Below are 70564 nucleotides of genomic sequence, written 5' to 3'. Positions count from 1 at the left end.
CAGGACGATTATAACCACCAAGCCAGCCCTATGGAGGATATTGGAAGAAATACTACAGTGTAAAGAGAAACATACTCAAGAGATGACAGCAGGAAAGACCCGAATGATCTGAAGATACTCACTAACCAAAAGAGGACTAAGAAAGTCCCAAACGCTATAAGATGACAGGGAGCGATGCACATCTTTCAATAATAGCTCTGAGTATAAATGCTCTCAATTTACCCATCAAAAGACACAGACTAACATATTGAGTTAGAAAACAGAATCCCTTCTTTTGCTGCCTCTAGAAACACAGCAAAGACAAACACTATTTAAACGCAAAAGGATGAGAAAAGGTGTTACAGTCAAGCAGAGCCAGGAAACAAACAGGTGCTGTTATTCTAATATCTGACAAAACAGGATTCAAATAAAGAGGGTTATTTCACACTGATCAAGGGAACAATCATCAAGAGTAAATTACAATTCTAAAGATATATGATCTGGATATAGGCTCATCTAACTTTATAAGGCAATGAATACTAGGTTTAAAATTACACATTAATGTCAACACAGTAATAGTTGGTGACTTCGATTCTACCCTGTCATCATTAAACAGATCAAATGCACAAAAAAGGAATAAGGAAACACAGGAATTAAATGATTCCAGTAAATCAATAAATAAATCAAATAGAATTAACTGACATCTGCAGTTCTGTCAAAATACAAAAATATATGGTGGCACATGCCTTTAAATCCCAGTATTCAGGAGGCAGGGACAGGCAGATCTCTGAATTTGAGAACAAGCTGGTCTACAGAAAGAGTTCCAGGACAGTCAGGGCTACACAGAGAAACCCTTTCTTGAAAAAAAGAAACAAAACAAAACAGAAAAATGTAAACACTATTCTTTATCCTATCTGATCACAATGAGATAAAGCTAGAAATCAACAAGAGAAGCTACAGAAAACATTTAAACTTAGAAAAGATTAAAAGGAGACATAATTCACAGAAATTCAGAGACTCATGAGGGTATGAGTCTTTAAATTTTCTTTTGTACTAAGTTTGAAAATCTAAGAGAAACAAATGAGCTTCTAAATGCAAATGACCCACCAAAGTTAAAACGAGACGAACTGAATCTATAAAATCTAAAGACAGAGAAGCAGTAATTAAAATGTGAAGTCTGTGATAACCAGATGACTTCCTGAACAGGAAAGGGCCAAACAGCAAGAGGAAAGGAGATTAAGTGGCAACCTCCCTACCTGGGTGAGGCTTCATCTACTGGCCACCCCGTTAATTCAAGCTAACTCAGTCTCGGGCCCCCTAACCTCCGTTCTGTTATAGTTGTAGTCAGCCACGACATTTCAGTGTGAAACGTCCCAAGTGGCTAGGACGTGTCCCTGAGGGCCATGTCCAACTGCAGAACTGGGGTCCACTGGGAGTACGAATCCCCCTCCTTTTCTCAAGGGGAAATGCCAAAATCCATTTAAGTACCCCAAACTCAGATCCAACCTGAGAAAGGACAAATGCCTTTCCATTATTCCTGGACTTACGAGTAGCCCAGCATGGAATGAGATCTGCGGTCTTGGTCCCTTTGAATGATTAGACCCCAGTGCTATACAGAATCCCATGGAGATGCCTCCATCTCTACGGATGAGACTCGGATAAGCTGAGATGTGACAGGGACCAAAATCACATTCCTTCTTGACGTGGAGTGACTTTTCCTGCCTATACTGCCATCTCTGGTTTGATCTTCAGGTCCCTGTTCCTCCTCACTGACATCTATGGCAAGCTCAACCAGCACACTTACTATCCAGTAACATCCTTTCAGCTGTTCTGTTCTGACCCTTCCTAGCTGTGGGAGAGGCCATAGACATAGCTCCGTGTGGCCATCTGCAGCAGCGGTCTGAGTCTTCTCTGAGATGTCTGCTCACACGAGGACGTGACTCTTGACTTTGCCGGGGACAAGAGTTTTAGAGCGAGCCAATAAGAAGCATAGTTGGGTATTTATTAGGATAAGCGTTTAACATAGATTTGAGATTCTTAGCAGAGGAAGCTCTCCAGGAAGGTTAACACCAACCCAGTGTGGTATGAACTTTTCGAAGAGAGCCATGTATACATGGCGATTATAGGAATGTTGGTAGCTCTCAAATTAAGTCTCAAAGGGTTTCTAAGGAACCTGTCCCCTTTTCCTCTTTTTTGGTAAATGAGATAGTAGGTGTTTTCCTGGTGTGCTTTGGATTACAAGCCACTAAGGTAAAAGTATGGGGCATAAGGCTGCTTAAGGGGGTCAAGGAATGTCTACCACTGAAAAAGGGGTTCTTGTGTGAGTCCTAAAAACTGCAGGCTTATATCTGGGAAAGGAGAAATATCCTGTGTGCTTAGGGTTCAAGCATATTTACTATTTTAACATTCTTTCTGAACTATAGAAAATGATTATTTTTTTTTTTTTTGTGTATGTAACTTCACAGCAAAAATTTGTGCTGTAATTTTGGGTTTTTTTTTTGTTGTTTTCTTTTGCTTTGTGCGTGTGAGAGAGAGAGAGAGAGAGAGAGCACATTTAAATGTTTACTATAGATTTTAAGCATGAAGGTCAAGGGAATGGGAAAGATACACTTGGGAAGACTCACCTAAAAGTATGGGTCTGACTGTCTCAAAGAGAAAGCCCTATGCTGTCATTCTTGACTGTTAGTTGCTGAGCGATTTACCAGACTCTTGAGCGAGGGCCTCTTTTTCTCTCCATGTCCCTTAGTTTTCCCTGCTTTTCTGTCCTGCATGGAATTCCCTGCCATACACTGGCCTTCAACTTCCCCTCTGTAGTCTCTTCTACAGACTGTGTTACACAACAAAGTTCCTAAGGCGGAGGGGGGTGGGTGGGTGTTCAGCTAATATCCCTCCTAATGGATTATAGCAGGCACAGGAACTGGAATAAGCCAGCTCAGATTGGCTTCTGTTGTGTAGTAGTTTCCTCTGACATAAAAATCTTCTACTCAGAAAGAAGCCCCTTGGGACACAAGATATTCTAAAGGGAAGGGAAACAATATTATAGGGAAGCTGGTTATGTTCAGGAAGCAAACAACTCTATAGCTTTGGGAAGTCCCTGAAACTGACTAAATATGCTAGGCCTCCTCCCTAAGTGAAAGTAAGTTGTAAGTACCGTGAAAAACACTCCCAGACAAACCGAGCTGCCCGGAAGAGGATCTGATTACATGAATTTCCTGAATGAAACGTTGTCCGAGCTGAGCTGCCTAGAGGTTGTACAGTGTGCTCCGGATGCTGGGGTGGCTTTGATGATGCAGCTGTCTACGAGTCGTTTCTGCTCTTGTAGGCAGTCCCTCACCGTATTCCTATAAGTAACCCACAATAAAGCTCACCGGATCACCAAATTGGACCTTAGCGCTGTCCATACTTTGTTTTCTGGTTACTAACTCTCTTGGTCTATCTGTTGGCTCAATTCTCCTTCTTTTCAGCCCTGTGAAAGGCTCACAGGGATGTTTGGTTTGAATGTTTGGTTCCCAGGGCTTTCACTCGGCCTGCAACTTTCAGATCAGATAGGAGCTCACAGCTATTGTTCCAGTGCTATGCCCAACTGCCTGCCATGCTTTCTGCCATGAAGATCACGTACTAACCCTTAGAAACTGAAAGCAAAACTCCAATTAAATGCTTTCTCTTATAAATTGCCTTGGTCGTGATGTCTTTTCATAGCAATAGAATAGTAACTAAGACAGACTGTTGATCTGATTTTTTTTTTTTAAACAAACCTACTTTATTTAGGGTTATTAAATGCTTCTACCTCCCTTCCAACCCCTCAACACTTGGTATGAAGAAAAAGAAGGTTAGTGGGAACAGGGGCCAGAGTTCTCTCTGCTACTTCCTGTTGGGTAGGGTTATAAAATTATTTTTGAGGGCAATACCAATATCAGTGGTCCAGAAATTCAGAAGTCCAGGTGACCAGAAAATCAGCAAACAGCAAATGCAGCAGCAGGACGAACCAGCAGCAAGCAGTCCTCCTCCAAGCAGTCGTGCCTTCTTCCTCTGGGCTGCCGTATTTATACCCCTCATAGTCCTCAGAATTCAACTAATTCCACCTGGCAAAGACCAGGCTCTGCATAAGACACTTAACAGGAATGGGCAAACTAAAACCCCCCAACTTGGAATTTTAACATGTTTACATATCATAAATCAAAATGTCCACGACAGCAGACCTCTTAAAAAGTGATGTCACAGTCTGACCTTGAACCTCTTATAATAACTATTCCCTCCACTCTCCAAAATGGCATTGGAAGCTTTTATATTTTACCATCCAACAGCATTATGACAGATCAGCAATGTCACTACCCACTTATGACTCTTATGAAACTTTAGAAGATGATGTTTGCTCCTTGTAGGTTATTTGTCTTTGTTGATGTGTCAGAGAAGGGGGAAGTGAAAGTAGAGCCAGAAGATCTAAAAACAAAAGCCAGAATTCCCACACTTTAACAACCTGACCAGCCCACTTGGAGGAGTCTTACTCTAGTGACATGTGAGGTCTCCTACGAACATCTATAGCCTAACTTCTAATGACCCCTGAACCTTACCCCAAAGAGCCAACCTCAGGAAAGACAATGGATGCTACAAAATCTACTGCTCAGTAAGATCCTGAGGTGCTCACTTCTCCCACACACATGGGGCATGAGAACTAAGTAATTCCACTTAACTGTATAAAATACCTTCCATTCCCAATGGGAGAAAATGAAATGTAAGTGAGAAAAAGGAGAAAATGACGTAGCGTTTTACGAGTAAAAGCTTTTCCACTAAGGGCTGGGATACAGCTCAGTGTTAAAGTTTGTACTTCGATGAGGCCCTGAGTTCATGCCCTGGAAGGCTGAGACAGAAAAAGTCATGAATTTGAGGCCAGCTTGGCCTACGCTTTGGATTCCTAACTACCCCAAGGTCATGTTCATACGTATTCTCTGGGTTTTTATGTTAACATTACTTCCCTTAAGGGAAATGTGTTACAAACCAAAGAACTTCACCTTAAGAAGCAAAGTTGTCATACAAACAGCTGAGTGTGTGTTCGTTTCCCTTTTTTCTTCCTATTGTGATCTCAAAAATGCTCATAGACTTTTGCCACAAATGCAACTAGTGAGTAGACATTACTCACAACCAGAGTTCTAAGGCTGTTAGCCAGAGTTTACTTTTTTGAAGAAAGAGTGCCTGAACACTGATTTGGCCATGTAAAGAGAATATTTGGAAAGCAACTAACTCCTTACATCTACAGAGATGGCAGGTGACCCATATCCCTGTGTGTCTCTCATCTCTCCCCCATCCTTTCTTCCCCTACCCCTCACCACCTGCAGCAGTTGGGGGAGCTGGCCCCTGGGTCATGAGAGAGGGAGAGCTGTCCCTGACCCTCACCAGCCTCAGCACTTGGGAGAGTGAACCCTGCACCTGGCCTGGGCAGCGCAGTGGAGCTGAGCCCAAGGATGTGAGAGTGGGAGAGCAGCACCTGCCCTTTGCTGGCTGTTTTATTGGCGTGAGCTAGTTGGAACAGTGCTGGGGAGCTTGCCCTGGTGGTGTTGAGCACAGGAGAGCTGGCAGGCTGACCAACTCAGCTACCATACAGGTGCAGATCCAGGGCTTTGAGTTGGCCCATCTCACCTATTAACTTTTGGAGCTTGTGAAAGGGCCATCCGTTCTGCAGATTTAAAGCTGCAGCTTCCACGAGATTTTCTTTTCTTATATTTTGTTTTGCTTTGTTTATTTATTTTTTTTAAATTTCTTGTTCTTTATTTTCTTTTGTTGGGGGGGGACGTTGGGGGGAAGGGACTAGGAGATGAGTGGGATTGGGCTGCCTGATGTAAAACTCACAAAGAATCAATAAAAGGTGTTTTTTGGTTTGTTTGTTTGTTGGTTGGTTGGTTTGTTTTACCCCTCCCAGGCCTCAGAGGTAGCCACTATCATGACATTACCCTGAATTGTGTCCTTGGCTCCTTTATAACTATAGTATCCACATATGTGTTTCCAAATATGAAAGATTTTTATGGTTTTGAACTTGGTGTCGACAGGTAGATCTTAGAGATGATACCATATTCTTTGATTCTGTGTATTCTTTACAGTGCTAGGGATTGGGTCAAGGCCCTTGGGCATGGGTGAGAGCGACAATCACTGAACAACAACACTCCGGTACTGTATCTTTTGTTCTGGGTTTTATTTCTTGTGATTCACTTCAATGTTCATTCATATTGCTGCATGTCATTATGCATTATTTTCTGCTCATGTGATCTTATTTCATTGGCTGGACCAGATCCTCGAATCTGATTTTGCTAGATAATGCCAGACTCTTAAAAAATGTTTTTAAAACATTTCACACTACCACCATCAAAGAAAATGAGTCACACTCCACTTCATGTTAAGACTTGGCATTATCAAATTATTTTTAATCCGTTAATTTGAAATATATACAGTGTTTCATTAATTTTTCATGTGTAATTCTTTCTTATTGCACTCTTTCTGTAGTTTTGGTTGTTTGGGAGTCTTGTCATGTTGACTATGTTTATCTCTGATGATGAGGGTTATTCTCCTTCTGCTATAGAAAAGGACAAGAACTAATGCTCTCTTTCCTTGGAGTTGGGGGAGGAGGAGAGATTGTTCTTTGCTTGATTTCCCTCAACTGTCTTCAGCTCAAAATAACCCTTATGCTAGAGTAGCATATTTTAGGGTGCCATGCTGATTTATTACTGGGAACTGGGACTACTGAACAGTTTTTATACTATAGAAGATTAAGAACGCAACAGTCATTATTTTAGCCTTAGATTTCTTAGTCTAGTCCCATCATTTCAAAATATAGTCAGACTCTAGTCTGTTTTATGCTTCTCAGGTCTGTGTGTCCATATTTCTTTCACCACTTTGCTCTTTCTCAATTTAGTCATGGGCATGTCAGGCTTATCAAGCTATGTGGAAAAGCTATTCCTTAAGTCATTTTATCTAAGTATCTAAGTGAAAGGATCTTTGAGCAATATATGAACCCACTCTGATGTTACAACACGCAGCATAGTGATTGCACTGTGATTTGATCTTACCACGAGGCTGCAGTCTAGTTAAACTTTATTCATTAAGTCCTTCTCTACGAAGTTGCCTATAAATCTCCAAATATGTGATCTTAACCCCTTTTTGTTCTCCCTCAAACTCACCCTGTGGACAGCTATGGTGTTGCACAATTGTAATTCTAACACTGGGGAGATAGAGGCAGGAGGATCAGGAGTTTGAGGCCATGAGATCTTATCTTGAAAGATCAAGTCCAAACTAAACAAGATCAAAACAAAACAAACTGAACTAGTCTTTGCCAAGCTCACTTCTGGGGTTCTCCATCTGTCCTGCTGGGGGGCTGTCTCCCACCAGCCCACGAAGTCAGGGTGAGCACGAGATGAGGATTGAGGAGCATGCCCAGGATGATCAGCGAGCACTGTACAGGAATCACACGCCCTGGAACCGCTTCAGGAAACTAGTTCAACTTTAATCCCGGAGAACAAAGGCTATCTACCCCTTGGGAGATGGGATATATAGGTGAACATAATTAGTTGGAACTAGGCACTTCAAGGATGCTTGATTTGCATTAAACGGCATGCTCCTATCATATGAATGGCGACGTAGCGCCTAATGATCACATAGGCAAGGGAAGTGGAGAGCTAGCAGCGAGCTGTGTCAAAGGCCATATATCAAATGTAGTTAGGGGCGCCTGTGTCTAAAGACACTCTCCAGATGAAACCAGGCAGAGAGCAGGAGGCCCTGCTGGAAAGAGGGAGTCCTGAATCTTACCAGAGCTCAGAACGGCTACGGCCTGGGAGAACTGCAACCTCAAATAGCAGGTTCCTTCCAGCACACTTCTTTATTGTAGTCCTTATCGACTCCAGCCATATAAGCCTAAAATCTTATTTCTTACCTTTGTCTAGAGTTGTAAGATCATAAAGTACAATGGCTGCCTTACAAGTTAAGACAAACATAATACAAGTCTTTTCCCAGAGTTTTAGTCTCCAATGAGTTTCCTTGTTGCATCCTCCTGGTCCTTAGCTAACACTTATCTCTCATTTTTATTACAGGTGCTTGAGGCCCACAAACTCTGATAGAAGGTCTACACTGAGTCATTTTAAAGAATGATTCACCCGGCAGTGACAGCAGCATTGCCTTTGTTAGGGTGTCCATTGCTGCGGTTAAAAAAAAAAAAAGCAACTCGAGGTGGAAAGTGTTTATTTCAGCTTACATTTCTATATCACAGTCCATCACTGAAAAAAGTCAGGGCGGGAACTCAAGGCAGGAGCTGAAGCAGTGATGCTTACTGGCTTGCTTCTCCTGCCTTTGTGCAGTTTGTTTAGTTACACAGCCTGGGACTACGTGCATTAGGTCTTAGAGCCTGAGACCTAACACTGCAGAGGGGTAACCCCAGGTGCAATGCTCTGGGCCCTTACATACCGAGCTTTAATCAAGAGACTTCCCCAAGCTCAATCTTACAGAGGCCTGTTGAGACACAAGTCTCGCTTGTGTCAAGTTAACAAACAAACAAACAAAATAACTAAGCCAGCACAAGTATCTTATTTCTAGTCCCAACAAGTCAAGGTTGGTTGCTTTAAGTTATTAAAATAAGTAGAGTTTAGTGATTATGCGAGTCATCTCAGCGCTCATGAAGCTGAGAAGCTGACGTGAGGGGATTGCTAGTTCAAGGCCATTTTGTGCCATACAGAAGTGAAGGCCAACCTAGATTCCATGGGAAGATCTCATGTCAGAAAGCCAACAAAACAAACTAGCAAAAATCTGAGTGAATAGTCTCAAATGTTAGTATGTAGGTTTATGTTGTCATGACAACTATAATTGATAAAATCAACTTTGAGGAGAGAAGGTGCGGTAGAGACTCTTGTGTTTGAATGCTTGGCCCATGGGTAGTGGCACTATTAGGAAGTGTGGCATTGCTGGAGGAAGTGTATCACTGGGAAGGAGGGCTTTGAGGTCTTATACATGCTCAAGCCCCACCTGGTGTGACACACAGTCTCCTCCTGCTGCCTTTGGATCAAGATGTGGAACTCTCAGCTCCTCCAGCACCATGTCTGCCTGCACACTGCCACGCTTCCCTCCATGAGGATAATGGACTGAACCTCTGAAACGGTAAGCCAGCTCCAATTAAATGTTTGCCTTTGTAAGAGTTGCCTTGGTCATGTGTCTCTTCACAGCAACAAAACACTAAAAAGGCTTATTTGGGTTCATGGCTGGTTGGCTCTGTTGGTTACGGATCTGTGGCCAGGAGGAATACGACGGTGGACAACCCGCCAGGGAGCAAAGAAGCACTCTACAAGGAACCGTGTCTCCAGCTCCATTTTCTCTTCTTCTATGGCTGGCAACTGTTTTGTTGGACTGGTGGCTGGGGGTTGGAGATGGAATCCAGGGCCTCACACATTCTTAGTATGTATTCTGGGCTGAACCCTTGGCCATAAGCAGTTGTTTTAGAGATCAGCTGAAGACATTGGGCACCTGAAGAGGTAGATCTTTCTCAGCAAACCTGTTTCATATCTGCTCTTAACACTAGTTATTTCACAACAACAACAACAAAAACAACCATTTATGGAATGCTTACAGAGGAAAATCAGCAGACAAAGTAAATTCTAGACGTTACTTATTTCTCACAACCACCCTGCTAGATGTTACTCTCATTTTAACAGAACTCTGAGGTTGTGACATGTCCAACATTAGGAGGCAGAATAAACAAGCAGGAAAGTGGGAGTCCATCTAAGATCTTACAGTTCATGCTCTAAACTATAATAGCAGATTCAAGGGATGAATATTTCCCTTTATCTTAGTACAGCTATAATGCCTGGAACACACCTTAAGGTAAATCATTCAGGAGAAATATTTATTAACTCTCAAGAGGACACCATGTTTGCACTAAGAGGTATATGAATCCAGGCTTTATGGCTGGTGAATATGAAGTTAAAAAGTCAGGCCTTATAAACATATAAACAAACCACACTATCTGTGTACACCGGGAGAGTAAATTGTTCTGAGCAGTGCTAGCTGACCTGTTCTTTAGGGGACAGACACTGTACTGTGCCTAGGATTTTATGGGGACACCAAAAGCTCCTGTTGCCCTTACCAGGGGCCAATGAACAGTATGTGCCAGGACCGGAATCCGGGTCCTCTGGAATAACAGCCAGTGCTCTTAACCAGTGAGCCATGTCTCCAGCCCCACAAATTCAATCTTAAGGGTGACTTTCATTCAGAGAGCCAGGGGTCTGAGAAGGTGGGATGCTAACACTCTAAAGAATGGTTTTCATCCCATTTCAGGCAGGAGAAAAGTGAGGTGAGGGTCATGGGGAATAGGGATGACCTTTAGCAAGCACACTCAGTCCTTCCAGAGCTCTTTCTTGTTCCTCAGGTCAAGTCAGCCACATCTCTGTGCATCTCTCATTATTACTCCTCGTGCTAATCCTTCATCCCGTGAGTGTCTAGGCTCAGGCACTTCTTGGAACAGTGAGTCTAGCTAGTGACTCTTGGTATAAACTTTCTTTTCCTCCGGCTCATCTCCAGTGTTTCCCGCTGCACTTGGTTTGGTGTGGCCACATTGCTTTTTGTTCTTTTAGCCCACTGAATATGTCCCTCTGCCTGAGACACAGGCCTCCCTCTCAGTCTTGCCATGTACCTTCTTTAAAAAGTCCTTTCTAGATGTATTTATTTACTTTCGTATGTATGAGAGTTTTATTTGCCTGTATGTCTGTGCACGACGTGTGTGCCTGGAGCCCTCAGAAGTTAGAAGAGGGCCCTGGATCATCTGGAACTGGAGGTGAAGTGATGAGGCGCAAAACAGATAGATATATATGAAAGAGGCTTATTGGATGGAGATGGAGAGAGAGAGAGAGAGAGACATGATAAGGGGAGGGGAAGAGGTGCCTTGACAAAGAAAGGGGAGAGAGCAAGAGCAAGAGAGAGGTAAGAAGCAGGGGTCCATTTATAGCTCCTGCGTAGCTGAACCACACCTGTCAGATGCTCCTACCTGGCCGGTGACATGATGACACCATAGGTTACTAGGCAACCCAGAAGCAGGCTGTCCAAATACTAAGAGGGGTACAGATGGTTTTGAGCCTCCATGAGGGTGCAGGGTATTGAGCCCAGGCCCTCTGGAAAGAGCAAGTGCTCTTAACTGATGAACAGTCTTCCCAGCCCCTTGTCACATCTTTTCTCAGAGGCCACTTTCTCTGTGAGGTCTTTCCTGACCACTTCTTTTAAACACTAAGACGTAGCCAACAACCTCCCTTAAAGTTTTCTCCTGTTGCGCTGGCCATCATCTAACGGCCAGTAGATCTGGGGTTCTGTTTGTAATTTCTGCCGTTCCTACCTCACTGCAAACTCTGGAAGTGCAGGGATCTTTGTGCTTCATCTACCATGATGGACGTCCACAACAAAGACACAACTGACTCTTAGAAGATCTTTGAACTTCATTTTAAATTTGCATGAGTCTATCTTTTTAAAAATAATGCTTTAGAATTATTTCACAAAACGGAAAGCTGCCATAGAAGATGATTTCTGAAAGCTTACAGATTAGCACAAATATATGACCCAAGGAGGACCCTTGACGCTGTCGAATAAATAAAAAATATGGTTGCCTAGTATTTATTTTATTTTTTATGGTGCAGGGGAATATCAAACCCAGGGTCTTGTCAAGCAAGCACTCTACCAATGAGCCGCACCTAGCCCTAACTCTTGCTTCTGAAAATAAACTCTGGCTCTCTAATCCATAGGGGACATGAGCTCTGACATCTCACACACACCTGAAATAAACTGCAGATAATACGGAACTCTATATACACTATGTTTTTTTTTTTTTTCTGATACACTCATAATATGATAAAGTTTCACTTACTGAATAAGGAAGAGATTAATCCCTATAAAACAGGTCAGTTATAACCACTTACTGCAAGAAAAGTCATGCAAATGTAGGTGGACATGCCTTACTTTACTATGCTCACTTGTTTCGGATGACGGGAGACAATATAATAAGATGTGACCTAAGATGTATACACTGTGGCCGGTGTTAGGTGACGGTGTAAGGGTTACATGAAGACAGGGACTGTAACCAGGGGCGTGGAGAGGACAGTGACACTGGTCAGGCCAGTTCCATTTCAGTCCTCGTCCAGAAGCTGGAAATGCCCTTGGCTCTGTCCTGGCCAGAGACAGGAACGCCAGGAAGAGTCACTTTCTTCTCCCATGTGGACACAGCTGCCCTAAAGCTTTGCTGACGCTCACAGCCAGACACCACTATCCCTTCAATGACAGCTTTGACATCCGAGCTCTGGATTTTCATGGTGAAATTGGTGATAGCCGTTCCCTTGTCTCAGCCCATCTCTAAAGTGATTTTAGGTTCTCAGTTCTTGGAGGGGGAATTCTGGGTCTCTACATAGGGATTGATAGCCTTGAAGGCCACTGAGGATAAATACTCTTACTTTGGACTCCACCTTCTATTTCTCTAGTAACGCTAGAAAGGAAAACACCACAAAACTGTCCCTCCTTAGTTCCCTTTCTTTAAAAAAAAAAAAAAAAAAAGTACTTTCTAGCCCTGAGATTCTTATCTGCTCCAAAGATTAGAAAATATGTCTTCTCCCTGAGAGTTAATTCTTCTCTGAGCATTCTTGTGTACACCTTTAATCCTAGCACTCAGTAGGCAGAGGCAGGCATATCTCTGTGTGCTCTAGGCAATCCTGATTTACACAGCAGGCTCTAGGCGAGGGCTGCAAAGTTAGAACATGTCTCAAAACCCAAAAATGTTAATCCAGCAGGACCTGTCAGTTACCTGAGAAGTCTAAGCCCCGGGAAAGCTGATTCACATGAAGATATGCTATGAAGATGGGAAGAATTATCTTCTTAATGAGATAAAATGTTTACTTAGACTTGTCAAAAGCCCTTCCTCAAAGCAGTAGCTTTTGGCTGAATGGAACTTCACTGCTAAGCCTTCTAGCTTTGTGTGTGTTGTTTTGTTTAAGGTTTCTTCTCTCTGTAGCCCTGACTGTCCTGGAACTCACAGAGATCCACCTGTCCCTGCCTCCGTATGCCAGCTTTTTGAGTTCTAAATTTAAAAAGCGTAATTTTTTTCTTCTCTGTCTTTTCCCAAAGGCCTAAATACAGTTTCCCTGTTCTACCCCACTATTCCTGACATTCTAGGCTTCTTGCTTGTTCTCCGAGACTCCTCACTCTTCCCCTTCCACCAAGAAGCCTCTCACCGACCTCCATGCTGAGCATGCTGGCTTTCTTCACCCTAACTCAAAAGCACGCCTTGCTCTTTCTCTACCTCCCTCCTTTCCAGCATCCACAGCAATTTACACCTTGCCCACCTTGTTTTTCTTTCAAATTCTACTAAGATGGTACTTGAGCTTCCTTTTGAGACTGCTTTTCTTTTCTTTTCTTTTCTTTTCTTATTAAAGAGACTAATAACTCATGAAGGAGATCCCTGAATTCCTTGAGAAAACCATTACCTGACAGGTGGGTAGTACACTGTGGTACACCTGACAGATGATTCATATCCAGGGTGGGATGAAACAAGATGGTTAATGGTGCAAGACTGCCTTGCGCTACTCAGAATGTCACACAATTGAAAGCTTCAGTGTTATTTGTGGAATACATGTTTCTATTACATATTTTTGAACATGGGTTACTTTAGGTAACTGGAAACATAGAAAGCAACATCTCAGATAAGGGATGATTACCACACCAGAAAAAGAACATTTAAAAAATATTTTATTATTATTGCGTGTGTGCGTGTGCACGACTGTTCATAGTACAGTGCATTTGTGGACAGCCCTTTGGGATCAGCTCTCGGTTCCTATCTGGACATGGGTGGGCTCTGGGGATTGAACTCAGGTTGCCAGGCTTGCGACCCACCTCTCTGGCCCATTTCTTGAGACTTGATATTCTAATGGACATGTATAAACTTACTAAGAGAATCCCCCAAACTATTTTTCTCAGTACATTTTTCTAGTCAGTGCACCAGGAGTTACTGCCTTGGAGTGAAAGCCCATTTGTCTTTCTCATCCCCGTGATTTATCACTCTTTGTGTAATAAGGTAAAACGTTTTGGATCAAACCACTTCTTGAAGGTCTCCTTCTCCTCCTCAAGATTCCTATGAATATGTAAAACTGTCACATGTTTTTCCTGTTAATCTGTTTATTGTTGCTTTACTTCTTAGGGGAATCATGGAACCTAAGAAAATAGAAGGGAAGCTTCCTTTCAGAGATTAGTTTGAATGCTAGCTTTTGGCTGCTACTGTAATATTCTGTTACAAATTTCCTGGCTTAAACTGACACATGTATTACTTTACAGTTCTCTAGGTTGGAAATTTGACATGCATTTCACTCGGTAGAAGTCAATTTTTAGGAAGGCTGTGTCCTCCTTTGTCAGAGCTTGGTGGAGTGTTGGTGTACTTTTCAAACCTATTTTATTTGGGTTTCTTATGTCCTTTTTCTTCTCCATCCCAATCTCTTCCAACACCCCAATACTGGGTAGGAGAGAAAGGAGGTTAGTGGGGACAAGGGGCAGAGTTTTCTTTAGCTATTTCCTGCTGGTCAGGGTCATGGGGTCCTTTGTGGAAAGTTTAATCTTCATTTCAGGATATCTCCAACTTCTCCACAGCAATCAAGAGCAGCAGGGGGAAGCACCAGCAGCCTCTCTCTGAGCTCTCTCAACACTCTCTGGGCCCTCACCTTTATTCCCTCTCAGAGCCTGCTCGAGGAGGTGAATAGTTTGTTGCTGTGGACAATCTCAATGGGTCCCATATCCTACACCTGGGATTAAAACAAAAGTAGGTTTACATCCACAACTGGGGGGGGGGGGGGTTCATTTAATTAATTATTATTTTTTTAAGCTTCTAGAAGTCTTTCTCAACTTTTCTAATGCTGGGATTCTTTAATACAGTTCCTCATGTTGTGGTGACCCCCCAACCATAAAATTATTTCGTTGTTACTTCATAACTGTAATTTCTGAATTGTAATATAAACATCTGATACGCCCCTGTGCAGTCCAGCTCCAAAGGTTGTGAACTGCTGTTCTAGAGGCTTCCTACATTGCTTGACTCATTGCTTGCTGCCTGGCGTCCTCAAAGCCAGCAAGGCCAGGCTGAGTACCTCTCAGGTCATGCCAGCCACTCTGTGTCTTCTGCTTCCTACCTGCACTTTCACACATACCCATCCATATTAAGGGAGTTGTTCAGCTGGTGCATTGGAATCTTCTTTTGTTTAAAGAGCAGCTGATAAACAGCTTTAACCCTCCTTTGCTGTGTAAGGAAGCACACTCAGGTTTCATGGAAAAAAAACCCAAAAACTAGGCTCTATTATTCTTATCCCAGTTACAAGTAGACAGCACAAGAAATACATTTTAGGGAAACCGGGTATACATTTTTTCTCTTTCTTATTTGCTAAGACATTCCCCCAGTTCTGACCCACACAGTGTCTTTTGGATCGTTAACTGGAGATCTTAGCTAAGTCAGAGGGTCAAGTCAGACCTTCCATTGCAGGCGTTTTTAAAATGGCAAATGCCGAGCTTCTCTGCAAATACTCAAAGCTAAGCACCTGAGGAGGACCCCCAGCAGTCTCCTTCACGCTGTAGCTCTGAGGCGGTTCTGAGCTGTGGCGTCACACACACATAAAATTCTTACTCCAGAACTTAAGGCCCCGTGAACCTTGATCAATTTAACTTTCGCAAGCTTTTTGTTCTTCATCTTTAAACATTCTAATTGACTCGAAACAACTGTCTAGAGGGCTGAATTCAAGGGGGTCTCTGATGAGGCAGCAGAGGCTAAATGTGTATTTTGAATTGTTTTTCCCTTTAGATGTCTTCCCAGATGCCGAGCTTTCTTGGCCTAGGGAACATAACCCCACAGGGTATAAGTCTGGTGTGGGAGCTCAGCATGAATCTGTAGTCTAACTTCTGAAATGCACATGTGAAGCCTTATAAAAGTAAATTTAGTGCCCAAAGGAATGCTATAAATAAGTCATATAAATAAGTTCATTAATTAAATTCATCGATGCATAAACTTGTTCACGAAATTGTGACCAAGCAGTGGTGTCAGCTAAATAAGCTACAAAGAATGGGTTATATACACCGGGAGAATGACAAACATTTCTTGGGTTAGCTCTACCTCAGTCCTTGAAATGCTTTTTTTTTCTCTCTCTGCTGAAAACCAAGGGGCGGCACTTTGCTTTAAACATCGGAGTCTCAAAATGCTCTTAATAGGCATCTTTCTTTCTTCCAGGTAAACCTTAAGGAGAACTGCCACAAGATGGGGCGGAGGTGGGTGTATGGTGGGTGATGTGATAAGTTTAGAATACAGGTGGTCCTTGCCTTCTCTCTACTACATCCTCCCCATTTCTGCATAAAAATGTGTCTCATTTTCACTTGGTTAGTTGTAGATAATAAAGCTTGGTCGTCTAGTGTTGGAGCTCATCTTGAGTCTGTATTCTAACTTCAGAAATGCTGATCAGAAAAGCACATTTGAGGCCTTATCAATGTAAATTTAGTGCCTCGAGGAATGCTCTTGTCATACAAATAAAGTTCATTATTTTCATAGATCGGCTTAACGGACGCTGCTCTGTAATCAGTGGACCAGCAAGAGTCCATTATCTTACCTTCTATTTCCTTTAGTTGCGGCCAAATCACCTTGCAAATCCCCGCCCTTCTTGAGGTAGCTAAGTTTGCAGGAGGGCTCTGTTTTCTGCAAAACAGGTTGAATGCATTTCCTTTTCATGTGTTTAGGCTAATGACCTTCAGTGTCATGTAGAGCAAAGAAAGTGTCTAGCCCCCAGTCAATTTGTTTTGAAAGAGAAAAGACGAATTCCAAGAGAATCAAGGAAAGCCAGCTGAAGATCCTCCAGGGAACAAAATTGTTTTGCCTTGTTTATGTGGGGGTGAACTGTTCTCCAGGTAACGCAGGGTTTGAAAATGATTTTATTATGGACAGAGGCTTTCCCTTAAATTCAGTTTGTTGTCGATACATTTTTTTTTTTTAAAACTAACTTAAATTTCTTCTGGTGGAAATTACTTAGACCTATGACCCAGAAAACTGACTTGGTGTTTTGGAGATCTTTACACGAGAATTGAACTCCTGGCCCATAATCAACACAGAATGTGCTGCCATAGATTACTCCTGGGCTAAAGTCAAATCTGAAGATCAAGAGAAGTATGTCACTTTTGAATCCCCTACTATTATCCAGTAGATGATGAAACCAAAGCTATTGGGGTTCAAAATAAATAAATAAATAATCTTCAGGTGGAATGTAGCTCTAAGCAGTTATCAATTCTTCACTGTCAAGGGGGCTGAAACACAACGGGAAAGGGTCTTAAGGGTCTTGATAATCTATACATATCCTATAGGTTATTGGGAGAATAAGGATATAACCTATGGCATCTGCCTTCTTACGGGCCACGTCCAGATTCATTAGTGTTCAATAGGAGCTGTTTCTTGTCCTGAAAGGATATGAATCTGAAAACCATCTCTAGATCGTTCTTCGTTGGCATTAAATTACCCTTTAGGCTCAATAAGCCATTTGTAAGTCTCTGCAAGAAAGCTTTCACCTTCTTTGACCCGCCAGAGGTCTAGGTTTGAATTAAGTGGGTAATGCTCCACCTGCTTTTTAACCACTAGATCTCCTTGCCAGAATGTTTCCATTCATCCCCAGCCAACACCCATCATCCACAGCCTGGCAGCAAACCCTTTCACCTCTCCACACCCGTATTTCTGCCTCCCCAGTCCTTTGGCTGCCCTTTGGGGTTTGCATACTTGTTTAACTGGTCCCCGGAAGCCAAGCAGAGATCTTACTTTCCATAGATGTGGCTATACAAATTAAGAGTGGGAGGCGATACAAAAACAAATGGCTCTTAATTTATAACGAGAATGCTTCATTTTTCTCTCTCTCTAAATACAAATTATAGATGGGCTTTCAATACAGAGCGGGCTCGGGAAAACAACTAATTAACGCTGAGGTTAGCAAGACTATGACAACAGTTAAGGCACAAATCCCAGCTATCCTATCCCAGGGAACACCCCACGGCAGGGAAAGCTTAAGAACAGTTATCTTTGCTATCTGTGCAGCGCTAAGATTCAAGCTTCCAAGGGCGGCCGGCACACAGTAGGTGTCCGAGAACCCCGCAAGGCTGAGAATAACTCAATCCTGAGAAATCTGTGGCACAAATACAACGAGTCCTTGCTCAGTCTTCCCCAAGGCAGCACCATTGTTCATCCCTCAACACCCCGCCTTTCCCATTGTTTTGGGCGTGCTGATTCTTTCACATGTGCACGAGACTGTGGAGAGTCACAAGCACACCATCAACCCTGAAATCGGAGACTTAAGCGTGATTCCAGGCGAGCTGCCTCGGGTATCCTGCTTTTAAATGAACCGCAGCTCCGTTTAACGGGTTCAGTGTCTGTGCGGCGTTCTTTCCCGCCTTCTTGGAGTTGAGGCGAGGGATTAAACAATCGGCATTCTCTCGCCCTTCCCTCAATCCCTCGAAGTTTTCCTCTCCTCCTCTCTCCTTCCCTCCACTTTCTTTCACAGGCCTTCGTTTCTCAAGGGTCTCGGCTCCGCTTCCTCCCTCTCCGCCTGCTTAGTCCCTTTGATCCTTTCTTTGGAGCCCCTATTCCCAGAAGCTGCAGAAAATACCTTCTTTTTCCCCCCCTTTCACGTCACTTCCCTCCCCTCTCCCCTCTCCCTCTCTTCTCGGAGGTGAGTCCCCCCCTCTAGAGGCCAGCGCCTTCTTCGCTCCGTCCTTTCGCGACGGCGAGCGGGATTCAGAGAGAAAGAAGGGGGGAAGGAAGGAGGAGGAAGAGAGCCAGAGCCGGGGAGGAGGAAACAAAAAACCGAACCCTTCCCCAAAAAAACCACCCCCACACTCGGGCCTACAGCGCGGAGGCCCAGGAGCGGCATCGCCATGGCAACGGGCGCCGGCAGGAAGCGAGGGACGCGCGCGAGGGCGGGCGCGGGGAGGGGGCGGGCCGGGGGAGGGGTCGGCTGCCCCGGAAGCACCTCCCCGCAGCCCCCTCCCCGCCGGCCCGCGGCTCCCCGCCCCCCGGCCTCGGCCCCCACCCTCGCGGCGGTGGGGCAGGAAGTGCCAGGCCCGCGCGAGCCCCCCGGCCCGGCGGAGGCGCGGCGCGGCCGGCACCCGGACGGCGGGAGGGGCGGGGAGCGGCGGCCGCGCCGGGCACCTCCCACCGCGCCGGGGCCCCCGCCCCTCCAGGAAGGGGAGGAGGCGGCGCGCCGCCGAGGCCGAGCGACCCCCCCTCCCCCGCCCCCGAGGTGGACGCCCCCCGCGAGGACTCGGGTGCGGAGCCCGGCGCGAAGGTAACCGGGCGGCCGCGGGCCGGGGAGGGGCCGCATCCCGGGGGCTCGGCGGCGCGGGGATGTTTCCTCAGCCGCCTCGGCGTGTGCAACGCCCAGGTACCTCCCCCAGCCGCGCTCCTGCCTCCCGCTCCGCTGCGCTCTGCGGTGCTTCGGTGCCGCGCGCCCCGGTCTCCGTGCTTTGCGCTCGCTGTGCTCGGTTGCCGTCCGTCCGTCACCCCGCTGCCTCCGACCGCTCGTCTTCTCATTCATTTCTCCCTTCCCCGACTTGGGTCCTTCCATCCGAGCATGCTGTCTGGTTACCTCCCTGCTTCTCGCGCTCCGCCGGGCTCCCCAGTTCCTTGACTTCGGTGCCCCCTCCTGCTTGGCTCCCTACTCTTAGAATGTCCATTTCCCGTTCGCTCCGGGCACGGCACTGTATCCACCCCCTTCCCCCCGTGTGTTTGATTTCTCGCTGGTTCTGCGTTTTCATCACGGTTCTGTAGAACAACAACCCCTGGGAGGCTTCCCTAGGCACCCCCAACCCCTGCTTCTCGCTCCATTCTTACTGCAACAGAGTTTTACACTCGGGGATCCTGACTTCCAACACCTGACCCAACAGGCCCGATACTGTGTCCACCTCAGTATTACTGTTGAGTTCCCTCCCATCGGTGTGCCTCTATCCCGGTTGAATCCCTACACACCCACATCCAATGGTGGGTGGTACCTTGTAGGCTGGCCTTCCACTCTTCTCCTCGTTTCTACTTTTTAAGTCAGTTTACCTCCTAAACTGCTTGTTATCTTCACTTCTCATATTTAATCTGGGACTCACAACATTAATTGAAAAAAAATGAAAAATTAAAAAAATATATATAGATTGGTTTTTGCCTGTGAGGTTTTTGATGCAGTTTTCCTGGTGGAAAGTCTTTACAGTGGGTCCTTTTCTGTTTCACGATCTGGGGAAAATGTGGGGGTCATCGAATTTATGAACATTTTTGAGACAATCCTCTATTGCAAGTAACAGGATCTTATGTGTGAGTCCAGTGAGATAAGTCCAGTAATCGATACAACTGTGCCATGCTGCCTCTAATCCTTACCCGCTTTTTTTCTTCACATGCTGATATTGAGGATTCATGGGTCTGTATCTGTTTAGTGCTTTGATATTTTGGCAAAAGGTGTGGGGAGAAAGGTAGACTGAAGTTGGAACTGATAAACTATCCTCTATGTACCTCTTCCATTATATCCATGTGTGGCATTTGTTCTTTCCTAAAATGGGGAGAGTTTGATGCGATGAGGTGATTCATGCCTGGAGAAGAATTAGGAGAGAACTCAACTTTTTAAGTACCAAGGCCAAGAGTTTGACTTTTATTCTTTCCTTGTTTGGGATGCATTCCTGAGATAAATTCATCCAATGAAACTATAGACAGCAGAAATTTTGGTCGGACATTTGTATTCCTAAGCCATGGAGTGCTTGATAACCTGATATTTCTAGTAGCCCAGTGTTTCAAAAGTAAAGCATATAGTGTAACAAAAGAAAGAAAAAATGAGGAGAAAAATAATGTCATTGTAATATACAGTGTAGCAAAAGAAGGAAAAATGAGAAAAATGTCATTGTAGCATTGCATTAGAAAAATGTTTCTATTTGCTTCTTAATGATTCTTTTTTGACTCATATGTATTTTATTTGTTTTTGCTAATTATATTGTAGCTTCCAGAGAGTAAAGTTTTATATCTTAGTAAAGTTGAAAATTTTTTTTCCTTTTTTTTTTTTTTTTTTTGTTAGAATGTTGCTTAATGTTACTTGGGAGTATGTAACACATTGTTTGTTACCTTATTTGCTAGTAGGGACACTGAAGTTATATAAGGAGAAGTGACAACACCGGAGGCTTTAATTAGTAGCTTGGCCTGCAGCCAGCCAGTCAGCTACTTTGGATATGTGGCCCGTGGCCTAGCTCCTCTGTCCCCAGCATTTTTTCCTCTTCCATCCTGTCCACTGTGTCTACCTCATCAGTATCTCAGGGCTCTCCTCCAAGACATGAAGATAATGAGCACCCACACGGAGTGACACTGCTTTAATGACAGATTGTTGTTGTTGTTGTTGCTTTTTTGTTTTGGGAAGAGACACAGTAGTGTAAAGACTTGATACACAAAGTCCTTGTTTCCACTGTTATAAAATGGGGACAATAACATTTACCAGACAGCACTGTAAAAAACATAGTACAGGTGAAGGGCTTAGACCAAAGGAAAGGAGGCAGCTAGAGGCTTGGGGGGGGGGGGGGAGGTGTCTATTGTTACAATGATAATGATATGATGAAGGTAAAAATAAGAGTTAAGTTTTCAATGGGTCATTTTAAATGTGTTGAAAAGTGCTGGGGGCCATAAGCTGGCTTAAGTATTGTAAGGTGGCTTGCTATAGTCTGGTCATTTTATTTAACAGTAGCCAGGAGGGGTGTGTAAAGGTTTTTTTTTTTTTTTTTTTCTTTTTTCTTTTGAGACAGTGGCTAGATTGAAAAGATGGTAGAGTAAGGAAGATACGATTACAGATTTGAGAGTTCTAAGACCTCAGAGGAAGATTCTTAGAAACTTTGTGAACTTACTGTGGTTTTGAAAGATAATAACATGAAATGACATTTTAGGTTCGAGGCATAACTTTAATCCTTTGCTGATTCCCGTCTAGGGCTTGAGTCAGAACACCATTCTTGGGGACCCTGGAACGCTATCATGGAGACTGAGAGCGAGCAGAACTCTAGCTCCACCAATGGGAGTTCCAGCTCAGGGGGCAGCTCTCGGCCCCAGATAGCGCAGATGTCCCTGTATGAACGGCAAGCTGTGCAGGTGAGGCTCAGTTGAATGGCCAAGGTCTGTGAGTATTGGCTTGGGGTAGGCAACGATGCCAGAAGGGCGTCACCCTCAAGTTTTTTCTGAGTTGGTAGAAAATGAGCTTTCTTCCACTTCAGTCAGAATCTTAGCAGTTGACAGAGTTACAGCAAACCCAGAATGAAATTCGGTCGTTTTGTTTTGTTTTTAGCTATGTACCAAGTTCAAAGCCAGCTTGGGCGACTTGTGGGAACCTGCCTTGGAATAAAACTACAAAAAGATAGAGCTGGAGAGTGTGGTTCATTGACTGAATTCAAATACTGTAGTTCACACATGAATAAATAAGGTTCAGTCTGTTAACGCGGTTTTAATTAACCGCTTCTGTTCATCGGGTAAAAGCGTTTATTTACTTATTTACTATTTGTGTGTGCGTCTGTAATGTTGGCGATGTGGAGGTCAGAGAACAACTTTTGGGTTTTGTTTCTGCTGTGCAGTATATACAGGTCCAGTTGGCCCTGGAGCTTCTGTCTCCATCTCGGTCTTTTTTATGGTTTTTCAAGATAGGGTTTCTCTGTGAATCCCTGACTGTCCTGGACTCACTTTATAGACCAGGCTGGCCTCCAGAGAACCACCTGTCTCTGCCTCCCTGAGTGCTGGGATTATAAGCGTGAGCCACCACCGTGCCTGGCTCATTTTTTTTTTTTTTAGGAGTGCTGGGATTACAGATGTGCACCGCTGCAGCTGGCCTTTTGTTTTTGGTTGTTCTGAGGCTTTAGCACAGGCTTGTGCTGCAAGTGTTCTTTCCCACAGCTCTCTCTCCTGCTCCAGCTGTCAAGCTTTTAGGTTTGAGCCATCTAAACTGCTCTGAGTAATAGAAGTATTATGGACCTTTTGAAGACATTTATTTTCAGACAGATAGCAAATTCCTTACTTCAAATATCCTGTTTGGGATTGAACTATTTTTCTTAAAATATTTTGTAGAACAATTGTAATAATTAATGAATAAGAACATAGCAAAATCCAGTTGACATTAAGATGATCGCTGTCATTTTTACAACTAGCCGTTGATGTTGTACATAGATATTTGAAAATGTCAATCAGTTGAGTTCTGCCTGATAGATTTGTTCAGAAATCATTACTGCTTTTCTGTCATCTGTCTCTAGACACTGACAGATCTGTATCTCTAGGCTACACACCTTTTACTATTAATTTGTGTCTTTTTTTTTATATATATATAGACAAGACTTACTCTTACCTTGGCAGGCCTCCAGCATAGTAATGACGAATTAGATGATGATGATCTTTCAGCCTCTGTCTCCTTTCCTGACTCCTTTCTCGACAGCTACAGCGATGCATGCACATAGGAGTTAGAGCGATTGTTCTGAGTGTTGTGTCCTATCTTCTAGGCTTTGCAAGCACTGCAGCGGCAACCCAATGCAGCTCAATATTTCCACCAGTTTATGCTCCAGCAGCAGCTCAGTAATGCCCAGCTACACAGCCTGGCAGCTGTCCAGCAGGTGAGAGGTCAGCAGCCAGCTGGGACAAGAGGGAGGGGTCAGGCACTGAAGATTTAGTTTAGGGGAGCAGTTTGGGGCAAACTGCATCCTACACCAAGGTTTTCTTTGCCTCCTGTTTTCTTATAGGAAAGGAGTAAAGATGGTTCTTAGATTCTGGGGTTGCAGGGGGAACTGTGGGAGACTTTAGAGATGGAATAGCTGTGTTGTGGACTTGTTCTGTCTAATATGTTAGCTGCCAACCTTATGTAGTTATTGAGTTAGTTGAAATGTGGCTAGTTCAAATTGAGGTGACACTGTAAGATTTTAGAAGATGCCCATTGCCAAAAGAAGGTAAGAAATTTCAGTAATTCCTATATTAGCTTAATGCTGAGATGATATTTGGGGAAGAGGTGGATCTCTGAGGTAAGAGCATGAACTATAAATGTATAAAACTCTGGGTTCAGTCCCAGCCCTCATCCCTTTCCAAATGATAATATTTATTTGTTTGTATTGTATTACATAAGTTAGTGAAGCTTATATCATCCTGCTTACTACTTTCTAAGTATGCGTAGTAGGAAATTATGTATGTGGCTCATTTGATGTTGTATTGGACAAGTCTTCATTAGATTTATCAGTGACTCATGGAGTAGGACAGGGTGCCGTCTGCCCTGATGTTTCTAGGCAGGCTTGTATGGTCATGTGACATTACACAGACAGTGATGTATTCTCTTCTTACTCCAGAATTGAGTCTCAGTTCTCACCTGAAATCTCCATTTTGCGGAATGAGTTGGTACTAGAACACAGGGAGACACAGCCTTTTCACAGTTTCTGTTCTGCTTCCCCTTGACCAGGCCACGATTGCTGCCAGTCGGCAGGCAAGCTCTCCAAACAGCAGCAGTGCGCAGCAGCAGACGGCTACCACCCAGGCCTCGGTGAGTGCTATCTGTCAAGGTCTGAGTTTTGCAAGGATCTGAGAAAGTTTATCGTGTCCTCAGTGGCTTTTTATTGCTCCTAAGTAGAGTTTGGCAAAAACAAACAAACAACAGGGAACCTGTCTGAATCTGTGTAGGAGTCTTTGTTTTCAGACAGGCTTTCCCTAGCTAGTCCTTCCTGGCTTTGTGCTTACAGTGATCCTCCTGCCTCTGTCTCTTGAGTGCTGGGATTATGGACATGTACTACTGTGTATGACTTTTTAAGAGTCTTTAAGTGGGTTAGCCTTGGGATTATGGACATGTACTACTGTGTATGACTTTTTAAGAGTCTTTAAGTGGGTTAGCCTAAAGATGACGGAGAAAGTCTCAGGGAAGAAATAACAAATGAAAGGTTGCTTTTTCAGAGAGAAAGAAAACCTGTTCCATTTCTTTCCTTTGCCTGCTCAAGCATTAAAATCGGTGATTGTGGGCTTGCCTTCTTTTTGATTGTCTGTTTCCTTTGGCAATACTCCAGAGTAGCTAAGATGACAGTTTTGGATAGGACATTATTATTTATGTCCCTTGACTACATGAAAGTAATATCCTGTTCTTGATGGTGCCACTCTGAAGTTGTCAGTTGTATATGCTTTCTTCGATTTCTCCTCAAATCCTCAGTCCCGGTTTCTTTCTGTACTGTACAGATCAACCTGGCGACCACATCAGCTGCCCAGCTCATCAGCCGATCCCAGAGTGTGAGCTCTCCCAGTGCCACCACCTTGACCCAGTCCGTGTTACTGGGGAACACCACTTCCCCACCTCTCAACCAGTCCCAGGCCCAGATGTATCTGCGTGTAAGCCACAGCCGCAAGCGCCATTGTCCTAGGGGCAGCGTTCATAATTTGTCTTCCCTGGCGAAGAGTGAAAGTATTTTATATATTTATTTTTGTGGTGCTAGGGAGGGAACTCAGAGCCTCATGCATACCAGGCAAGTGCTCGGTCCTTGAGCGATACCTTTAGACTGAAAGCTGTTTTGTTTAATTCTGGTCATCAACATGTTTTAAGACGAACTGATCTGCTCCCCATGCCTACCTAGGCTAGAACAGAGCTTTAGATAGCATTGAAATCCTTTGCTGGAAGAGGTGGCATTGATACTTGATTAGCCAGTGGTCATGTAGTCTAGCCTCTAAATGTGCGACTGTGTCCACAAATTCTAGGCATCTCTCCGCTTATCTGTTTCTGTGTAGAACTGTGTGCTCTAAAATCCTTGTCTAAATGTCGTCATGTCACTCTTGTTATCATTCGTCTTCTTCTGCAGTCTAGGTTTTCTCTGGATGATTCATCACATTTGGAGAATGAGTGGTTGGTGTGGAAAGGGGCAGGCTCAGTTGTTTAATATCTGCTGTTTATTTTGTCTTGTGGTCCTTTCCTTCCATTTCTTCTGTCTCCTCTTTTCTTCTTTTACTCTCCTTCCTCCTCTCTTCGCCAGCCACAGCTGGGAAACCTATTGCAGGTTAACCGGACCTTGGGCCGGAATGTGCCTCTAGCCTCTCAACTCATCCTGATGCCTAATGGGGCAGTGGCTGCAGTCCAGCAGGAGGTGCCACCCGCTCAGTCTCCTGGAGTTCATGCAGATGCAGATCAGGTCAGTGGCAACCACTTACTGTGGAGAAGCCTGGGAGCATGCAGGGGATGACCGCAGGCCAGGCCCCACACTCTGCCCCTTTAGTGATTTTTATAATTCTTATTTTGTGTGTGTTTCAGCTTCCCTTTCCTCAACTCCAAGTCCCTTAAAACTACTAAGTTGATTTGAGCTAAAGAAAGAAGTAGAGTCACCTAAGAGGATCCCCATGGATCTGGAAGTCTTACAATACAAGTTGATTTTTTTTTAAGGCATCCTTTTGTCCTCTGTAGCTTAGTTTTATTGAGTTTCTTAATTCCCTCCTGGCTGAGTTGCTGGTAGGATATTTGGTTCCTTCTGTTCTTGACTTCCTATAGTTTTCAACTTTCAGTCTCCTGTGTCTGTTCATGTTTCCTCAGTAAAGTCTTTCTTCCCATTGCTTTTTGTGACTTTTTACCAAAACATATATTTTAATTTTTAACATATGGATGAGTATATACTGGGGCCTTATAATGGTTGTCTCATTTGTCTAGTCTCTAAAAAACTATATAAATATACTGTGCTTGGATATGTATTTAGAGCTTTGGAACACTAAAGAGATGAGCCACATATTCAGAGAGCTTAGAGGGGCAGCAGTGTTGTGCCAAATGCTACTAACTCTTGAGTGACCCCAGAGTTTTAGGAACTGGCTATGTTACTTTGCAGGATGCTTGAGTGGAGTCCTAAAGGGATAGGCTGATTTGATTTGGAGTGAGGAGGAAACTGAAAAAGAAGAGCAAGCGTGAGGGCACTGTTCATTTACCTAAATTAGACTCCTGTGGGAGGGGTGGGTACTGGAGACAGCGGGGCTCTGATGTTCTGTAGCAGAGCCTGCAATATATGTTGGGTTGTTTTGTCAAAAACAAAGCACAGAGATAATGGGCCTCATGGAAGAAGATGACATTATTAGGAAGGAGACTCAAAGCCAAGGAAACGAGGTTGTAGTTAACTTGGCAGCCGGGCAGTGGTGCTTTAAAGGTGCACACCTTTTATTCCAGGACTCAGGAGGCAGAAGCAGGCAGACCTCTGTGAGCTCAAAGTTAGTCTGGTCTGCAAAGAGAGTTCTGGGACAGCCAGGGCTATACAGAGAAACCCTGTCTCAAAAACCAAACCAAAATAAAACAACCCTCCCCCCACCCCCCAAAAAAACAAACAACAAAGTAAAACAACGAACTATGGATAGCAAATGAACAAGATAAGAAAAATACTTCAGAAAAAAATCAAGAATCCGGGGAGGGGAACTGCTAAGAGACCCTTGGGGTCATCTATTTACAAAATACCTTTGTAGGCTGTTCTAGCAGTGGAAGCAAAGAGGAGACTGATTGTGCTTTCATAACAGTTCTTCAGTTTATCCATCCATCCACCTCTCCACCCATCATCCATCATCAGTCTGTCCATCCATCCTTCTAATCATTCATCAGCTGACAATATGATCGAAGTGGCTAGAATGTGCACCTGGTGTCTGGTTAGGCTCCAGCTCTGCATTGAACTGTAGCACCTTGGGCAAGTGATGTAAAGTCTTTCTGTTGTGGTCTCTTCATCTCTACAATAGAGTACACCTAATGCGTGATGTTTTGTGAGGACTAATTGAGTTGATTAAATAGAGTAGACTTAATGCAGTGTGTTGTGAGGACTGATTGAGTTGATTATAAGTGCTTGAATCATATCTGAACTTTAAGATGTAAGGAGATGTTGAATGTCTGACAACCATGTCTAAAGATCTTGAGGAAAGAAGATGGTTTGCTTGAGGGATTACAAGATGGCATATTTCCCCGGTAGATGAGACCATTGGAGGAGCCGCACTTCACAGGGCTTTGGAGGCTGGCTTAGGGTTTTAGGCCTCATGTCAAATGAAATGGGAAGCTCTAGAAAGGCTTTCAACATACAAGGACAGTTTTTCTTCTTCTTCAGCTTAAAGGCTGTGCTGTATATGTTAACAGGGAAATGAATAATTTAGGAGAAAGAAGGTATTTGGGTGCATAGCAATGAAGATGGACAGGAATGCATGGATTTGAGATTAGCAAGAGTTATTGAGGGTGAAGTACTGATCAGAGTGGAGGAATTGGAGGAGGCGCCAGGTATGAGGTCTGAAGCAGCATCGTCGGGTTTTTGGTGCTGCTTATGAGGTGAGCACTGGAGAAGTGGAATTGGGTTGCAGCTCGGGTTTGGGCACACCACGTTAGAGATGTTTTGAGACCTGCTTGAGACGGCAGCCCTGTGCGTGCTCCTCGAGCTTAGAGCTAGCTTGGAGCTAAACATGTGAAAATGGTGGACACAGATGATGGGTCTGTTAAAGTTAAGGAGGTGTTTAAAATTGTTTTTGGAGAGTGGATGGGTAGAAGAGAATGTTTAGTAGAACTCTAAGGGTTGCGATAAGTCTTTAGAAAAGTTGAAGGTGACGGGCTGACTGGTGGACGCAGGAAAGAACAACAAAGAGACAGGAAAAAAATTTAGACTTCGTAGTATCATGAAGACAAAGGAGACTGGGGTGATATGGGTGGTATGGTGGTATGAGTAGGGACCACTCGTGTAAAAGAGGAAAACAAGGATGGATTTGTTAATGTATTGGTAGAGATACTTAGAGGAGTTGGAGGGGGATTGAACTTGAGGTATTGAGTTCGAAGCACATGTGGAGAGAGTGAATGGGTGGTATAGTGGATGTACAAGTATTTATTTAGTAGTGGGGGAATAGGATGAAGCTGAGCGAGGAAGAACAGGGAGAAGGGCACAGGCAGCTCACACAGGCTGGAGTGGCTGATAGAGCAAAGAATAAGAGGGAGTTGTAATGATAAGCTCTTTAGAAAAGCAGGAGGAAGAGGATCCAGAACAGAGGAAGAATAATGAGAAAAAGAGTGATGGAGCCACATGCTGGTAATTGCGTGCATAGATTGTGGAGTCCAAAGAGAGAGAGGAGAAGAGAGAATGTGGTTCTGAGGTATAGGGAGAGAAGGGAAGTGCAATGGCCGTTGTGGAAGGGAAGCTGTGTGACCTGTCTAGTTCTCACTCTTGAGGAGAGTTCAGGCACCTCTGCAGAGCTGGCCTTCTCTCCCGCTGTTCCGGATTCCAGTTCCTGATTTGCCTGGCGTTTGTCATGACTATTTGTAGTCCTCTTCCATGTTTCTGTCAAGATGACGTCAAAACAATAGTGAAGAACCTCGGGATAACTCAGGTAGAGTGCTCACCCTGGAAGCATGAGGACCTGAGTTCCATATTCACAACCCATTTTATAAAAAAAACAAAACAACCCACCCAGTCATGGTGGTGCTTGCTTGGAATCTCGGTGATAGTGAGAAAAACAGATGGATCCTTGACTCCCTGGCCGGTGAGCCTAGTCCAGTAGCTGAGTTCCAGGATAGAGAGACCTTGTGTCAGAAAAGGTAGTGCTGGTGGAATTGCACAGTGGTATCTTTTGATCTACATATGCACATATACACGTGTGTACCTGTACTCACACACATACGAGCACCTGCAAATACATAAACACTCAAATATAGATGAGAAAACAAGAAAGACATTTTGTTACAGACTTTTAAGAACCTTGTCCCTCTAGTACACAGAATTTGATCAGTTCTAGTGATGTGATTTATCACTGTCTTGTCACTGTTCCTCTCGTGGCTCACTTCTTAAAAAGTTAAGTTTTAAGTAAATGTGTGTCTTTGTACATATGCATGTGCCTGCATGAATTTATGTGCAGCACATGCAGGACCTTGCGCAGGCTGCTGGATCTCTTTGGAGGGCATGAACCGCCATGTAGGGTCTGGGAACTGAACGTGGGTACCTGCCAGGTCAGTCAGTGCCCTGAGCCATCCCCCTGGCCTTCCTCTCGGGTACGCAGTTGTTTTTAATGGAAGTAGCAAGCAGGCTGGGGGTGGAGCTCAGTGGTGGAGTGCTTGCCTCGTATGTGAAAGATGCCCTGGTTGGACCCCCAGTGCTGCAAACCAAAAACAACGTAAGGAGAAGTTCCCTGCTGTCTCCCACCGTCCTCATCTGCGGTATCGATTGCATGTGCTGATTTCCGTGATCATTCCCTTGGTCCCCTTTAATATAGGTTTATTGCTTCAAATTTACTTTGAAATGGGAGATTCAAATATATGCACAAAGCTTAATCAGTGTATGTATCATTGAGATTGAGTAACCACCAATAGGTGACCATTCTATTCGGGCTCTTGCCCTCTGATAATGGATTAATTTGAACCAGATTCTAGCTACCAGGTGTTTATATTCGCATATGTGTACAATATATAATGTAATATGTAACTATAAAAAGCAATATATAAGATATGTATGACATTTTATTTGTATTTAAATTTATAAGAAACTTAACGATATGTAGTCTTTTTGAGAATATAGTTTTGTTGTGTTGGCCAGACTACATGTGTTTTTCTTTTGCCTAAGCTCAGTAACATGGACAACAGCAGCATGCCTCTGTGCTTGGTCTGAGAATGCTTTCTTCATAGCATACTTTTAAGACACATTGTTTTTGTAGTCATTATTTATAATTTTAATTTTTATATAATGTCCTGCTGTCTGAATGTAGTAGTCTTCTTCTGTGGTTGGTGTTCGGGTTGTTTCCAGGCTTTGGTCTCTCTGCATGGTCTCTCCTGCTGTGTGGCAGTCTCTCTTGTAGAACTCTAGCGTGCATGTGCCCATGTGGGTAAATGTGTGAACAGTCATTAGGATATGACGACAATTTCTTCCTCAAATAGAAGAAATGGCTTCAGCTGTAGATTCTATCATGTTTATTCTGATTATTGTTAAGAGTAATTGTGATAGTATTCTGATTAATAGAATCAACGAGGTAGCTGTTTTCCTTTCACTCTGTTTATGCCTAGCACATTCTGGGGCTGTTAATAATAGACAAGACAGATTAAATTTGTGTTTGTAAGTTACAATTCAGACTGGTTATTTTAACACTCCAGGCCCTTAGTGACTTAGTATAGAGCCTTTGTTTCTCCCTAACCCCAGCTACCTTTCTTGTTTTTCATTTTTCTGCTGCCTGTAACTCAACACAATGAGTTGTTTATGTAAAAGCGTGATATTATTTTTTTGGTTTTGTGGCCTTGCCAGATGTTTTAAGTATGTCTTTTTTCTTCACTGTTCCCCTCTGAGCGTCAGGACAGACATCACCTGTTTAGGAAGACTTGTTTCCCAGTCAGAGTTGATTTTGTCCTCTGTAGTCCTGTAAACTTGGTCTGTATTTGTGTCTGTGTTGCTGTGTTATGTTTGCTGATTTTCTACTGGGACAGAAGCCATGCAGCAGGAGCACACAGCTGTTACGCTCTCACATCCAAGGCAGTACCCGAAGTGCAGGAGGTGCTAAGTGTAGGTGCTAAGTGGATATGGAGAAAGAGAAAGTTGGAGGCACATTTTGTAGGAATTTTGTTAAAATTTGATGATAGACTTGATAGTAAATGACAGAAACTAAAAATTCAGATGTGTTTACAAAAAAGCTCCTTGGGAAGCTGGAGGGAATTGAGTTACTGGTGCAGAAGTCAGGGCTAAGTCAGGTAGGCTGTGGGAAATTACAATGTCGCTGGTTTTCTGCTTATGAATCAGTCACAGGAATCTACACACACACACACATATATTATATCTTCCAGGTGCAGAACTTGGCAGTGAGGAACCAACAGGCCTCAGCTCAAGGACCCCAAATGCCAGGCTCTACTCAGAAGGCCATCCCTCCTGGAACTTCTCCTGTTTCTGGCCTCTCCCAGGCATCTAGCCAGGCCTTAGCTGTGGCACAGGCTTCTTCTGGGGCCTCAGGCCAGTCACTCAACCTTAGCCAAGCTGGTGGAGGCAGCGGGAATAGCCTCCCAGGCTCCACGGGTCCTGGCGGAGGTGGCCAGGTGCCTGGGGGTTTGGGTCAGTTGCCTTCTTCAGGATTGGGTGGAAGCTGTCCCAGGAAGGGCACAGGCGTGGTGCAGCCCTTACCTACAGCTCAAACAGTGACTGTGAGCCAGGGCAGCCAAACAGAGGCAGAAAGTGCGGCGGCCAAGAAGGCAGATGCAGATGGGAGCGGCCAGCAGAGTGTAGGCATGAACCTGACGCGAACGGCCCCACCCGCCCCCAGCCAGACGCTTATTAGCTCAGGTAAGGTGCCGCCCTTCATGTCACCACTCAGAAGCAATTTAAAATACTTGGAGAACACCCCCCTCCTCCAGTAGTTCTAAAACTCTTGGCCGTGGAATGGCAGAAGAGAATCTTGTCGGTCTTGAAGGTGCTAGCGCAGAGACAGGGTAATGAGCAGATGAAGATCTTACCAGTTTCCTCTAAGAGCGCACTACTTACAAAGTACTGTCTGCTTTCTTTATGTTGTTGTCATTTGTTTCTGCTTTTACGAGACAGGGTTTCTCTGTGTAGCTTTGGCTGTCCTGGAACTCCCTTTGTAGACCAGGCTGGCCTTGAACTCACAGAGATTCAACTGCTTCTGCCTCCCTTAGTGCTGGTATTAAAGGCTTGCACCACCAATGCCAGGCACTGTCTGCTTTCTTTCTTTCTTTTTTTTAGTTTATTATTTTCACTTAATGCTGATGAAATTGACAAATACACCTTTGAAAGGTGGTTTCTCTGTTCTCATGTTACTTACAGTGTTGCCTAAAAGCTGAATCCTCACCTCTTGTCGGTGGGTGGTTCAAGCAGCTATAGTGTAAAGATCTAAGGACACATAAGACCAGCAAGTGGAGCTGTGGCCTAGTGTGGCTGACTTGTGGTTATCTGTAACAACGATAAGGGCAAACAGGAATTTAGAATAATCTTAACTCTAGTTGGTGCTTGCCCTGAGACTAGCTCAGATAGAGTTACTGTCTATACTTGGTATTGTTTTTTGTTTGTTTCCCATCACCCTAACCATTGATATATTTGAATAATTTAATCATAAAAATTACCAATCTTAGATACTTAAGTTCCATATTTTGTGTGTTCTTTGGATAGTCTGTGATATGCAGAGACTACCAACTCTAGTCTGCAGCAGAGGACACGGTAGTCAGAACCTCTGTTTGATCTCTTAAGACTTTTTAGATGGTGACCTAATGTGATGAACTTTAAAAGTGGAGGCATTCATAAAGGATGTTGACACCTTTAAGTCTAGATATTTATTATTTCAGTGAATACTAAATGCATCTTATGTGTCAACCACTGGAATGGGTTCTAGGGATGTCAAAATGAATAAAACATGTATTCAGCCTTGAAATAATGAAGAAGGGGTCAGCCATTTTTAGCTCAGTCCTGAGTGAAAGGGTAGGGTGGTTATAGCAAAGAAAAGAGCAGAAATGACTGAAGGTGATTGCTGGTTTAAGTGGTTCCCTCCACGCAGCTTTTCCTCCCTCCCTCCCTCCCTTCCTCCCTCTCTTCCTTCTTTTCTCCCTTATCTCTCTCTTTTTCTCTCTTTCTTTCACTACTTGGGGTTGAATCTAGGCCCTGAACATGCTGAGCCAAGTTTCTATCACAGAGCTACACTCTAGTCATGTCTTAATTTTTTAACTTTGTATTTTGAGAAACAGTTGCTTAGGCAGGCCTTGGACTTGCCTGAGTTCTCCTGAGTACTTAAGCTTCCAGGCTGTGCCCTTAGTTTTTGCCCTGAGATCTTTGTCCTGGAGGTTGTCAGTGATGTCTGACTGAGTGGAAAGAGTGTGAATAAAGTTCAGATTCCGTGCAGTTCAAATTTCCATTCACTGTCTAGTTCCCAAGTAATGAGATCAATTTGCATTCATTGATTCTAACATTAGATACATCTTACAAAGAGGGTTTTGTTTTTAATTTACAAGGATTGTCATTTTCTGCTTTTTCTCCTTTGTTCCATTCTGGCTTGTTTCACGCATAGCCACATACACACAGATCCAGCCCCATTCGCTGATTCAGCAACAGCAGCAGATCCACCTCCAGCAGAAGCAGGTGGTGATCCAGCAGCAGATTGCCATCCACCACCAGCAACAGTTCCAGCACCGCCAGTCCCAGCTGCTTCACACAGCCACACACCTTCAGTTGTCGCAGCAGCAGCAGCAGCAGCAGCAGCAGCAGCAGCAGCAGCAGCAGCAGCAGCAAGCGACAACCCTCACTGCCCCGCAGGCACCCCAGGTCCCACCTACTCAGCAGGTCCCACCTTCCCAGTCGCAACAGCAAGCCCAGACCCTGGTGGTCCAACCCATGCTTCAGTCTTCACCCCTGTCTCTTCCACCTGACCCAACCCCCAAACCACCCATCCCCATTCAGTCCAAGCCTCCTGTAGCACCTATCAAACCTCCTCAACTAGGAGCCGCTAAGATGTCAGCTACGCAGCAGCCACCACCACATATCCCTGTGCAAGTTGTCGGTACCCGGCAGCCAGGTACAGCGCAGGCGCAGGCTTTGGGATTAGCACAGCTGGCAGCTGCTGTACCTACTTCCCGGGGAATGCCAGGGGCAGTCCAGCCTAGCCAGGCCCACCTGGCCACCTCGCCACCTTCATCGCAGGCTCCTGGTGCACTTCAGGAGTGTCCTCCCGCATTGGCCCCTGGGATGACCCTTGCTCCTGTGCAGGGAACAGCACATGTGGTAAAGGGAGGACCTACAGCCTCCTCCCCTGTGGTGGCCCAAGTCCCTGCTGCTTTCTACATGCAGTCTGTGCACCTGCCGGTAAGTGATGTTTGATTATTTTGAAGGTATTATTACTACCCATCCATATCCGAATGGGCTGGGGACTGAGTGGAAATAGAACTTAACAGGAGAATGAAGAGTTGAGAAGGTGAATGTGCTCTGTTTTAAAAGAGTAAGAAGTCTATATATATATGTTAAATATATACGTATATTTATATATATACATGGATATATATGTGCATATATAGATGCACATATATACCCATGTTTATATGTTAAATATATATATGCATATGTACACATACACAAACACACATATAAAATGTCTAAACTTCAAATTCCTAAATTTGTTACTAAGATCTTAAGGTTTTTATATATACACTAATTGAATCAAGAGCACCTTAATCAGATTTGTCTTTGTAAAGCAGCAGTTCTTAGTTGGTCTACAATGAGTCTTTCAGTCCAAGTCAGGACTCAGTGATGTCTTTCTTGTTTTAGTGCAGAAGTCATGCTAATTGGGAATGGCCAAGAAGTTTAGTGTATCAAAGGGTGCGAACAAATCTGGAAATCTGGAACTGGCAGTTATCTAAGGAAGTATGCAATTACAGTTTTCCTTTCACACCTAAATCTTAGGTACTTTCTTGTGCATTCATCTTCTAGAGTAAAGCCCAGACCTTGGCCGTGAAACGCAAAGCTGAGTCTGAGGAGGAGAGAGATGACGGCTCCACACTGGCCTCTGTGCTCCCTGCAAAGGTGTCACCGGCAGCAGAGAGCCCAAAGGTAATGGAGGAGAAGAACAGTCTTGGAGGTGAGTAACCAGCTTCCGAAACCTTAGTGGTGCCAGAGAACTGAGAAGTGAGCTGAAAGCTAAATCTAGTTCAGTATAAAATGGGCCTGAACTTGGTGAGCAGTAAATAATCCAGAATCGTGGGCTCCATGGTGAAGGCTCACCATGAGTACTTTGTGGACGATCAGGCTGGCTCACTAGGAGGATAAGCAGTTGTGTCAAATACCTTGTGTGTGTTTGTTTTTCAGAGAAAGCTGAGCCAGTGGCCAGTTTGAATGCTAATCTTCCAAGCAGTGACCTAGTGGCCTTGGCCCCTACCCTGTCAGCACCGCCTCCTACTCTAGCCTTGGTGTCCAGGCAGATGGGTGACTCAAAACCCCCACAGGCTATTGTAAAGCCGCAGATCCTCACGCACATCATTGAAGGCTTTGTTATCCAGGAAGGAGCAGAGCCCTTCCCGGTGAGGGCAGCGCCTGGAAGTGGGACTGGGACGGGAGAGTACAGAACTGTTTCATCATTAGAGAGTGGTTCATTATGCTGCTTACTAGTTACAGAAAGGTGAAGGAACACAAGCGGAGTTTGTGGGCTACAAAGTGAAAATATTGGGAACAGAAGAAAAGGAGGAAGCTTTTAAAACTATAGTGTGTAGTTGAGTCTGTAAGGTGGTTTTATAATGAAGGAAGCCAGGACCAAAACCCAATGATCTTGACTCTTGGACTCCTCGCTCCTTTGTGGATTAAAGGACATGATGTGAGGGCACAAGTGTAGGTGACTTAGATGGAAAAGCCAGTGACAGAGCCTGGGGCTGGAGAGACGCCTCAGCAGTTAACAGCACGTACTTGTTGTTGCGGGGGTCCTGAGTTGCATTCCCAGCACTCATGTCACAGGCTTGCAACTAATCACACCAACTCCAGTGCTTGAGAATCTGACTGCACACACACACACACACATACACACACACACACACACACACACCCCTGCCTGGGCATGGTGGTGCACACTTCTCATTTGAGTCTGTAGGTGGCAGAAGAACAGGCAGAGCTCTGAATTCAAGGCCAGCCTGGTCTACATAGCAACTTCTAGGATAGCTAGGGCCATATAATGAGTCTTTGCCGCAACAGCCCTCGCCCTTCAAAAAAAGTCTTAAAGTAAAAAAGGAAGAGATCCCTTATGAACCAGATTTGATTTTCAACTCAGAGCTTACCCAGGCAGGGACATGGGGAATTTGAAAGGCTGTCGAGGGCAAAGGCTTTAACTGGTCTTTCTCTGGGACAGGTGGGATGTTCTCAGTTACTGAAGGAATCTGAGAAGCCACTGCAGACTGGCCTTCCAACAGGGCTGAATGAGAGCCAGTCAAGTGGGCCCTTGGGCGGAGACAGCCCCTCCATAGGTAAGTATTGGATGCCCATGCAGCTGCTTGGTGGGGGTGGGGATTGGAAGATATGCAGCAGTTCCACAGCTGAGCTGCATCCCTAGATTGAATTCTTTTAGACAAGGTCTCACCATGCAGCCTAGGCTGCCCTGTAACTTCAGACTCTTCCTGAGTCTGGGAATGATAGGCAAGGGCAACCACACCACTACCCACACTACCACGCCTACCCAGTCAGTTCTTGTGAACTTAGAGAAGAAATTAAATAAGGTCTGTCTGCACAGATGTGTTCTGCTGAGTATGTGGAGTCGTACGGAAGGACTGTAAGGGAGCTTTACCAAGCAATAGGAATGGCGTGGCTTATTTTATACTGTCTTAAGGATATATTCTTCAGTCTTTAATCCCAGCACTCGGGAGGCAGAGGCAGGTGGTTCTCTGAGTTCCTGGTCTACAGAGTGATTCCAGGACAGCCAGGGCTATACATGGAGAAACCCTGTCTCAAAACAAAACAAAAAGGACATATTCTTCAGAAGACACTGTAGGGTAACAGTTGTGAAGTCCTGGGTTTGATCTTCAGCATTAAATGACTGTGTATGTATGTGTGTGTGCAGACAAATTATTAGTTTCTAGAACTTACTGTAGAGTAAAAAACCCCTTGCCCATGCTTTTTTAAAATTCAATTTCTTTAAAAATTTATTTTTTAAAATTTTATTTTATGTGCATTAGTGTGAAGGTGTCAGATCCCTTGGAATTGGAGTTACAGTTATGAGCTGCCATGTGGGTGCTGGGAATTGAACCCAGGTCCTTTGGAAGAGCAGACGGTGCTCTTGACCACTGAGCCATCTCTCCAGTCCCCCATGTTTTTTTAAAAAGCTTTTTTCAAAGAATTATTTTTATGAATGAGCGCTCTATCTGCATATATATCTGCACGCCAGAAGACAGCACCAGATATCATTACAGATGGTTGTGAGCCACCATGTGGTTGCTGGGAATTGAACTCAGACCCTCTGGAAGAGCAGACAGTGCTCTTAACCTCTGAGCCATCTCTATAGCCCTTGCCCATGCTTTTAGGCTTTGTCAAGAAGGCTGTTGAGGCTTTCTATGTATTAGTCAGTTCCTTTCCATATTCAGAACAGAATCCCATCTGAAATCTGAGTTGAACCAGAATAAAATGAATAAGAGAGCTAACCTGGAAATAATCTGATGACTTAAGGTTAAGAAGATTTTAAAGGGGCTGGAGAGATGGCTCAGAGGTTAAGAGCACTGGCTGCTCTTCCAGAGGTCCTGAGTTCAATTCCCAGCAACCACATGGTGGTAGGTCCCAACCATCTATAATGAGATCTGGTGCCCTCTTCTGGTGTGCAGACAGAACACTGTATACATAATAAATAAATAAATCTTAAAAAGAGGAAAAAAAAGATGTTAAGTCTCTGTCTCTCCTCCAGAGTCTTGCTATGCATCCCTGTCAGTCTCTGGCTCGCTGTATATGTAGCCCAAGCTGATGTTCGGCTTCCTGCCTCAGTTTCCTGTGCTGGGATTACAGGCCTGTACTCTTATGCCAACCTATATACTTCGTGAGGGACAAGCCTTTAGGGTGTTTGGTTTTAGGGATTTTCAGTTAGGTTGCGTAGGTCTTTGCAGAAAACCCTAAAGAAAATAAGTACATAGCTTGGGGCCTAATAACAAGTGAGGGGTAGGAGAAGTCTGTGGTAACTGAAGAATGCCTTGTTTTTCAGAGTTAGATAAGAAGGCAAATCTCCTCAAATGCGAGTACTGTGGGAAGTATGCCCCAGCAGAGCAGTTCCGAGGCTCCAAGAGGTTCTGCTCCATGACATGTGCAAAGAGGTACTGTGGGCACCAGTCAGTTCACCCTCATTGGATTTCCTGTTCAGTGTTCTGATCCTTTTTTTTTTCTTTTAATTTTTTAAAAAAGATTTATTTATTTATTTATACAGTGTTCTGTCTGCATGCTCACCTGCGTGCCAGAAGAGGGCACCAGATCTCATTATAGATGGTTGTGAGCCACCATGTGGTTGCTGGGAATTGAACTCAGGACCTTTGGAATCTCTGAGCCATTCCTCCAGCCCCTGACCCTTCTCATAGCTGATACTTTCTGTATCCCTCTTTGTTTTTCATTGTGTCCCCCAAGTCAGTATGTTGTTTCCACAGCACTGTGACATCTTGTGTGTGCCCTGACCTGTAGGTACAATGTGAGCTGTAGCCACCAGTTCCGCCTGAAGAGGAAAAAGATAAAAGAGTTTCAGGAAGCCAGCTATGCGCGTGTTCGGAGGCGCGGACCCCGCCGCAGCTCATCTGACATTGCTCGTGCTAAGATCCAGGGCAAGCGCCACCGGGTGAGCTGCTGTTGCAGAGCCAGCTGGCCTGTACAATGATTCCCCTCCCCCCAGAGTTCTTTGCTTAGGTAAAAGTTCTGGATACAGAACTCTCAGAACTCAGTTTGCCTGACTCTGTTGATCCATATTGTAAGAGACTGTCCTGACTGCAAGTCTATGCATCCATGAATCCTTCACTGTACTTAATAATTGAGGGGCACAGTCAAGGCAGTGACACTGTTCATACGTGAATGGTGGTTTAGAGTAGTTGTGCACCTGTAGATGAAGCACAGCTTTAGGTCACCTATTCAGATAAACGTTTCCATTAGCCTAGTGCAGTTGAGAGAGAAGGAAATCATGGTGGTGCTCTCACTGGGTTCGCTGGTTTGTTTCTCTCAAGGGTCAAGAGGACTCCAGCCGGGGCTCGGATAATTCCAGCTATGATGAAGCACTCTCCCCAACATCTCCTGGGCCACTGTCAGTCAGAGCTGGGCATGGAGAACGTGACCTCGGAAATACCATTACAGCCCCACCCACCCCAGAATTACATGGCATCAACCCTGTGTTCTTGTCCAGTAATCCTAGCCGATGGAGTGTTGAGGAGGTCTATGAGTTTATTGCTTCTCTGCAAGGTACTGGCTGCGGTGGGGGGTGGGGGGTCTTCAATGGAACCAGGACCTGGTTCCCTAGGTCATCAGGCCACCTGCTTTCCTACAGTGTAGTTCACTGACTTCCTTCTGGGCCAACACCATTGATTATAGTGTCTGTAGCTTTTTGGTATTTGTTTTTACCTTGAATGAATCGTATTTGTCACTTGGAGTTTTTGGATATCACTAGTATATGTGAGCAACTGAGCATACATGACTTTTCCAAAGGAGTACATTAGAGAAGACTTTCGTGATTCACATTCAAGGCAGGGCTGCCCTCACTAAACAAACACCATTACTCTTTGGTATTTGTTTGAATTCTGAGTTCTCAAAAGAAAATGTTGCAGTGTTAAGCCATGCATGTAGTTTTTATCTCTAATGGAGTCATGAAGTTTTGTTTTTTTTAAGTTTATTTTTATTTTATGTGCATTGGTGTTTTGCTTACATGTCTCTGTGAGTGTCGGATCTCCTGGAGCAGGAGTTAGACAGTGAGTTGCCATGTGGGTGCTGGGAAATGAACCCCTGTCCTCTGACAGAACAGCCAGTGCTCTTAACCACTGAGCCATCTCTTCAGCCCCTCAAGAAGTTATTTCTATGCTGAATGGCTTGTCCCTTGCTTGATCCTGTAGAGTAGCCAGCAGATGATTTCACTTGCTAAAGTTTGCCTCAGACCTTTCTGCTATTGAACTTAGGACAGTGTTTTGGGATTAGCCATCACTTGGCCCATTTTAATTTCTTCCTGTGTCTTCTGATGGTGCAGTTTCTCATGTGTTCCCACCCTTTCCTTTTAGGCTGCCAAGAGATTGCAGAAGAGTTTCGTTCCCAGGAGATTGATGGACAGGCCCTTTTATTACTTAAAGAAGAACATCTTATGAGTGCCATGAACCTCAAGTTAGGTCCTGCCCTCAAGATCTGTGCCAAGATCAATGTCCTCAAGGAGACTTAAGGTGGCCACAAATCAGCCTGAAGCAGATGCCCTGACTATCCAGGTTATAACCTGGGGCAGCAGACTTTGCAGGGAGGAGCTGTTCCTATTGTGTTAACCTCTTATGGGGATTATGGAGACAACTTCAAGAATTGGTTGCTGGTGCTACATGGTGGCAGCTTTGACATTTTCTCTGGGTTTCACTTAAAAACAAAACAAAAACAACACACAAAACCCTTCTCACTCTTCACACCTACCCTAATGTAGTTTCTAAGCAGGCAGAGTACAGACTAGGACTGCTCGGCCTTACCCTGGAGTGGACTGACTAGCAAGGATCTCACCTATCCGAGGAGGAATGTCTCATATGGGAAGGCAAGGAAATGGGTGAACTGTAGACTTGCCTCCCCAGTGGGAGAAGTCGCTTTTCCTAGCTTATGTGACACAAATAGCAAAACCTGGTGCTTTCCTTCTCTGCACTGTCTCATTGTACTGTAGCTCAGTCTTCTGTTACCATGTTTTCCCCGAGTACTGAATATTTCTTCCTGCATCCATGGCAGGATCACCAGCCCGTGTGGACACTTGGTTGGTATCTGATTTGCTGCAGGGACTAAAGTGTTTGGCTGGCACATGTGTGGCTGTTGTCATATCTTTCTGCATCCCTGCTCCCTTCCAATTTGTTACCATCTTCAACCCTACCTTTCTTTTCCATTCAACTCTGCTCTGTCCTATAGCTTTACAAAACAGGAGTGTGTGGAGCTGAGGTCAGGATTGTAAGCACCTGCCTTAGGCACTATTCCTTGTACAACGAAAATATTAAATATTTTTTCTTCCTTAGTAAAAGGATGAAAATTGGTCTCAGTCTTATTGCATTCCACTCTCGACACAAATGACAAAGCCAACATGTTTTGTATGTTTTTTAATTATTGTGTTTTTGTACAAAAAGTGGTATATTATTTTCATTTAAAACATGGGGGAAGGATGCAAACAACAAATGAGATACGGTTTTTAAAAATAACATTATTTTTCTGTATAGAAAGAAAACAAAAACCCCACTACCATTGCAAAAGTATTGAGAAGTTAGAATGACACCATTTCACTTTCTTCTTTAAAGGTAACAAATGGTCCTGCCTTTTCCACATCTCCTGTGTTCAGATTAGCTGTGTTCTTACTTAATGGCCTAGGAGTTCAGTATTATAGAGAGATCAGCTTGTGATTCTGGGCACATGGTCTAAACAGAAAGGAGGAGAGGATTAAAACCTTTTCCCCTAGGTGAGAAAGTAAGACACTTCCCTGAGCCAGCAGGAGGGACAGGCACAGCAGTGTTCCCCACCCACAGTAGGGAACTGCAGAGCCCTCGGCGTCCACTTCTGCTCCCGTTCCCTTTCTTTAAGATTGGGAAAAATACAAAAAGCCAAACTACAGACCTGTGAGAAAAGTGCAAAACAACTTTAGTACTAGTAGAGGAAATGAGCAAAAACAGGTTTGCCAGCTTTTACTACAAACAGGAAAACCAAGGAGATCCCAACACAAGCTGACAGGTTCGAGGACCTCCAGAGCATAGTCTGTTTCCTTTAGGGCTGCTTGATTAGGCATTTGGGCCTAATATACATACAGATTGGGCCTAACACAGACTTACCACCTCAGTCCAGGGCCCAATTCAAGCTGTTAAGTCGCCCAAAGACATATAAACAATGTGATGGCCCCTCAGTTGGGAAGTTTCACATTTTTTTCCTGTTCTAATCCCACACAAAGGACAATCAGGTGACTGACTCCAGGCTCAACGCAAACAGGAGTTATTGGGTTACAGTCAGGCAAGCACTGCAAAGCAGCTCTACACAATCATTCTCATGAGACTGCTGTAGGGCAGAAACAACATGAAGCAAGCAAAGGTACAAGTAATCTTTGCTTTTTTAATTAAAGAAATCCAGTGTCTTAACTTGTGAAAATGTTTTTTAATTATTGTGTGACAGCTAGGGCCTGTGCCTTTCTGCCTATTTAACTGTCCTTGCTCTTCCTGGGGTGCAAAAGTATGCCCCCCAAGCCCTATGTCTACCTTCCACACCTGTGCAGAGGAAAATTAATAGGAGAAGAGGGAGGCAATTTAGGGACAAATCAAAAGCCAGTTGGAAAGCAAGAATATTAATGGCAAAGCAAGAGATGAGAAGCGGCGCTTGAGAAGTCTGGCTGAGAATGCTTTGGTTTGGGGACCGAAGAGGTGGTTGGACATTAAAAGTGCAATCACATTGGTAGCAAATGATCATCCCTTTCTTCTGACTCTTCCCCCAGCTGGTCATCCCCAACTCCACGATACGCAGCAGGTACATTACGGGGTTTTGAGCGGCACACAAAGTCACAGCCATCCTGTAGGGAAAAAAAACAACCATAAGATAATCTTAATTATCTATTTCAGAGTGAAACATGATAAGGTTTCAGACTGTGCCAACTGGTTTTCTCCAGGGACCATTAAAAAAGCACCCGAAGTTCAAGGCTTAACCCAAATTAACTGCTACTTACAGCTACCAGGTTGCCAAGATCTTGCCAGAAAGCCAAATGAGGAAACTGCTCCATTCCCTTGGCTCCCACTACCAGTCGCTGGTATAAGAAACCCCCAATGATGTAGACAGCAACCAGTGATGCAAATCTGGAGAGGAAGGAAAAAAAAAAAAAGACACTTAAGACTTATCAACCCTGAAGCAGCACCACATATTTATTTATAATAGCCATTTAGAAGGCTAAGGCCAACCTTTATATTCAGCATTAGCTGTCCTAAGCTGTATGCCAGAAACACAAGCAAAAGGACTCAGCTCCTCAAAAAACCTGCTCGGAGTGCTATCAGTCAGAAAGACAATGAGTCTAGTAGCCTGGAATTAATAAACAGGATTGTTTCCTAATTCTACTGAAGTAATAAGTTGGACAGTACTGAAAACTGTCCGCCCTCCCTGGGAAAAGCACAAGCAGGGTGTGGTGGTGGACGCCTTTAATTCCAGCACTTGGGAGGCAGAGGCCAAGTCCACACAGTGAATTCTAGGCCGGGCCAGACAGAACTATACAGTAAGAAAAGAAAAAAGCATCTCCAAATGCAACTATTTATTTGCACTAAACACTTTAATTCCTTTCATTTTTAAAAAGTCCGGTCTGAGAGGCAAAGGCAGGTAATATTTCTTGAGTTTGAGATCAGCTGTAGCTACACAGTTGAGAGCATTGAACATAGACTGATCAAACACTGCCACCAAGCTACATCCCCCAGCTTAATTTCTTTCAACTTGTATGGTCTGTTATTTTCGAGTCAGTCAGCTTTAATTTCGTATATGCAAACACATGGATGGTACTGAGAAGGTAGAAAGTACTCACATGACAAGTAAGATGGAGCCCACACTGAGGTGTGAGGCCTCTGGTGAACAGGCTAGGCTGCTATCCATTTCAAAGAGGTAGAAACAATCTTGAACTTTGCCTCGTTCTTCAGACACTGGGTTAAAATTGTCCTGATGAGGAGAGGTCCAAATAGTAATTATGTATAAGATGTTTTCTTTCAACTGGCATCCAACAAACAAGACTACCCCTCAATAAATAAATGAATACCAAACCCTTGCTGCTCCTGGTTCAGTAGCCTATTCTCCTTGTAAGGAGACTCTGGCACAGTGAAAATCTGAATTAGTTTTCTCATGTCCGCTCCACAGAACTGTCCTGTTAATTCCCTTCCCTCTGGTCAGTTCTTTGAATCTTCTACACCCCAGGATATCTTACCGCTAGCGTGTGCCGATTGCAGGAGATCATCACCACTGCACGCCGCTGCTCTTTGCCACAGTGGTTGTCGTATTCGTCACCCCCTTTATATATCAGCATGATCCAATTACCTGAGGAAGGACGAGAATAATAGCACTACGGAGTGCAGGGGAGGCAGAGGCAACAATGGGTAGCAGGGCAGAGTGGAACGAGCCACCGAAACTGCTACCTGGTAGGATCTCTGTACCTGAATGGTAAGCTAAAAACTTTCTCTCTTAAAAGACAAAAGAGCTTTCCTCTATAGCTCTGGCTGGCCTTAACTAATCATACAAACCAGGCTGGTCTCAGACTTGTGATCTTCCTGCCTTAGCCTCCCAAGGTTTGGGGTTATAGGCATGAGCCACCATGCCTGGCCTTAAAACTTGTTTCTTAACAAAACTTTGTGGTCTCTTGTTTTATACAGTGAAGAACCAGATATTTAAGATTAATCTTCTTTTTTCATTAAAGGTGGGCAACAGAATGTGTAAAAACAGTTGCTATCCACACTTTTAACACTGATGAACATTTTTTCAACACAAAGCAAAGGGAGAAGCCCAAGATGGCATAGATAAATTCAAAGTGGATGGTTTATTGAGTTGGGAATACATTTCTCTTAGCATTTACTATGTTAAAAATTCTTCGCAAAATATTGTTTGACTGACAACCATGTGAAATGAGTGAGTAAGGATTCTTTCAACTTTTGTATATGAGAAAATAAGATTTTAAAATCAGTGAGCTGGTACCTCAGAACCATCTGTAGTGGTCCAAATAAGAATGGTCCCCACAGGCTCAACTATCCCCGCGGTGATAGCAGACAAACCTCTGACACTATAAGGGTCCAATTAAACGCTTTCCTTCATAACATTACCTCGGTCACGGTGTCTCTTCACAGCACTAGAACAGTAACTAAGACACCATCACATTAGAAAAATGGTAAGTTGGGTACAGAATGCACTCGTGTTTTATTTTATTCTTTACATAGTGAATATCTAGATTGAATAATTTATCTGTTTATGGGAAGAAACTGTACCACAGGTATTCTCTTCCAGCATATGCTTTCATTACATTGAAAAATATAACCGTTAGTATGAGTAGGAGGAGAAAAATTTCCCCCTTAAATAGACTTACTGGCCCCAAAAAAGAAATCTTAAAATTCAGTATTGGCAAAATGATTAATTTGATGAGAGATGGTGGTGGCTGGTGTGGAACTCAAGTATTTGGGTAAATAGAAGGACTCCAGGCTATGTAAAATTCTGGCTAGATTCAGATTCATTTTTCATTCTCAGTCTTTCATATTCTCTTTTTCCATCCCCTGCCTTTCTTTTTGTGGCACCAAGGATCAAAGTCAGAACGTCAGAACTTTATGCTTGTGGGCAAATGTTCCACCTTGAATTGTATCCCCTACGCTATATTCTTTTTGTGAAAGCTTTGTACTATCTTCAAACAGCGGTGGCCTGAGCGGCTGTGCAACGAGGCACTGTGCGTTACAGTCTTCAGTGGCCCAGACTCCACACAACATGCCATCCTCATAAAGCGGGGGAAGGCCAACACATGCAGGATTAATGGAGGACTGACTTGGATTAGTCAGCAGGAAATATCTTACTTCCATTGAAGACGTGAGTCTCGTTGATTCGCCCAACCACCGTCTCTTTCCCATTGTTTTTGCTGATCTGCACCAGGCCTGCTCCAGAGGAGTGGTTGCCAGCTTCCCGGCATACTCGGAATTTGTAGCTGTATATGTCTGAGCCCTGGCCCACAGTACTCTCAAAACTACAGAGGAAAAGAACAGTATTACTACTTTTCATGCTCAGGAAAAAGCAGACCCCTCCTTCTCATCAAAGGCACATTTGTTGAATTATGAGTTATTTATGGTCCCACAGACTGTCCTACTTGTTGATTATAGGAAGTTCAAATATACCACCCAAGACAGCAATACATTCTAGAGTACCTATTCTAGTTATGCAAAAATGCTGGCTGTTTCTCCACAGCAAGGGTCTGTCTGTGTTCACGGGACAGTCCCATGTTGAAGGGTCATTTTCATGTTTATATACCTGAAAGTTCCCGGAACTGAGGAAGACATACTTAGACATGTATATATTTAAATGTGTCTGTGTGATGACTCTAAAGTCTGATTATATGAAGCTATCAAGTAATGTTCTGGTTTCTACAAGCTGGTGTTTTAGACCCAGCCTTTAGAAACTGATACTTTTCTGTGGAAAAGATAAGAGAAACATACATGATCACATGGCTGTAAATTTGCTATCATTAAAGAGGGCAATGTATTACAGCCAAATAAAACTAATGCCGCTGAAGTTCATGTCAGAACCCGTATCATTTATGCACTCCTGCCACATTAAGCTGAAGCAAAGTCAGTAAGAGGAAAAGACCCTTAATAAAGACAGTTTCTTAAACACTTGCAGGTTCTTCTCATCTACCTTTTGTTAAACAGCGGCCGTAACCTCTCCAGGAGAGCCACCTCTCTCTCTGACTCCTTATCCTTTTCTCCTACCAGGTCACAAGATTTTTCTTCTGCTTGCCAGGATTCTCTCACAGCCACAGCTAGGAGTAGCAACAACAGTTCAGTCCTCCAGCAGCCGGAGAAGGGGAACATCCTTTTACAGAGTGTGTTGGAGGTGAAGGCAGGATCAAGAGAGAGAAAACAGATGAATCACACTACCTTACAAAAAGTAATGGTATTTTGATTATACGAAAGCATGAATCTGTTTCAAAACAAACTATGGGGCCTAGTACTGTCAGACTCAGAGGCAGTTGGATCTTAGGGAGTTTGAGGACAGTGACCGTCTCAATAACCTCTAAAACACAAAAACCCAACAAAACAAACTGTGGGGGAAAGAAGAAGAAAAGAATTATGATAGCTAGGATGCAACCATCTTTGCTTTGTTATTATTTGATGAAAATTTACATTGTAGTACTCCATTTTTATTTTTATTTGTTTGAGACAGGGTTTCTCTGTGTAGCCTTGGTTGTCCTGGACTTGCTTTGTAGACCAGGCTGGCCTCAAACTCATGGAGATCCGGCTGCCTTCCTAAGTGCTGGGATTACAGGCATGTGCCACCATGCCTGGCTATATATAGGAGTATCCCATTTTTCAAAGTTACATACTAGTTTACAAATAAAGCTTAAGTCAGTGGCCTTCCCTAAAACATTTCAATCATGATTTACACAGATCCTTGACCATGTCTAGCTTGAAGTTATTATGAAAGATGTGAGGTAGAGAGAGAAGACAGACTGTGTTGGGCCCTGACACGTCAGTATCCTGGGATTATCCAATAACCTTTCTTCACATCCACTGGAAGCACCGTGGAGCAGTGTGAAACGCCCTCAGCTCCTTCACTCACCTCAATTACTTAAGCACCACTTCTCTGAAAAAATAAAATAAAATAAAAACAAAACCCCCACCCAATCATAGATGAAAACTCACTGGGTCAAAATGAGGGATCACAAGTCTTCCAAAATCTACCTCAGCCTCTCCCAAGTCACAGATCTCAAGGGCTTCTAGACTCTGGGTAAGTTGGCTGTCTTTCTATACTCTAAAGTTCCCCGTGGGTTCACTGTGTGTTATTCTAACAGCCCTATCCACCCTATGGCGCATGGGACACATATATCCCCAGATAGCTGTGAATGCAACCCAACATATTTATGGATGACAATGTTGAAAAGTTGGGTATCCCCATCTCCTATCCATTAGTAACACTTTAGGACACTGTTATTTTCTAATGGTTTCACAGTTTTTTTTCCGAGACATTTTACTCTTCTGGACTCCCTCACAACAAGAAAATGAAAGCTCAAAGTCTGTGATCTAAGTGCATTTTCCTTCTCCCTGAAACTTACATCTGAGCTTCTGTTTCCCACATGCAAAGAGGGCAACACATGCTTGGGAGCTTACCCACCTGACTTCACAGACCCCAAGCATCAATTCACTACAGTAATACAAAACAAGGCATTTCCACACAGTAATTACAGGTAGTGGAGGGGTGAAAGGCTCTTCTGATACATCTCAAATATGAGACAGGACCTAGTAGAGTGACAGTCTTCAGCCAGGCACTGCCTGAAATACTTAATTTACGTTAACTAACCAATCCTCCCCAAACCTTATACAGTAAAAGTGAACTGCCTCTATATCACAAATAAAAACCAAACAACAAAACAAATACCACTGACAACGTTAACGCATAAGCAAGACAGCTGGCTGCAGAGCTCAAGGCCCATGTGTCACTGTCACCTACAACTTTCATCGTAATTTTCTGGGATGCGGGGGGGTGGGGGGGAAGATCCACAGCAGAGCTGCCTTTCTTCTCTTCAAAACAAGGCAGGAAGGGGAAGTAGGCTCCTCATGGGGTTAACTGGAGTGTACCTAAGACTTAAGCTCTGGCCTTCCCTAAGCTCACTTGTTGCTCAACATGCAGCTTAACCAGTCAACTCACTGAGGGCGCCTTTGTGGACTGGCTGGCTGCCATCTTCCTCAAGCTCTCTCAGGGTCTAACTTAAAATGTTAACATCCTGGGCTCTGAAGACTTCTCCCGGGGAACGAATTCTGGAGGGATGCTCTCAGGGAATGAAGGCTGTGCAGTCTGGCCTGAAAGTTTGTTCCTCGTTCGTTAACTGTTGCTGCTTTCTCTTCCCAAAACAGGGAAAAAGAATTTCACAAAACCGGGGACAGGAACGAAGAATTTAAAACAAGCTGCGGTGGGCTTCAGTGGAGCTGCGCCGCTTGCCATCTGCTCGTTTGTTCGGAAAGTTGGAAGAATAAATACTTCTCCATTCTTTCCAGCCTAAGACCTGACTGTAAGTTTGAGCGGCTTCTCTTTGATTTGGTGTGGTGTAAGCCCTGAACTGCTCCGTATCCGAGAAAAATGAAGATGAGGGGACTGACAAGAGTTGCCTATGGAGTTACTTGTCCCAGGTCACACAAATATGAAACGAGTGCAGTCCCTGGAGCAACCTGGATGACTAAGGACACGAAGGCATTTGTCGGCGAACTTCTGATAAATGCGGGCCCAAGGAGAGGACAGTATGAAGCTGAAGTTGGGCAGTCCCTTTTTAATGTGGTCAAACAGATCCTCAAAGCGCAAGCACTTGTCTCGATGTTGTGAAACAGGATCTTATGATCTTGACAATTCCCCTTCAACTTTCTAATTCTACAGAGACAGATCAACTGGCAATGCTGAAACCTCCTTCTTCACGGGAGGGCCAACGACTAAGTTAGGGACTGGGAAACGGCTGACATCACTTAGCCTTGCACTCACGGCCATTTTCCATGTTCTAACGGAGGGCTTTATTTTCTTCCTCCCGGGTCAACACTTCTTAAAGATCGGTCTCAACTGGCAGAGAGGCCCAGTGCTGAAAGTGCCTCAAGGAGGTAGTTCTATGCTTCAAACTCCTCACAAGAAGAAACACAAGAAACTCAGTTACTCTTTTTCCATACCAAGCTAATATACTTTCCCCGAAACTTCTTCCAGAATTCTGGAAATCCTCGCCTTCCATCTGCTCCAAGCCACACCTTCCCCCAAACGACGCCACGATGCCCTTTTACCCCCACGATACAGGTCAAAATTCTCTCCACAAGCATTCAGTAACACTTCGCATGTTTCCACAAGTGGGCACTTCCCCCCTCATCTTCACAACATCTTAAATTCCTCTCTGGTCTCGAAGTCCTCCTCCTCACTCCCAGCAGCCTGACGCTCTGCGTCCTCACGCCTTTCGCCTCCATTCGGCCCTAGGGCTCCCTAGCAGGACCTCCAAGCTAGAACCAGGGCCAAGTGAGCCTCCTGGTCTCCTCTCCGTCCGCGGAGAAGCGTGCAAGGACCCCAGCCCGCCTCCTCCACGCCCCCCACACTCACGTGTCTGGGGAGAACGCAGCAGCCGAAGCTCAGAAGGCCCCAAGGATGTGCCTCTGGGGCTGGGAAACGCAGCCGGAGAGCGGGGCTCGGGGGGCGCGGACCCCAGTCCCTCGGTTCCTGTCGGCGGCCAGCGCTCCCCTCAGTGCCGCGCTGCGCCCCGCTCCAGAAACCGGAAACAGGAAGCGGCGGGAGGCTGCTGAGCAACTGCTCCTCCCACCGGACCCCGCGGCATGTGACCGCAGAACCTCCGCGCTCCGTTCTTCCCTCCCAACGCTGATTGGTCAGCAGCCTAGTTCGCTCTGCCCCCGTCCCGTCAACCCCAAGTCCTCCGAGGTCACGAAGATCAGTTTCTCCTTTTGGGGGTCGCCTTTCTACCAATGGGGCTCGAGCCCCGCCTCCACAGACACCCGGCTGGCACCCCCCCGCCCCCCGCCGCTCACGCGGGGGTCACGCGCCAACTGTCCCTGCGCGCAGGGCTCTCTGGGAATTGTAGTTCCTAGGGCTCTTCTGCGGCCGTGGGGCGCTCCGGTGAGGTGCTGTTCCGCCGTCCGCCGCCTGGGGTCGCTCCGGGTCTGCAGTTGACTCAGCCACCGGGACCCCGGAACGTCAGGGTCCTGCGTGTCCTGTCCTGGTTTTCTTGTCATGTCGGGACGTGCTATGGTTACCGTCACCTCCGCAATGACTCTGTCCTCTGGTAGCACCTTGCTACAGAAGCACACTCTCTTTATCAAAGGTGCCCGCCCTCCTTGGGGGTGCCGATCCTCTAAGGTTCTTCACGGGCTCCTTGGATTTATTAGCCGCCGTCTGAAGCCCTACTTGTTCTTAGAACTCCGTCTGAAACTTAATTATTATGGCTTCCCGGAGTCACTCCCCAGGTTCCTAATTTCTTCCTCTGAAGGTTCTTTCGGCTTTTGACTCTTACAGACCTCTTGTCTGCACTTCCTTCTGCTTAAATAAGCAGTATTGTGTTTGAAACTGCTGTCATGTCCCGTACTTTTTTTTTTTTTTAAAAAAATAAAAGTTAACTTAAGAATTTCAATACATTTTAATTAATTAAAATATAATGACTTCCCTTTCCTTCCTGTCTTCAGTTCTTCCAAAGACCTGGCCTTTCCGTGTCCTTCCTCAGAGTGATAGCCTCTTTTTCTTTAGTAATTAGTGTTACATATTACATGAGCAAATACATTACAACCTGCTGAGTCTATTTTTGTTGTTTGTGTGTCTATGGTTTTGAGGATGATCGCTTCATATGAGATAGCCACTTGGGGGCTCATCTCTTCCACAGTCATTAATTTCCTGTGGTTCCTTGTTTAGGAGTGGGGCTGTGTAAGCTTTCTCCTTCTCATGTTAGCATTTCTGTTGATAACGCTGGGGGTTCAGATCTTGCTTATGCGGCCGTTTCTATGATAGACTGTTTCACATCACACTTCCTGGTATTCCAGCTCTGACGGTCTTTCCAGTCCCCCTTTTCCTCCTGGTCCCTGAGCCAAAGATGCAGGAGCTGTTATGCAGAGGTATCCCCTGGGGCTTGTCAGTCTCTGCTTTGTGTCCTGTCATGGTTTTCCGTGATGCCCTGTCAAGAAGAGCTTAATTGACTTGGGGCAAGACTACGTTTATCTTTGGGCATATGGATACAATTTAGAGTGCAGATAGGAGTTATGCCTACTTCACAAAGTGGTAGCAAATTTTCTTTCTTTTCTGTTTTCTTTCCTTTTTTTTTTTTTTTTTTCCTTTTGGTTTTTCAAGACGGGGTTTCTCTGTGTAGCCTTTGTTGTCCTGTACTCACTTTGTAGACTAGGCTTGAACTCACAGAGATCGGATTGCCTCTGCCTCCCTGAGTGCTGGGATCATGGCGTGCGCCACCGAGCCCAGCTGTACATCTTCTTCTGTGATCTGTGGTCTCACTAGCCCTGGGAAGTTGGATAGGGTTCTAGTACCAGCACGATTTCCCTCCTGCTGAGTGGGTGTGAGTCTTCTAACTAGACAGCCGTTGATTACCACCAATGTGTAAATGGCGCTTACTGTGCCTTCATGGATTTCTTGCTATGCTGGTTGTTGTCGTGATTTATAGGTGTCACAGCTGGGAGGAACTGTTAATGGCAGCTTGCGTAGTGTTTTCTGGAACCACGGAAATTCGACCTCAGGAAGGAGGCTTTCAGGTCAAGTCCAGCTCAGATAGTCTGAACCCTGTGTCCTGAGGGTGTGTCTTCAGCAGTAGGGGCTTACCTTCAACCTCAGGGCCACAGTGTAGTCTATATTGTTTTGGGAGTCCCTAGGACTGCTCTGACCAACCATTCATGCTTTCTACTGGGGGCTTTTGTTAGTCTGTGGTTCTTGTGGGGAGCATTGTCAGCCCAAGTGGCGTAACTTCCATATGTGTAATGTGTGTAAGTATGTGTGTATTACGTATAATTTTAGGTAAATATAAAATAATGCAATTCCATGAGGGTTTATTTAAAAGCCTTGGTGTTATCTGTTCCTTCTCCTTCTGTCTCCTTCAGAGAGACAGAACTCCCCCCTCCACTCAACTGAAACCTCCTTCCCGTTTTTCCATTTCCCACATTGTATCACCCGAACCCTGTTCCAGTCTCAGGCATCCCTCCCCCACTCCATGGTCCTTTTAGAGTTTCCTGCTGCTTTGTCATGTGTAGGCTCACATCTGAAGATATGGAGCTAGGAACCACAAATAAAAGAAATGCAGCCTTTGACTTTCTGAGTCTGGTTTACTTGCTAAACACCATCTTTTCTAGATCCACCCATTTACCTTCGAACTTTCTGCTCTCCTTTTTCTTTACAGCAGAATAGTATTTCACAGTGTATATGTACCACATTTTCACTATCCATTCCCCTGATGAAGGACATTTAGGTTGTTTCATCCATTGTGAACAGAGCAGCAGCTGACATGGCTGTGCGAGTACCAGTGAAGCAGAATGCTGAGTCACTTGGGCATCTGCCAAGCAGTCGTGTAGCTCGCTCATATGGCTTGGGTGTTGGTTTGTTCATTGGGTGTTGGTTTACTTATTGAGATATGTAGACATATAGTCACTGTGTAGACCTGGTTGGCCTGGGACTCACTAGCTAGACCAGGCTGGCCTTAAAATTATAGAGCCCTGCCTGCTCTGCCTCCCAACCACATTTTTAAATAAGTACTTACTGGAGTCTTCACTTAAATCTTCACACCAACTTTATGAGGAAGTGTCTTGTTTTACAGATGAGGAAGCTAAACCAGATAGAGGCAAGTGCGCATATGTGTATTTGTCTGTATTGGTATTTGTTTTGTTAAAATTATTTTGTTCCTTTTGTTTTTGCTATGTAGCCCAGGGGGACTGGGAGTTTGAGATCTTTCTTCCCTCCTGAGTGCTGAGATTACAGGCATGCATCTCAGAGCTGGCTCACATTATTAATTGGTACATTCATTTTAGGCTTGGGAGGTACGCGGGCTGGGCACTGGATATTTTCTCAGGAGTGAAAATATGTGGGGGAAAAGAACCCACTGAATTTGTAATAACAAAAGTAGTTTGGTTTTTTAAGATTTATTTATTATTTATACAGTATTCTGCTTGCATGTGTGCTTTCTGACATTATAGATGGTTGTGAGCCACCATGTGGTTTCTGGGAATTGAACTCAGGACCTTTGGAAGAGCAGCCAGTGCTCTTAACCTTTGAGCCATCTCTCCAGTCCAATCAAAAGTAGTTTGGTATTCAAAAATAGAACAAACAAAATAGCAAACATACAATAACTCCCCCAAAAGTTGTATATTTCCTTAAAAGATAAAGTTATTTTTTTTTAAATTCTCCATATCTTTAACTTTACAAGTAAAATTTTTTTCTTCAATTTTGGCATTCATATTCTGGGTCTTCACATGCCAGACAGTTACTTCTACATCGCCTGGCCCACAAATAAACTTTTTAATAGTTACCTGTCATTTAGCTTCATAGATTACTGTTTAACCAATGGTACTTATAAGTTGTGTGTCTGAATTATTTCTGACTTGCTTGCTTTAATCAGTCACCCGGCAAATACTTAGGGAGCAATTACTATATGCCACAATTTGATGACAAGTGCAGAACAATCCTTGTTACAATGAGCTTCCATTTGAGAACTGATATTCTTCTTTTTTTTAATGTTTGAATTTTTTTGTACATGTATACAATGTATCTTAGGCCCTTCCAACTTCCCTTAGGATCACTTCCAAAATATCTGTCTCCCAACCTATATAATCCCCCCAATAATTCACTGAGTCTAATTAGGGATATTCAGATGCACGTGGGTATGAAGTAATTCTTCTATCACTGACAATCTAACAGCAGCCAACTGCTCTGAGGAAAAACAACTCTCCCTTTCCTGCCAGCTATCAACGGCCATTAGGTCCTCAGGTAGGGGTGGGTCTCCCGTGCATTCCTCTCACACTGTAATTTTTAATTAGTGTGATTTTATGCTGTTAACCACAGTTGTTGTGAGTTCATGTTCAATAACTATGCCATTTCCAAAGGACAGCCTTTCAAATCATTTTTCCTCCTCCTCTTCTTTCTCTTTCTTCTTCCTCTTCTTTTTCCTCCTCCTCCTTCTTGTCCTCCTCTTCTTTTTTTTTTTTTTTTAGACAGGGTTTCTCTGTGTAGCCTTGGCTGTCCTGAACGCATTCCATAGACCAAGCTGGCCTTGAACCCACAGGTATCCTACTGCCCCTGCCTCTAGAGTGCTAGTATTAAAAGCATATGCCATAACCAGCCACATTCCCCGACTTTTTGCCACCTCCTTCTTCCAAAATGTTCCCCAAGTTTAGGAGGCAAGGGTTGACACAGATATCCCACCCATGATTGAATATTCAGCCACTTATTCTCAGCATTTTGACAGTTATGAGTTTCTGCATTGACCTCTAGCTAATTCAATAAGAAGCTTTTCTAAAGTTGAGAGCAACGCAACTCTAGGAATATAAACATAAATATTTGGAAGGCAGTTTGACAGCACTACTATTTAGTAAAAAGATTTCATCAGGTTCTCCCCTAGGGCCTGTGCTTTTCCCAGCTGTGGGTTTCAACAATGTTTTCAGTATCAGACCTTAATTCCCTCCTGTGGGACAGGCCTCACATCCAATCCAGAGAGCATTTCTTATCCCCTTCATCAGCTTTGCCACTACTACACTGCTGTGTGACATGTTTCTTACCTTGGTAACATTCCCTCCAAAAGGAAACATTTCTTCCAGGAGAGAAGCGAAGACCCAGGCGACTCAGGAGGTAAGCAAAAGGTCCCATGTACCATAGAACGCAAACTTGGAAGATTCATGGGGGCCCTGTACCAATAGCGTGAAAAGAAGTAGACAGTTGCTGGGGTAGACTCTGACCAGCCAAATTAAGGTAAGAGAGAGGTTTGGATTGACTAGGTAGGGAGCTCCAGGGCTGTAGGTTTTAGGAGTCGTCACCTATGTTGAGGTAGGCTTTCTGATGATGGAGCTGCTTTTGAATTATCCCTGCTCCTTGTAAGTGACCCCTCACCTATATTCCTGTTGTAACCCCAGTTAAAAACTCCTCATTGGTTCACCAGATTGGACATTGGTGCGTTATTTTGGTCTGTCACAGGCTTCCTTTCTGGGGTGGGTCATGGCGTGTACGTGTGTGTGTGTGTTGTGTCTCTCTAGGACAGTTCTGTCACCTGCCATGAACCAGTGGGCCCATCTTGTCTGCTAGATCAGTAGTGTAGCATGCAGAGTCTAGCTCCCGGCAAAACTAACGATGTCTTCTCTCCCCCAGCAGCCTGCATGGCGCCTTCCAGCGCTGTGAATGCTAGCCAGCAGGGGGTTCCTGGTCAGTCCAAGATCGGTTTCTTTATGTCTTGCGAGCTAAGTATGCTGTGTTTTCTTCACCAGTAGGGCCTTACCATCTAGTTGTGATGGGCATCCGAAGGCAGTATAGTGTTTCAGGTGCCCTACTGAGCAGTAATTCATAGGAAAATAACTCATGCCTGGCATCGATGTTCTCATTTAAGGACTCAGGTCTTCTGAGAGTGTCATTGCTCACCCACATAGGGCACATCTGTTCAAACCCCTTAAAAAATTTTTTTTTTAAGCTTACCATCTACTGGGGTTTTATAAGCTTCAGTATGCACCCTGAGTTTCTTTCAGGCTCTCCTCATCTTCCTTTCTCTATCCCCTTGTCCCATCTGTTCTTACCCCTTTAGCTCCTAAGGTCCCCACCTGCTTTGCTGATAACTTCAAGTTCCACATCAGAAATCTTGCTCCTAGGCTGTTGTCTGAAGGAGCAATTGGGCTGCAGAGAGGCCAGCGTGTTGGAAACTAGGACCTTGAATGAGTAGGCTGGGTGACGGGCCTTCTGTGGGAGTGGAGGTGGGGACTTTCCTTCTCAGTCCAGGGTGTTTGTGCCAGCTCTAAGGACTTTGAATGACTAAATTTCTACCTCACAGAGCAGACTTCAAGGTTCCAGAGATAGACAGTGGCACCGAGAGAGCCACGAGCCTTGTTGGGAGTGGTATTTTCACCTCTGGACATTCCACCTCGACTGTGTTAGCAGAGTTTGCTGTTTCACGGTCAAAAGCATCCTTCCTGATCACAGCGTGTGGTCTGCCTAGGTGTTTTTGGAAACCGGTGTTTTCTTGTTATGCAGGTATTTTATTTGCCACCTTAAACCAGATTTTAATTTTGATATTTTTAACTGTCGTCAAACTGATGACGCTGAACATATTTTAAAGGATAAACATGCTTTTGGTCTTCTTCAGTTTTACTATGGTTTAACATTTATGGAAATGATGTAAGAATAAATACGAAGGTGGTGGGTGTGGTGGCACATGGCTACATCCCAGCAATGGAGAGGTTCAAAAGAGAGTGTTTGGGTTATGTAGTGAGACCCTAAAAAAAAGAAAATGAAGAAAGAAGAAGAAGAAAAGAAAAAAAGCACTCTACTTAGGTTCAACTGTATATATGTTGTTCCATTTATTTTATTTTCTTTCCCCTTTGCATCCACATTTGTTCATTTTGAACAATTTATTGAATACTGCCCCCATAACCATTAAACACACCAGGGTGTATTTCCTGAGAACAGTACTTTTTTTTTTTTTTTTTTTTTTTTTAGTAGAAACAGTCTGGTTATAAAAATCAGGAGCTATAAAACGAACTCAATATTTTTATCTAATTTACAGTATCACGCAACATTTCACCAATTGTTCCAATAAACGTTTCTTACAATTGCCTCCCGGGCCCCAACTCTCAGAGCGGAGCAAGAGACAGGTTGCTATTAATTGCCTTATTTGGCCTTTAAGCTTTGAGAGTATTGATCACTCATTCTATAGAATGCCTCACTTTGTTTTCATTTCTCCTTTAACATGGTAATTGTAAAGACTTGTTTTCTGGTGAAATGATCAACTGCTAAAAGATAAGTGACTCTTTTTTTATACTGGAATGCTGATTCTTCAGCTGTTGGGACCGCAAAAGTTGAAGAATTATTAAGGGAATACCTATTTGTGGTGTATATAAATGCAGGCAAAACCCCTCCTAGACATAACAATAAGTAAATCTCTGCAGAGAGGGGACTCAGTGAGGGGACTCTGGCCAGTGTGGAGAACATGGCTCTGGCCTTGTACCTCTTCTGATCGCTCTTCTGATCGTTCTTCTGTTTACTCCACTTCTTAATTTGCTGCTGTCTCTCTATTGTTGAATTTTAACTCAGATTATTTGAATCTCTCTGGCCGTGATAGTTCTTCAAAGCATCCATCTAGTTGTTTAACAAATGTTCACAATCTGCCTCACTCAGTTTGAAGCATTTATTCTTCGTTTGTTTCCTTTGACCTATGAGTCATTTAGAAGTGGGTTTTACTTTCCAAATACTTACATACTCGTTGAGACCTTTTTTCTTTGTTGATTCCTTTGCAGCTATAGGTTGTATGTCTAATATCCTGATACGAGGCATGTGAGATGGCTCAGGTGATGACGTGTTTTCTGTGTAAGTGGAAGGACCTGAGTTTGAGTCCCAGAATGCACATAAAAGTGGAAGGAGAGAATTACCTCCTCAAAATTGTTCTCTGGCCTACACATGCACCATGTGACATGTATGTGCTTCCAATCTCTCCTTCTTCTCTCTCTTTCTCTCACACACAATAGAAGTAAATACAGATGAAAGTCTCCCAGTATTTCAGATTTATTGATATGCATATTATAGCCCAATATACCATCTGTATTTTAGGAACATCTTTTTCTTCAGAGCTCAAAAACCAAACAAAACTCGTGTTCTCTTCTTGTTCAATTCAATCTTCAGGGTAAATTTTAATTGGCTCAAGGTGGGCAACGGTGTGGTTGAAATGCTTTATATTACTACCGATTCTTTTGAGGCTCAAGGACAATTTTATTAGCAGCCAAAGGAAAACCCCCAGGGCAGGCAGCCGTAAATCTCCGCAGCTGTTGGTGGGAAAAGAATGGGAGAAAGAAGGGGGGAAAAGCCGTAGTGTTTAAACTGGCTTTTAAACATGGAGGTCAGAGAGGAAATCATCTACATGGTGAGGAGCTAGAGAGAGTGAGGAAGCCCAGAATACTAGGTTAGGGAAAGCACGTCCACAGAAGAGGCAGAAAAGAAGTTACACTTTTCTGAGTAGTTTAGAGAAGTGACTGAGCCTGTAAGGAGAGAGAGAGAGAAAGAGAGAGAGAGAGAGAGAGAGAGAGAGAGAGAGAGAGGTAAAGGGAAGGAGAGTACATCATTACAAGCCCTAGGCAGAGAAAAACCCAAATTTTGAAAATGTCCACATCAAGAAGAAAATGGTTAGTGAGAAATAGTTTTCTAAAATGACTTTTTTTTTTGTGTGTGTAGTAGTTTTACCAGTTACTGAAGAAAGAAATTAATTTTTTTTACATAATTATGTACTTGTTGATTTCAGTTTAGTTCAGTCAGCTTTTGCTTCTAATATTTTGAAATTCTGAAATGGGTGCAGGTGTTCACTTACAGTTGTTAGACAGGCTCAGCACCATGACTAATATAATCAGGAAAGAAAGATATTTTTGTGCTGGGCACGGTGGCACACGCCTGTAATCCCAACACTCAGGGAGACAGGGGCAGGTGGATCTCTGTGAGTTCGAGGCCAGCCTGGTCTACAAAGTGAGTCCAGGACAGTCAAAAGAAACCTTGGCTCAAAATACCAAAACAAACAAACAAACAAACAAACAAAACAACAATCTTTGTATAGGTCTATTTTGTTTTATATTAATCTGACCATTTGTGATGGGCTTAGTAATAATGACTGACTGACTGACTGTGTGTGAGAGTGTGTTCAGATTCTGACCCCTAGAACATTAAGAAAATAAATTTATGTCATTTTGTGGCTCGTAAGTGTGTGGTAGGTGTTTTTATGCAGCAATGATAAGAAAGCAATACACCATTTCAGCTTTCTTTTGTTTACCATTCATTGGTTTCTTCCTTTCTTTACTCTCTCTCTCTCTCTCTCTCTCTCTCTCTCTCTCTCTCTCTCTCTCTCTCTCGCATGTAGCATGTATGTGTGAGTGTGTGTAGTGTAGGGCTGGTGCGTGCATATGGAGGCCAGAGGAGGATGTTGGGCCCTACCGTATCACTCTCCACTTTATCCCTTGGAGGGCGTCTCTCTGCATCTGAGCTGGGCTGGCAGCCAGCAAACCCCAGCAATTCTCCCGTCACCACGCAGCACAAGTCTGGGGTTGTAGGTGTGTGCTGCTCTGCCTGGAATTTTACGGGGACGGACTCCTCGCCTCCTGCTTGTGTGACAAGTGCTCTTACCATTGAGCCACAGTGCATATTTTGTAATCTGCTTTTTTTTCGTCTGGTGACATTCATCATCTGCCCCAGTCATCTGCCCCCACTTTCCCCTGTGCTCATGTATAGGTTTGCATATGTGTGTATGTGTAGGTAGAGGCCAGAGGTCAATGTTGGGTATCTTCTGTAGTTGTCCGTCATCATCATCATTTTGAGAACCCGGAGGTCATCCGTTTGGCTAGGCTGGTTGGCCAGGGACCTGCCGGGATCCTCCTGCCCCTCCTGTCAGGGATTGCAGGTGCACGGCATCATGGCTGGCCTTTTCTGTGGTTCCTGGGAATCTGCACTCGGGTCCCGATGCTTGCACGGCAAGAACTGTCCCGATAATCCACCTCCTCAGCCTCTCAGTCTTACTTATATCATTTGATATTTTCCTGCAGGCTCTTCAGGTTCACCGAAGGACATTTGATTGATTTTTTTTTTAATACTTTCCATTTCCCTGATGAGGTTCTTCAACCTTTTATTCATTCTAATTCTAGTTTGTTTTTTTTTTTTGTAATTGTGACAGTTCTTGTTTGCAGACTCTAGAGTCTCCAGCTCACACAAGTTGCTTGCTATGTACTTTTCCCTCCGCTAGACTGTGGTTTAGAAGTGTTATGCCTGGGTGTCAGTGTGACAAGGGGTGGACTTGGGATGCTTAAAGCTGATTCTCAACCTGTGGGTCGTGACTCCTCACAGTAGTCGCCTATCAACTATCCCATACATCAGATATTTGTATTACGATTCATAACAGTAGCAAAATTGCAGCGATGAGGTAGCAACAAAAGTAATCTTATGCTTGGGGGTCACCACAACGTGAGGCGCTGTGCTAAAGAGTCGTAGTGTGAGGAAGGTTGAGACCACTGCTCTAGAGTTACCTCGGAGGCCCATCTTTGAACGTGGCTGTGAGGGAGTTCCTGAGGTGGGAGGAGGGCCCACCCAAAATGTGGTCAGCACCATCCACGGTGTGTGCTCCTAGACCCAGTAAAAACAAAAACATGGGCAGAGCGTCAGCGGTCATCTCTCTCTCTGTGTCCTGACTCGCAGATTCAACGAGCCCAGCCGTCTCAGCTCCTGTCACCAGAACTTTCCATGGTGACAGATCGCATGTCTGTGAGCCTGAACAAACCCTCCTCCGTCAGCGTGCGTCTGTCAGGTAGCTGGTCGTGGCAATAAGAAAATCAACTGATGCCCCCAAGTCTCACTGTGGGGCCGGGCTGGCCTTGAACTCATGGTCCTCCCGCCTCACCCTTCTCAGTGCTGGAACTGCAGGCATGCCTCACCGCACCAGTCACAGCATAAGATGGAACCCTCCTCTAACGTTGGGGAATATAGGCAGCCTGCCTCTTGGTTGCTTAGCAACCTGTGACCTCATCAGCCGTCACCAGCCAGGGGCCGGGGTGATAAGAGACTCCCCCGTTCTTTCTCTCTCTCCTGTCTTGTCCACTCTGCTTTGCTTTCTCTTCCCCTCCTTGAGGTGCCTCACCCCATCCCCCTTTCTTCTCCTATGCTCTCCCACTCTCTCTCTATGTCTCTCTCTCTCCACCCCCCTGCACACCACATCTCTTCCTTCTAGATCTGATGTGGGTGGCACTTTATTTACATTATTACAAGTATAAGCTAAATTTGATACTTTCTTCCTTTTAAGGGTGTCAGTATTTGTCCAAATGTGTGTGACTAAGTCACTGGTGGCCCTTTTCGGTATTTTCCTAGGGGTATGTATGTGTGTTTGTGTGTGTGTCCTATGTACTTGTAGGTGTCTTTTTTTGTTGGAAGGCAAGTCCAGGACCTCTCTATCATGGCTTCAAACAACTCTATTAGTTTTCACTAACAGGCCCTGGTTCTCCTTTCTCTCCCCTCTTCTGTCTTTATTCACTCTAACTTGGTGATTGTCTTAGGTTTCCATTGCTGTGCTAAAACATTGTGTCCAGCTGATGTGGACAGGGCTGCTTACTGCCTGGTTCCTCCTGGCTTGCTCATCCAGTTTCCGCTTACACCTCAGGACCCGGAGCCCAGGGACAGCACCCCACACAATGGGCTACTCCTTCCAATACTCACCACTAAAATTTTGCCCTGTGACAGGCCAATCTCAAGGAGGCTTTTTTTTTTTTTTTTTTTTTTCTCAGCTGGGAGGCCCCTTTTCCAAATGACTCTGACCTGTGTCAAATTGATAATAAACTAGTCAGGACAGTGATCTCATCTACGTTTTTCACTTCCTTTCATGTTTTTTTCTTACTCGAGTTTTTATTGGCCTTTCTCCTACTAGAAGTAAGTTGTGACGCTTTTGAATTTGTTTCTCTTTATAATTGCCTTCGCGTAGAAAGGCAAAGCAACAAGAAAAGATGGCGGTGTGTTCGCCGCTGTGAGGAATAAAGGGGAAACACGTACCCCGGAGAAAGCTCTGGGCAAGGCAGTGTTACGCCACGCTCCCAAAGTACGTGGGAGCCTGTCTCTTCCATGATACAGGCCCACACAGCCAGCCGTCCATCACACTCCCCCTTATCGCTGCTTGGACGGTCCAGGAGGTGATGAAATCAGCTCCGGCTGGTGTCTGTCTCCTTTAGAAGGGAAACAGACCCTGCGATGGAGTCTAGGAGCTATCCTCTTTCGCTGCAGAATCCGTTTAGAAACTTCTGGGCTTAAGCACCGCCATCCCAAGCAGAGCAAGACGAGCCTGGGAGTCCCGAGCGTCTAAGGGCTGCCCAGCCCGTGGACCCATAAAGAACGATTCGAGTACTGATTTCTGTCACAGCCCTAGAACCTGAATCATTTCCTGTCCAAGTGCTTCTGTTTCACAGGGCGGGCTCCTTCCTCACCCGGGCTTCTCACCCTGCTGGCACTCAGCCCTCTGCGCTGAGCGCCCAAGGCGTCTGGGAGAGATGGCTGACAGTTCTGTCTATTACACACTAGAGCAGCCTGCCGCACCTCAACACCAAGATGACTCCACACCGAAGCCCAGAGGTGAGGTGACCACATCAGCCCTGAAGCCTGTGCCAGGGATGAGAGGAGAGGAGAATAATCGGGAGGGAAGGGTGCAGACAGTTGGGGACCATGTGAAGAAATCCTTGGGGTTCAGTGCGCAGTGCTGTTAGGGACTGTTGGCGTGGAGTGGAGCTGTGATTGGGTCTCAGATAATTCCCCCCTAGGCTCTCACTCTGGGAGCCCACCTAATGCCCAGCAATGGCAAAGCTATCTTTTTGTTGTTGTTCATTTTTTCCCCTTTATTCTTGAGGATTTTTGGACACTTAGGCAAGCACGTTGTTCTCTCTTGATCCTGATCTATCTGAAGTCGGAGCTTTGCAAGAGAATTTTGTCTGAAGTCAGGCTTGGAGCAATCTACTTTAACTGTTGAAATCTCACCATCTCTGTTTCCCTAACCATAGAGTGAAGAAAGCAACATTTGTTGTTGTTTTGTTTTGTTTGCTTTTTTTCGAGACAGGGTTTTTCTGTGTAGCCTTGCCTGTCCTGGACTCACTTTGTAGGCCAGGCTGGCCTCAAACTCACAGAGATGTGCCTGCCTCTGCCTCCATGAGTGCTTGGATTAAAGGCGGAGAAACCCTCCCTGTCTTAGAGACAGGAGATAATAATAAATAATGAAAATGTCATCTACACTACAAGTCTGGTGTATTTTTAATTTTAATTTTATTTTTTTAAGGCAGGGTTTCTCTATATAGTCCTGGCTATACTGGAACTTGCTCTGTAGATTGGGCTGGCCTCAGACTCACAGAAATCCACCTGCCTCTGCCTCCTGAATGCTGGGGTTAAAGGTGAAATCTATTTTTGTTGTTTGTTCCACTATAATACTAGAGAATTGGGATTCATGAGTCAAAATATTTATCATGCTGAACTCTTTATGAAGGTTCGCTCACTATGAAATCACCTTAAGAACTTGAGGACTTTTTCATAGATACAAATGTATAAGAATAAATCTATCTGAAATTTGAGTAGGCACATGAGACTAAAATAGGAAAATTCTATTTTTAATAATAGAAAAATATTAAATATTAAATTTAAATTTTAATAATATAAAAAATTTTATTTTTAATAATATTTTTCTGATTTTCCTATATAAATTCTCTTTCTTTCTGAGACAGAATCTCAGGTAGCCCAAGCTGGCCTTGCATTCGCTCAGATGCAAGGATGGCCTAGAATCACTGATTCTTTTGCTTCTGCATCCCAAGGGCCACCATTACAGGCGTGGGCTATCACACCCAGCTTCAGAATAATTGTTTTATTTAAAGCTAACCAAAAGTCTTTACAATTCTTCTTCACACATGATTTTCACACCATCACACCATAATGTGCCTATGGTTTTTAAACAAACATTTGAGAAAAATACTTTCATTTTAAAACTAGAAATTCAGTATTCTCAGAGGAGGCATGCCACATAATTACCATGGCACAATGCTTTAGCCTTAATGCCAAGGCCAACCTAACCTCACTATATGTCCAATAGTTTCTTGCAAAACAAGGTCAGTCTTATCAAGTACTTCTGAGACAAAGGTTATTCTATTTCAGTTTATATTTTATTTACTTAAAATTTGAGCTTGGGGTTTAGATTTGAACGATTAAAAAAAAAGGTTAACAATCTCTTCCTTCTGTTTTTGCTCATAAGCACCCATTTCCTTTTCAAAAGGGAAAACAGTATCAAATGCCTGGATGGACTTCTGTATTTGATCTTGGCGCAAAGGCTGAGAGGTGGTCTTGGATAGACTTTTGTGATATTAAGCAGCTCCTGTTCTGAGGAATGTGTCTTTCTCTTAAGTATATATTAAGAAAAATAAAATCACTTCGCATTGTATTAAAAGAAAATCCCTCTTGAGAAGCCACAAATTTAATGGATATCAATATATTCTGCTGGTCCTTTGTTGATAAACTTTAGATATTTGGTCAATAAAATTAGACATCTGGCCTTTTCTTTCTATAGACGCTGCTGCCACAAGCAGCCATATGAGCAGGATATTTTGTACATGTGTGAGTATCTAGAAAAACGTTTCCTGACCAGCAATTGCTGGGCCAAAAGGCAAAATGTTTTGCAGCTCCGGTAAATAATGCCAAATTGTCCTTCGGTCCCTTAAAGGCAGAGACTGTCACTAGCTCACTGTCTGTGTGTGAGAACAGGCAAGGCACAGTTGCAAAGGCAAGTGTTCCCTTCAACTTGAGGAAGTGTCCTGCGAGACCACGAGAGGAACCCGCGTGGCCTGGGTCTCGGTCCCTCCAGGCAGAATTGCTTCAAGACACCTGAGTGTCTGGGTCTGACGCCAAGGTCTTGCTTTGGATTGTGCAGCTGTCTTACACGGGCGCCGCTTTCCCTGCCTCATGATGGTGGCTTTGGGGCTTTTGACTGCCATCCTCGTGAGTTTACTGTTGTACCAGCGGATCCAGTGCTGCGGTAAGCGCCCCCCCCCCCCCGATTAACCTTTCACCTTACAGTATAAGGCGAGATGACAGGGTTTCACAGACTGCTAGAGGATTCTCAGGCTTCAGCCCCACTCTCCGCTTCCTAGTTGAGTCCTAACTCTTGGCAGAGAAATGACCACAAAACGCCATTGAGAGCCTGGAGAGCCTCACCAGGGTGCCGTGGGCAGCCTTCCCTCAGGAAGTGACCTAATCTTCATGTGACGAGGAAGGCTCGCTCCACTTCCTAGTTCCCCATCCAGAATGTGCAGCGACACCGCAGCTGTACATCCGTGCGTCTGCTGCGGCGGATCGGCGTATGCTGATAGTGTGCGGATGTGTCTCAAGGACGGAGAAAATGGATGGATTGTGGGGCCTTATTTCCCGAGATGTTTCCACAGTGCCCACTCATTTCAAGCACTTTAAAGCTGTGAGGACCCTATCTTCCGGGGGGACCCGGCAAGGAGAATTCTCTCACTTTTCACTTACCGTCTAATGCGCTTTTCTGGCAGAAACAAATTGTGTTCAGCTAAGTCATTTTTGCCGAACGGAAGGATTCCTCCCCAACTCCCCAACTTCTATTGGTTCCAGATGATCGCATCTGTTGGCTCCTTCTGGTTTGTTTCCTTGAATGATTCTGAACATGTGACCTCATGAACTCAGAGAACTCAGTTCCGAGATCTGCAGCACAAAACGGGTGCAGTCCTTTCTGCAGTGTGCTGTGTATCGCTGCATACAGATGACATTCAGTTCCAGGCCGGATGTTCTAGGCCTCCCTAAACCTTAGCTTGAAAAGGGCAAGGCAAGGTGGACAGTGGAGGTGCCGTGTTTTCTTTACTTGCCCGGATCACTGGTCCATCGAGATGTGAACTGTGTATCCTCTCTTCTTCTAGGCTCCAAGGACTCTGCGTGTGCCCGCTGCCCCAGATGCCCCAACTTCTGGATGAGGAATGGCAGCCACTGTTACTATTTCTCCCTGGAGAAAAGGGACTGGAATTCTAGTCTAAAATTCTGTGCAGACCAAGGCTCACATCTGCTTACGCTTCTCGACAACCAGGAAGTGGTAAATAAAAACATGTAGAAAATAGAGAGCTATTTCTCCCTCCTTCCTTCCTCTACCCTTACCCATTCTTTCCCTCCTTTTACGTGACATCTTGCTATGTAGCCCAGGCTGGCTTTGAACTTGTAATCTTCCTGCCTCAGCTTCCTAGCTCTTTGTGTGTGTGTGTGCTCTTTGTATGTGTGTGTGCTTAGATATTTATTTGTGTTTATAAGTGTGTGTGTGTGTGTGTGTGTGTGTGTGTGTGTGTGTTTGAGACAGGGTTTCTCTATGCGGCCTTGGCTGTCTTGGACTCACTCTGTAAACCAGGCTGTCTCGAACTAACAGCGATCCACCTGCCTCTGCCTCCCTGAGTGCTGGGATTAAAGGTGTGTGCCACTACGCCTGGCTGTGGTGTGTGTATTTGAACATTTATGTATTTTTTATTTCTGTGTGTGTTTGTCTATATGTGTGTGTGCATGTATGAGGTGAGAGGATGGTAAGCATTTCAGAAAAGAACTGGGCCGAGAACACAGACCTAGTTAAAAGAGGCCTGAAGTCCTGAAACACACAGGTCCAGCAAAGAGGCAGTGGCTTCTATACAGGAGTCACAGGAACTTGGGAGGTGGGGGAAGGAGACAGGGCACAAGGACAAGGATTTGCCGCCAAACTACAGACACAGCAGCAGCAAGTCATGGTACAAGACAGCGGCCCAGAGAATTGGCTACAGCAGCCATGACACCATGGACCGAGAGGTGTCTGGGCGTTGGGGCTATCTCTGTGTTTCTGTGTGCCTGGAGGAGGGCAGGGCTCTAGAGGGACTGTGTTTTTCTTTTCTTATGATTTCTGGGTCATGTGCCCACTGTGGAAAATACTCAATCGACCTAAATCGGCCGCGTTTCCAAAATTAGACTGTTTGCTTTTGAACCCAGAGCCCTTGGTTCCAGTCAGCGTTGGAGGATGTCTAGTGCTTGTATTTAATAACAACTACTAGTAAGTCCACATCCTTGTGGACTCTTGCTTGATTCTCTCTCTCTCTCTTTTTTTCATCTTTTGTCAAAGTCTATAAAACCAAAATGACCTGTTCCAATCGGTAGAGTCCATTGTCCCACTATTGTTACTCTCTTGTTCTCCAGGCAAGACTTACTGTATCATGGAATGAGCAATATTCCCAGTTTCATGCATAGGTCTGGAAGAGTCAGATTTAAAAATGAAAACCTGGGCATGGTGACACGTGTCTGTAATTCTACCATAGAGGTGGCTGAAGCAGGAGCATGTGTTCCGGGTCAACCTGGGCTACACGGTGAACCTCTGTGCAGCTATGCAAGTCTGTTAAAATAGAACAGTTTCAGGCCAGCCAGATGGTTCAGGGGTGCTTGCCACCAAACCTGACAACCTGAGTTCGGTTCCTGGAACCCACACGGTAGAGGGATAGAACTGGCTCCTGCACGTTGTCCTCCGCCTTCCACACATGCTCGCTGTGGCTTGCCCCACATTCCCTGACACAAATAAGCAAATAAGTGCAATTGAAAAGGTTAAAAGTTTTAAACTGACGTTTCTTGGTGTAAAATACTCCCAAAGAATTAATTTGCTATAAACAGAGGCTAGATGGTTATTATCAACCCCCCCCAAACACATACACACACATACACACACACACACACACACACACACACACACACCAAAAAACTACGTAGTTAACTTCTTTTCAGCCCTGTCCTGAGCCTGGTTACAGCTATTTAGAATCATGTGAACAATCTGTTTCGATTATTTGTTTGTTTGTTTGTTTTGACTCCCGATGTCCTTTTGAGTTTACTTAAGGCTCACTTAAAGTAGAAAATCCAACTGTTTCTAGATCTCAGGAGGACTCCTTATTGCTCTTCAAGTTAATACTTATATGCATTGCTTTAAGCTCTTTACCTTTAAAAGTGTTTGAAGAAAAACATTTCACATGAAGAAAAACATTTTTTGTGTGTTTTTCGGAAACAGAAGGCGTTCTGTTTAAAAACACACATCCTGTGTGTCTGGGGTTCATTGGCACCTTGTGCTTTCTGTTGTGCCGTCAGCACATTAACACTGTTTCATTTCTTTTCTTCCATTTCATGCTAAATTACTCTAGGTAATCGTTAAAATTTGTGAAATATTTAAGTTTTAGAGATTATTTAAAATCCTGATTTATCCTAATATTGCTTAAATCTTTTCAAAATCTTAAGATAAAATTTTACCTATGTTTAATTATTACGAGCCATGATTATATTCACATCAATTATTTTTCTTTGGGTAACTTGGTTATGTTTTAGTCATTAAAACTGTGCTGATTCACCAAAAGATCTTACTATTTAATAGTTCTGTTGTGTAACTGGCTCTCCTCAGTATGTATTGAAACACCTCAGATGCACTCCATGGACCATATTAATTTGAAAACTTAAGGAGTGTACTTTTGTGCCTTAATGGTAGCTTCATCTAAATTATCTATAAGTTGTGTGTATATAAAAATACATATTTACATATAGATTATTATCCATCAACCTATTCACACACACACAGACACACACATATGTGATCGATTTACCACTGAACCGCAACCCCAGCCCAAGAAATGCAAGGCTTTCTTAGAGAGCCAGGGAAGAAACCAGCCAATACACATTCTCTTTTTAGCAAGTGGGTTTAGAAATGCATGAAGTTTCAGGCCATCCCGCACACTGGAATGTCACTTCTTCCCAGTCTCTTTCTCCTTCATTCTTTCTTGCTACCCCAGCATGCACACTTAATAATCGTAAGAGGCAAAGGGCGTGGAGATTTGTGTTTAGGAGGATTTTGCCTGACTCCACAGTTTATAGTTCCATAAATACTTATTGGATATAGTGTCCTATATTTTTTCAAGGTTCCAGGAAGCTTGTAAACAGGAGTTCTTGCCATTATAGTTGTCTGTTAGAGGGGACAGACAACTACAGTCATAAATAAATATGGTAATTCGTGCTTTGGAGACGATGCTCAGTTTAATGTATAGTGACTGTGGGCAGCATGGGGGGGTCCTGAGGACCCATCAGGAGTAGGTCTGAGACCAGCACAATGACAGCCAGCGACAGTCGAGGGGAAGGGCATTGTAACGGAGTAAAAGCTGTGCAAAACCCTAATGCAAGAATGGTCTTGGCCTGTTACAAAAACCAGAAAAAAGGTAGATGGGGCTGAAAGCTGGTGAATAAATGGTTGGCAAGGCCCAGACCATGCAAGCCTTCATATGTGTAGCAAAGAGTTTAGGTTTTGAAACCCCAAGAAGAGAAAATGGAGGTGATTCTGGCCTTAGTAAATAGCACAGAGGAATTTTCAACTGTCTGCTGCCCCTGGGTGTGCGGAGAGAGTTTATTCTTCACTTGACTTTCTTCTTGTGGTGAGGATGCAGGCAGACAAAGGAAGGCCATCAACAGCGGAGCCTAGAACTTTTTTTCTCTTCAGCCACCATCTTCCAGGAATAGAATAAAAATGACAGCCAAATGGGACACTTAGTAGCATCATGATAACAATAGAGTTGAAATTTTATTGGGTTTTCCCGCTTTCTGAATAATTCTGGATAATTTTCTCCAAAAGAAATTGTTCAACAAAGGCTAATCTAAAATGCCATAAAAAGTAATCTGGTCCAAATTCAATTAGTTAAGCTGTCACTGGAAAACACTAAAAATGCAATTAGTCATTCTATGAATGCTCAACCTTACAACAAAATTAGTCTTCTTGGATCTTTTTCTTTGTTCTGTTTATTGTGTTGGGCGTGTCCCTGAGGGCAGAAACATCTTCATTTGATTGTACCAGTGTGCAGAACAAAGCATCCTTTATCCCACCCTAATGGGTAGCACAGCACAGATATGGGTATACTGAGTTTAACTCTATATTATGGACCATTGAAAAATGAGAGCCAGCTGGGCTCCATGGTAGTGCACACCTTTAATC

At 44.3% G+C, this 70564-nt stretch overlaps 3 protein-coding genes across 8 annotated transcripts in view; 2 read left to right on the top strand and 1 right to left on the bottom strand.

Annotated features, from left to right (window-relative positions):
• The first annotated feature begins 19058 nt into the window (after positions 1 to 19058).
• Positions 19059 to 41654, top strand: Phc1 (polyhomeotic homolog 1). 5 transcript variants are annotated; one of them, XM_060384157.1, is made up of 15 exons: positions 19059 to 19313; positions 21966 to 22123; positions 23512 to 23622; positions 24453 to 24533; positions 25214 to 25363; positions 26023 to 26154; positions 31770 to 32259; positions 33989 to 34779; positions 35401 to 35548; positions 35776 to 35987; positions 36803 to 36917; positions 38633 to 38741; positions 39100 to 39250; positions 39630 to 39861; positions 40668 to 41654. In XM_060384157.1, exons 2-15 carry the CDS (start codon positions 22010 to 22012, stop codon positions 40820 to 40822), a joined length of 2991 nt encoding a protein of 996 aa, XP_060240140.1. In that variant the 5' UTR covers positions 19059 to 19313; positions 21966 to 22009; the 3' UTR covers positions 40823 to 41654. The 5 variants fall into 5 exon arrangements, with proteins under 5 accessions (XP_060240140.1, XP_021505655.1, XP_021505659.1 ...); XM_021649980.2 differs by having other exon boundaries at positions 19059 to 19409; positions 25999 to 26154; XM_021649984.2 differs by having other exon boundaries at positions 19060 to 19313; positions 25999 to 26154.
• A 48-nt stretch (positions 41655 to 41702) lies between these two features.
• On the bottom strand, positions 41703 to 50698 carry M6pr (mannose-6-phosphate receptor, cation dependent). Its single transcript, XM_021649991.2, has 7 exons — positions 50425 to 50698; positions 46999 to 47175; positions 46167 to 46333; positions 44546 to 44655; positions 44153 to 44283; positions 43316 to 43442; positions 41703 to 43162 (listed from the first exon to the last, which is right to left on the bottom strand). Exons 2-7 carry the CDS (start codon positions 47172 to 47174, stop codon positions 43040 to 43042), a joined length of 834 nt encoding a protein of 277 aa, XP_021505666.1. The 5' UTR covers position 47175; positions 50425 to 50698; the 3' UTR covers positions 41703 to 43039.
• A 12260-nt stretch (positions 50699 to 62958) lies between these two features.
• Klrg1 (killer cell lectin like receptor G1) overlaps positions 62959 to 70564 on the top strand; it is a 9703-nt gene continuing 2097 nt past the window's right edge. For both annotated transcript variants that reach the window (XM_021649977.2, XM_060383360.1), the window contains exons 1-3: positions 62959 to 63144; positions 65471 to 65575; positions 66474 to 66643. In XM_021649977.2, coding sequence (XP_021505652.1) covers positions 63063 to 63144; positions 65471 to 65575; positions 66474 to 66643 — 357 coding nt within the window. In that variant the 5' untranslated portion in view covers positions 62959 to 63062. The remainder of the gene's footprint in view (positions 63145 to 65470; positions 65576 to 66473; positions 66644 to 70564) is intronic.

The sequence above is a fragment of the Meriones unguiculatus genome, chromosome 5 (assembly GCF_030254825.1).
Source record: "Meriones unguiculatus strain TT.TT164.6M chromosome 5, Bangor_MerUng_6.1, whole genome shotgun sequence".
Classification (NCBI taxonomy): Eukaryota; Metazoa; Chordata; class Mammalia; order Rodentia; family Muridae; genus Meriones; species Meriones unguiculatus.
The sequence above is the reverse complement of the archived record's forward strand: the minus strand, read 5'-3'. Positions and strand labels throughout refer to the sequence as shown.

Bases quoted from the DNA above. Each gene is read 5' to 3' on its own strand.
- Phc1 (XM_021649980.2), top strand. From the start codon at position 19,373: ATGTTTCCTCAGCCGCCTCGGCGTGTGCAACGCCCAG. The intron at 35,549-35,775 runs GTGAGTAACCAG...TTTGTTTTTCAG, and splicing joins GGAGAAGAACAGTCTTGGAG to AGAAAGCTGAGCCAGTGGCC. The intron at 38,742-39,099 runs GTACTGTGGGCA...CCTGACCTGTAG, and splicing joins TCCATGACATGTGCAAAGAG to GTACAATGTGAGCTGTAGCC.
- M6pr (XM_021649991.2), bottom strand. From the start codon at position 47,174: ATGTTCCCCTTCTCCGGCTGCTGGAGGACTGAACTGTTGTTGCTACTC. The intron at 44,656-46,166 runs GTAAGATATTTC...GTCCTTCCTCAG, and splicing joins GACTCACGTCTTCAATGGAA to GTAATTGGATCATGCTGATA. The intron at 43,163-43,315 runs GTAAGTAGCAGT...TTTTCCCTACAG, and splicing joins ATCTTGGCAACCTGGTAGCT to GATGGCTGTGACTTTGTGTG.